The following is a 72089-nucleotide window of genomic DNA, read 5'->3' on the forward strand; positions in this document are numbered from 1 at the left end:
AGCACAGAATCACATCAGTTCTCCATCTTTGATTTTTCTATGAGCAACTGCAGGCAAACAATCCTAGCAGCAATCCCAGAACTGTGCTCATCTGCAGACAGAAGTCTTCCAAAAAGGTCACAGCGTGGCACCTTTTCTTCTGAAAAAACTTCTAACAGAGCTTTAGATGGGGAAAGAGCCTCCAAGCATCACCAGGCAGGCTGTATCAAAATGCTTATTTCTTAATCTGGATGAACAAGTAACCCACAATAATTCCAAAGTCACCTGAAATACCACAAAAGCAGAAATCACAGAGAGTGTAACAGAAGCCCTCTATGACACTATGATCTTTGGCAAAAAAAAACATCTAAAGGTTAGCACCCAGCTACAGAGAGAACTTTGGAAGGTTACCAGACTAAAATACAATGTCCACTGCTGTCAGCAAAACATGAATAAAAACAATGTCCTCACCTTCATAGGGTGCTGGATGGAGAATTTACACAGTTTTGTGGTCTACCCAAGGCCTCACAAACCTCTTGACTTAACAGAAGAGAAGAAAACTGTTCAAGAAGTTCACAAGCAGATAGAGCAGGCAGACTAGGAAAGAGGACAAACACTCACAGCAGTTCTTATTTAGTATATTTTCTTGAAGAAATAATTTCTAGAAGCAGCAACAGCCACAAAAAAAAAAAAAATCTGTCCATCTAATAAATTTAGACTCGGAAATAGATTTCATTACCTTTGTCATAATCTCACCAATTACATCTCCACAAACATTTTAACATGAAAATACTTTAAGAGGTTATTTTTTACTCTCCAATTTCCTCAATTATGAAAATTTTTGATGGTTTAACAATATAGAAGAAGCTATTAATTTATCAGGTAGGGGTCATCCTGATAAGACTAAATCCAATAAAGACCAATTAAATAAAGACTAATTTCCACATTATCTTTTAAAGGAAGTGGCAAGGCAAGACTGCAGTTACAGCTTCTGAAGGAATAACAGACAGCTTTAGAACTGCTGGTATTTTCCACCTGCAGCAAACTAGATCTCCTTAGAAAAGGGCAAAGAATGAAGAAAGGTTTCCTGCAACAATGTATCTACTTGAAAGTTATGGTTAGAAAATAAAGGCCTGAAGTTCTCATCTCAGTTTAATAAACTGCATTCATTACCAACATTGCTATTCATACACGAAACAACTGATAAAATGATGTGTAAGCAATTTTTACATGTATGTTTGGAATACTCTTCGCATTGCTAAACAAAATGCATTTTGCTTCAAGAGTCTTTTATTTGGGTTTACTTCCTAGTGCCAGAGTATGTAGTAGTATTAATCAACCCTTTTTAAAATTTAAGTATACAACATGCAGTAACACCCATTTTGTTTATGTTTAAGGTAAAGTTCCGTTTCCTTATGGCTGTCCCAATGCTCCCTATAATTTGTGTATCAAGTACATTGTCAGCACCAGACAATAGTTGTAAATGAGCCATTTTCAGTGAGGTTGATTTGTTTGGCAAGGCATGAATAATGTGAGGCGGATGGGATGGAGAACAGGCACATCAGCTGGACATGCTTGCTTAAAATGCTGAGCAGCGATACTGTTGATACTGGGATCTGAAACCTCACACTGAAGCTTCATTTTTAACACCTCGTTGTGATCAGGAATCATGCAGACAGGTTTTGTCACGCTACATGAAAACTTAGGAGGACGTAAGAGCTTTGATATTTGATAGGACTTTTTTTCTATATTTGTCCCAAATATGAAGGAATTAAAGCAAAGTGTAAATGTAATGTTGAAAGAAATGGGGGGAAAAAGGTCACTAGACCAGACTGCATTTCCATAAAAGGTACTTATTCTGTAACTACTGAGTTCTGTATAGTACAAGTCTATATAGCACTATACAGGATCTTGCACATCTGCCTGATTATAAGCACAAGAGACAAACTGCGTAACTCAGCAGACAAACTCTTAAACAGAGGAAGACAGGCAAGGAAGTCCTACCAGTGTAGAAAACATATGTACTGGTTTGAAAAGCAAAACCAGTCAGACTTCAAGTCAGTAATACAATTTTTAATAGGGAAGAGAAAAAGGAAGAATGAAATACATGCAATAATAAAAAATAAAACCACTGACAGAGTCAGAATACAACCCCATACCCTGTCAGTCAGGGGGTTGGTGCAGTTTTCCTCCAAAGGGTCCAGTGATGATGTGGAAAAAATCTGGTTCTTCCTCTGGAATCCAGTGGAAAAAGGCTGCCTTTGGCGTTCTAAACCTCAGTTTTTATCTAGGTAGGAAAGGCTTGGCTGGTCCTCCTGGCTGGAGCATCTCCCAATGGGATGATGTAATCTTATCAGTTATACAGTAGGAGTCAATGGCCCATTAACAGAAGATACTTCCCACAGAGATAAGGATGATCACCCTTCTCCGATGGTAATAGAATATATATCTTGTATTGTAAACCAGGACAACATGCCAGACTCAAAAAAGTGTCATCACTCATGGATGGGCGTCTAAGCTGCTTTTTAAGAAAGCCACAACCTCCATGTGTACTATGTCTTAGTACTTCACTGTTGTCTTCTGCAAGTCTCCTAATCTTAATTTTCCCAGATACAATTCAGCTTGCTACTTCAAAAAAGAAGTTAACACCCTATTTTCTGCCATCACAGTGGATAAGAAAAATAGTCTTTACATATTTAAAGCCCATAACCAGATGTTTCTCCTTCTTTTAAGTAAGGAACCCCATTTTTTGTATCTCCCATCACCTTCCATAAACTATTCTTGTCTTTCTCTAAATGATCCACCAACTGAATGGATGACAGCACACAGAACTACATACCAGCTTAAAGCACAGTCTGAAAAGAGACTAAAAGTTGAAAGTATAAGTCTTGTTCTGCAACAGCCCAATTCTGTTAATTCAAGTTTAACTTGAGAACCACTATAAATCTCATAAAGTTTTTCATCAGGCACACATCCTGTATGTATATCACCAAATGTGCTATTATTCTCTGCTTATCTCTACTTTATATTACTTGGGGTTTTTTTCAAGCAATACCTTCATCGGTCAGCACCAATTGTGACCCTCATTCCACATCAAGCCTCCAGTTTTCCTCAGCTTGATGTCACCTCAGATTTTAGAAAGTTTACCCATTATCATGTCATCCAGATCATTAATCCCTAATAACGCTGATCTGGACCAGGCCATCCTTTTGATTTCAATTTGATACAGTATTGTGTGTGTCAAACAAAGCACAAGTGTCTAAATGAGCTCCAAGCACAGCTCAAAAAAAAAAAAAAAAACAAAAAAACAACTCTCTTAGTCTAGCTCCTTGGCTTGCCTACGAGTATCATAAAACAACATCGAAAGCCTTAATTAAAATAGACAACATAAAGGGCATCTCTTGTTTCACTCCCACCGCAAACTGCTGACACTAGATCTTAGATTAGATGGCTTCGACCTTTTTCTTAACAAACTGCTGACACTAGATCTTAGATTAGATGGCTTCGACCTTTTTCTTAACAAATCCGTACACAGCAAGTTGTCTGTTGACTGACCCCCATCTCAACATACATTTAAAGAAAAGCAGCATATTTTATCTTTCCCCATTTCCTGTTACTTCTATTTTTCAGAAGAAGTCAGAAAAAAAGAATGTAAAATAATTCTGAGGTTACATCTTTAGGATTATTACATCAAAATCTCCAAGTACAACTAATTAAAACAAATCCAAGCACTCTTCAACTTCTTTCTTCCTTCTCCTATCTAAGGTATTTGTTACCAGTCCTATTTGCATGAACAATCTCACTACATGTGTTATTTTCAATGTAGAAAGGAAAACAAAACCAAAAATCTCACACTTCTTAGTGTCATCAGCAGCTCACTGACTCCCTCTCTTGGGTACTCTTTCTCTGGTTTTTCTGTCACTTTTTCAAAACTGTTTCCATAGTGTGGAACAATTTTACTCTTCAAATTCCCTGCTAGTTTCAATTTCTGCATGTTCCAGTGCCTGTTCACAACTAATCTGCAACTTGATCTAGATCCACAACACTGAGCATCATCAGGGAAAAGACAAGGTTAACAATCAGCCAGCCCCAAAGCCCTGCATTCTTTATTCATCATTCAGCCACTTGAACTTCTACTTCCCAGCTCTGTCTCCTGGCTTGGCTGCCTCTCACCATACTATTCCAAGCATGCAAGACACCACTCCTTCCTCTGGGGAAGCAGGGGCTGGTTCCCTCCCCACCACCGTGTTTCTGTGTGTGCGTCTCTTCCCCATTTCACGCTAGATACGTGCAAGACAGACAGCCTGCAGCAGGTACTTCTCAGAACAGAAATGTATTTTACAGATGTCACAACAAATGCATATTCTACTCACTAGAAATAGCTTAAACTTTGTGCTCTGATCACCTACACTAGCACAAACCACATCACCTGAGAGGACAGGACCTTTTTGGCTAAGGGTCTCATTTCTGGGGACTGAACTGTTGCAGGCAAACAAAGGTCCATCTGTCAACAGAGAAGCAGAGTTTGTCAATAGAATCTCTGCCATTCTACGCTTTCTTTTGTGCTGTTCACTGGCTTCAAATATGTTGCTAATACACAGTAACAATTCAACCTACAGACTCTTCCATGTGGTTAGGAGCACCGATTTCATCTAATAACCACTAATACTACATAAATACTGTTCTTTTCTATTAAATTTAAAAAGGAACTGCAACAGAAAATCTCTCAGAAGAAAGGAGAAATGGAATGTGCGGATTTCAATTAAGCATTAAGGTGATGTTAATTAACACAGGTCAATGAAAGCAAGAACCCCTGCGCTAGGATGAATTCCACATATTCCACATATGGACTATTTATTCTAAAAGATGCATGTGAACATTCACAGTAAAAATACAGCGGATTTGAAAAGCCATGTATCCACAGCGTAACTTTTCTTTCAGATGCCATTTGAAGCCCATCCTTTGGACAACACTCAATTAGGCACAACACCAGCCTTGTTAATATCTTTCATCTACAAGCTCAGATACCAGAGTCTCAATAAAATCTCTGTTGTCCTTTTACACTTCTGAAAATGAATTAACTTTTAGTGGGATTTCTTAGCTCAGATCATTTTGAGTGCAGCATGTTTAAAAGTCAAGCAGACATTATCAGAGGGATCACAAATAACCCCCAAGCTCATTTCTTACCCCCTTCTATCATCTTGTGCCAAAATTAAAAGTCACACAGACAGATAAAAAGTCACAACTATAAACTGACCATGCTGCAAAGAAGTATTTCTTACTGAGCTAGTGTGCAGCTAAGGTGATTCTTGGAACCAAGGGCAGACAGAGTAAAACTCCAGGACCATGCACAGCCAAACATCACCTGGCAGAAAACAGGCTGACTTAAAAAAACCTTAAACCCTCTACTAGCTATTCACAGTCCATTCTGTAAGGAGTGCAGGTGCACAACTTAGAGGTGTATATCTGAAAAAAAAGGCCAGGTGCCAAAGTATTTTTTGAGGTTCCTTACTCCCAATCAAAACATGTATGACCTGCTGCTTCAATCAATGCCAGGTAATCTCTGGCCTACCCTAGCAATCAGAGACAAAGAGGATTTTAAGATAATTTTAGAATCCAGCCCCAACTACCAGCAAAGTATTTGCACATACCACCCTCAAACAATAAATACAAAGAAACAGAACTGGAAGAACTCTTCTCACATTCAAGTGCCTCCCAACACAGTCAACCTATCCATGAATTTCAAACTCTAGGTTTTGACAAATTCACTTGGAAAAGATACAGAAAGTTGCTCCCTAGGAACACAAGCTAACCATCAGTGATTAAGGAGGACGCTAACTGACTCGCCTGCTGTAAATGGAAAATGCAATCACACATGAGCTAAATAAAACCAAGTATTTACCATAGTCCCAGTCATACTGCTAGAAAAGCCACCAGTGGTTATAAACCCAGGGCTATGGATTTGCTAGAAAGACCAAGCACCAAAGGATCTCATGAGGGCCGAGCTCCCTATCACCCTTTGGAAGAAAGTAACACTGTATATTTGTGAAGTTAATCTTTCAGAATTGCCATCAAGAAACCCAAGAAAACACAAGGCAAAAATATTCCCAGCTTAACTTTTTTTTTTTTTTTTAATCACAAAAGGGAAATTACTGACTTTGAAAAGTCATTAACTTCCCGTAATAACCCAACTAACATGGTATTTGCAACAAGTTCAATAAAACAAAATAAAACCAATAACAAAATTAATAAATATTACTAATTATAAAATTATTATATTAATTACTAAAATGAATAAAGGAAACTAAAAAGAAAAATAACTTCACTGCTTAGAAGCCAGCTGGAAGGCAACTGTCAAAGGGATCAAAAAATATGGCATATATATATTTTCAAGTGAACTACTGTTTGGACAGTTTTCCCACAGTACATTCTACCTGAACAACAAGGTCCCAAGAAAGAAAATACTGTAATATCATGTAACAATACGCCTGATATATACTCCTTAGTCCCTTTTACCAGACTAATAGTGCCAATGAGGAACGAAAAAAGCAATATATAAAACACACCAACTAACTTCACTGAGTTTAAAATGTTAACAACTCCAGCTAGAACACTCTTCAAGTGTCTGATGTTTACATAAGAACTGGGCTGCTGACCAATTAAAAATACAGTATGTTCATAAAATTCAAGTTTGAGCATATTTCTTTGACTGTGTACCAGCTGTAAGAAATACAGACTTTGAAATACATAATCCCTTAATGAATGTTGACTCTTGGTGTATTTTATAGACACATTATTTAACAAAGGAGATACCTCTTTCTTCATCTCAAACTAAGCGTATCTCTCTGGCTTTCCGTACACATCCACCCTCCTGGCTTTCCCTGTAACTTATTCTTTTTTTGGTTATGATTCTCCAAGAGGACCTGTAGAAGACAAAGTTGGACTAAAACCCCACCAAATTCTATACAACTGTGGAATCATTGACTAAGGCAAGTCCCAGGAGAAACAGAAAAAACAGACGACAATTATGTGAGAAACAGTGCTCCCAGTCACCATTTTACTTGGCATACAGGAAGTATTGTGCTGTATCCATATAAAAGCAATCCTTCAGTTACACGGATCACAGATCTTGTGACAGCCTCCTAATGGAGATGGATAAAGACTACAATTAAGTTTAGGAAGAGAATCTGGAAGCTGAAACTGTTTTCAAGACAAACTAAAGCAGTAGTGCATGGACAAATTATTTTGCCAAGGTTTTGGGGTTTTGGAGATTTGGGATTTTTTTCCCCTGGAATTTCTCAAACTGGGCTGGTTTAAAGAAAACACAGAGCAAATAGTCCAGAGCTCAAGTGAGAATAAAATCCTGTATTGAGGTCTTAAATTTTTTAGCTTCATGGTAAGAACAGCCCTGCTATGTGAAGAGCCAGACTGAAGGCAAGGTCTAACCAAAGCTTAGTCCCAGTCTTGCTGACATTTTGCAGACTGCTTTTAAATGATGTCTTCTTGTTAGACAGCTGGATTGAAGTCAGACTTAGGACTGTACAGTACCGGGATCAAACTTTTTTTGAAATCTGAAATCCCAGTAGCTGCAAAACTAGCAGAATAAATATTATATCTCTCACAAGACTTCAAAGGCAGTTTTCTATTTCCACCTGTTCTGTTACAGTTGACCTTTTATAAACCTTTTGCTTTACGATAAATGGCTTTTCCACTCCCTACTCTGCTGACATTTGAGAAGCACTCACAACAGCTTGCTCCTGATACTGCTTTCCACCAGTACCAGAATACCCTGCAGAGACTAGAAAGCCTCTACATGCAGAATATTAACTCATGCCCAAAGTAAGTTTTCAGAGATCCTAACTGAACATGTTTCCATGACTTCATAAATGGTCACCTTATGGATTAAACACATGTTTTACCAACTGTGGTAACTTGACTGGTCACAGACAACCTACACTGATTTTGCTGCTTCATTTTATCAGTCCTTATGTGCTTCAACAGGTATCTCTTGAAATGTTAAGCAATGAAGTTGAAGCACATTAGCAGAATCAAACTTGGAAAAAAAGTTAAATTAAATGGTAATGTCTGCTGTGGAGAGTAACAGAGACCATAGAAGAATAAATCCCCTCTCTTAAGAAGACAAATAATACTTTGTCTTTTTGAAAAACACTGGGTTTTCTCCTCTAATAGCGTAGCCCCTGGATGTAGAAACACTGAAGGGGTGCCAAAATACACCCAGCAAGAAAGCTGTAAATGTTCTACTACTGTGACAATGCATTAAAAAGGGAAGGATCAGTCTGTATTTGCAAAGGTTTTGAGCTCCCAAAGCCACAGACCACTAAAACCCCTCAGGTAACAAATCAAATCCAAATAATTCCTTTTAACTGCTGCTGTGCAGGGCTAGAGAAGGCAGAGTCATTCAGCATGTCCTCTTAACATGCTGTATAAGCTCATTACAAAATTAGTAGGCTTACTGGGTTTTTAACACCTTACTCTACTTTAACCAAGACTTTCTGTAAGACCTTGACCCAGTGCAAAAAAATATGTGTACACAGACAATACCGTTTTCAAACACTCTATAAACAAAACTTTCTTTTGTTTGTAAATAAATTCCATTATTGTTAACATGTTAATCTAATGACAAAGTTCTAGCTGAATTAAATACTAGCTTTACTTTTTTCTTTACAATCCTAAAATTATTTATCCACACTTAAAAGCTAAATTTGGAAGGCTAGCATATTGGTAGCTTAATAATGAAATTATTTTTTTCTTTCCTGATTATTTCCACAGCTCACACCTTCATTTTTTTAAAGCAAAAGTACTTCCTGCAGATTTAAAGTTAGCTTTACACTTGGCAGTGTTACAATAGAGTAATCCAAAACTCAGTGACTTCTGCAGTGAGGATGAAATTCACTATGTGCTAAGTGGAATTTCAGTACAATCCACATCTAATAAAGCTACAAGGCAATTAAGTTTCTGAAGAAGACATTAATCTAGCCTGTCACCCATAAAAACCCAGCACTCCAGGCTACATATGCAGACAGCATCAAAACCAAAAATAAGTAAAAAAGCACACATGTCCTCCACAATTCACCAACCCTCTGAAACTGAAACTGGAAATGTTTAGAACTGTGACATCAGATTCTGAAGCTTTTCAAAGCAAACAGAATAAAACAAAGGAATGCAATCACTGTTTTTTCAGTTAACAACTTTTTGTTAATTACAACACAATCCAGCTACAGCTGCAAAACTGAAGCTCTGCTGTAAACAGTGTCTAGTGCTGTGATCTGCTCTCAGCAATGCTCATCCAGCTGGCCTCAAGCATTCAGAACCCCGCTTTAATTGTCGACTGCTTTACAAGTGAGTTGGTGGTGGGGTACTTTTTGCTTGCTTGGTTGGTTTGTTGGTTGGTTGGTTGGTTGGTTGGTTAGTTATTTTTTGTGAAACTACCTCTTATTGTATAAGTATCAGAAAAAAGCCAAACATTTGCAAGATGTTAAAATAATTAAGTAATAAATATTAACCCCAAAGGACTCAAAAGCCGCTTCAGTACAAGCCACAAAGTTAAAGCTCTGGTGTTTTCTCAGTACTTTTCTCTATCTGGATGCAGTAAAATTTCAATATGCACATATCAATGCAAAACTCAGAGCTTTCAGCATTTCATATCCCATAGTTCAGTGTCTTCAGGATTATACCCACCAATGGTACATCCTTAATTATGCTTTATTGTTTTGATATCATCTTGTTTAGAGCCTGAAAATTAATCAACATCTCAGGTGAGAGCCTGAAAATTAATCAGTATCTTAGGACATGCTCCTCCTCACCATCTGTGCCTGTACTTCCCTGCTACTATTTGAAGAGGTTTATTGCAGTTTGATGCACAATAAAGCACTTCCACAGCTAAGACACCATGTTATTTCATTAGGAATGCAAACACCTCTTTTCCCCACGCAATATGAACTAAATAAACACACACACACAAAATGTCTGCTCTTGCTGCAAGTATAAATATCTTATTTTCCTTAACAGCTATGGAGCTGGAAAAAAAAAAAAGAAACCTTACAAACAAACAGCTGCATATGCAAGGCAAAGAAATGACTGACCAAACTTCAGGCCTGAAAATAGAAGAGATACTAATTCCCAAAGATAAAATTTATACTCAGTAGCAGCTGCAAAGCTGCAAATTTCAGCAACGTTGCAGTGAAAACAAGCTAGTTTTTGAAAAAGAAGCTCACTAATAGCTTCTTTTTAGTACCAGTAATAGATTACAGATCATAGCCAGCTCTAGTTCTACTACACAAGGAAGGTGATGATTTTCTAGTGCTAGCTTCTGTGTTTTCAGCTCTTTACAGAGATGCATGGGCATTTATGGCCATTTTTGACCTGCTGTGAGAGACACCACAACATGCAGAAGTCAGCCTTCAATCTCCACTGTTCTGCAAGAAAGGCAAAAAATTGTTGGCCACAGGATGAGCAAAGAGAAGTGCAAATAAGCAGGCCGAGAAGGAACAGGAAAGACAAGCAACTGGCCCGTGAACACAAACCCCACAAACAAACAAACAAACAGCATGCAGAAAATGGCAATATGAAATTTAGTATAAAAGCAGCTGTAACTTTTTTGCCTTTCTTTTAATTTATGACATTAAAAAAGATGCAATTACCTAAACACTAGGGCTCTAAACAACAACAAACCCCCAGGTGCTATACTTTTAACAGGGATACCCTGAGTCCATAAACATGACAGAGCTGTCTATAATACTATGGTGGTACATACTATAAAGACATCCAAATCCAACTGGACAAGTCTCCTCCTGCGTAAGCCACTGCCATAAAACAGATTGGAAGCAAAACTGAGTAACTGCAGAAAGCAAGAAAGGCATTCCATTTATACAACTCATCATCCAGACCAGCTAGTGAAGTAAAGTCATGTTAAAGATAATTTCTTAAATATTCCTTCACTACTTTGTCACACATACAGAGATGTAAAGGAAGACAGTAATTTAGAATACCATATTCTCTGACAAAGGCCACACCAGTTCTGCCTTGAAGCAAAGTATTAGCAACCTTCAAAAATTAACCAACCATCTCCTGAGGGACTTTCAACCACCACCCAGGCCCTGAGCCTTACTGCCATTTCCATAAAATCCAACGTCCCTACTCAGACACATCCTGGCGTTTTTGACACTGTAGTTCAAGCAACAGTCTGAAAAAACCTACTTTGAAGAACACAGAATACAAATCTAGGACAAAACTTAGGGAATGTGGATTAGTCAATCAGAAATGAGGAACTTGTGTCATGATAACATCTCTCAACCTATGAAACGTTAAAACCTTAACATTCTTCGAGTAAGGTCCTGAAATTCAGAGTTTACGTTCCAGAAGAACATGACAGTACAGAAGAACAAGCGTGCTCTGAGGAGACAGTGCACACTTTATGTGAACATCACAAGTTTTCAGACATCAGAATAAATTCCATGAAGACCATAAACGAATGGAAAAATAATCACTCTTATCACACTGGTTGGAAAGTACACATTTTCAAAGTTTATGTATCAAAAACACAACTGTCGAAATAATCATTAGACTGAGGGGGGGGGAAAGTGTTCAAGGAGCCGTTTAGATAAAAATTATCATAACCCTCGAACTTTATTTTTAAAGTGACTGCCAGTTTTTACAGATTTTCAACAACTTTCTGGCTCCAAAGGAATGGCAGTGGGGATTCAAGTCTACTTAGCCTTTCTGTGGGGTCATATTCTTAGCTTAAAGGTTAAATGGCAGACTTAAGAAATTCCCTCACTGTCCCAGTTTTCTAGAGGCTCTTACTAATTACAAGCAATAGCAAAAGTTTCATTTAGAAAATGCAAGTTTCCACAGCCTCTGGCAAATGCCACCTTTTGAAGTTCAGTATTTTTTTCAATTATGCCGTGAGAGCTTATTGCCACAAAAACAACCCCTGACCGAAACGCACTGCCAGTGCTTCCAGACCCATAAACACTGCACTATGGCTTACTTCGGGGTATCTACTACAAATACACGAACTCACCCTTCCCCACCGAAATTCATCAGCCTGGGTGACACACCACAAACTCTGAGGACCAGCAGAGGAATTTAAACGAAACTGTGTAACAAGAACATTGATTAAAACGCACTGACAAAACAAAATTATATGTTCTGGGACAACAGTGTGAGTTTTCTCCTAGATCCCTCACGACCGGATTTTTGTGTGTTTACTTGCAAAGACCACCTGCCCGGGACACGAGGTGATGAAATCCGGGGTCGGAGACATCACCTTTCAGCCCCAGCAGAGGTGGAAGTGCTGCGGGCAGGCTTCGCCCGCTGTCCCGGGAAGCTCTCGGTGCCGAGGCCCCGCTGAAGCCCCCAACTCGCCCACAAGTTGAGCGTCGGAAAACGCGGGGCGGAGGGGAAGGACGGGACGGCTCCGTACCAGCAAAGAACCGCCTCCCGCTGTCGCTACCTGCTGATGAAGCCATCCCCATCGCCGTCGCAGGTCTGGAAGAGGCACCTCATCCTCTCCTCCTCGCCCGTGCTGGATGTATCGCTGCTGCTGCTGCCGCCGGCACTGCTCACCTCCGCTACTGCAGCTGCCGCCATCATGAGCCCCGCTCCGGCGGAGGAGGAAAAGGAGGAAGGGGAAAGGAGGAGGAGGAGGCAAGGCTGCCTCGGGAGCTCGGGATTCCCAGTCCCGCCACTCCTGTAAAGTGCGTGCGGCAGCACAAAGGTGGGGCGGGAGGCTCTGCCGACCCGGCACTCACTACCCGCGGAGTGACGCCCAGGCCGCAACCCCGCCGGCACTCGGGGCGGGGATAGGGCGCTGAGGCTCGGAGCTCTCGCCCGCGCACTGCATCGCCCGGCGCCGGGATCGCGGCGGGATCCACCGGGAGCGAGCGGGTGGTGTCGCCAGCCTGGGTCCAGCTGCCCTCTTTGCGGGGAGCCGCTGAGTGCGGGGCGACTCAAACCCGCCCCGAGTGTCTCTTATTTTCCTTGAGCCGGGCAGGGCCGGCTCCCTGCTCCGGGCATGCTGCTTTGGCTGCGGCTTTGGCTGCTCTGTGGATGCCAACAAACCTCAGCGTTTTCTGTGGCCCTGCGTTTACACTCCAGACTGATGGGGTACTGGTCAGGTAAAAGCACTTTAAGGTGCAGAGCACCAACCCCTCTTGACTGGTCCAGTTCCTTTTCACTGCGAAGAAAATTTTCCTGCGAAGTCAGTAATTCGATTTTCTGTCCCTGAACATGGTTGTGGCCTATACCCATCCCTATCGGTTAGTCTCTTTTTCATTTAAAGAAAAGTAGTTTTCTTTGTAGTTATCTTGTGGCCAGATGAAAAAAAAAATAAAATTGTGCCTGGATAGTACAGCTTCTTAATTTCCTTTAACTCTTTGCCACCTTTCTAAATACATAATTGAGTTTTATTCAGTGCTTTTTATTCTTCTTCTTGCAAAAAGAAGTGATACAGCACCAGCACCGATCTGTTTTATCTCTACTGGAAGCAGTCTGAAACAGTCTAGAACTCCATTTCAGTTTACATACACATTATCTTTCTTACTCCATCATCCTGTGACTAATTTGGGTCAACTATTTTTTTTCCTAACCTGTTTCTGTATTTGGAAAGCAAAACAAAACAAAACAAAAAAAAGACATTGTTATTAAGGACATACATTTCTCTCATAGTATCTAGTAAGTATATAGTATATAATCCTCCTATTAATTAAGTCTTTGGAGATATCCAGTTCCTGCCACAAAACATCTTGGTCTTCCTTCTTGCTGTGTTGGGGGTTGGTTCTTTACCTTTTCCCTCTGTGGAATTTTCCCCATTGTCATGCTAAGATACCTGTTGACTGGGCCATGGTGGCAAGGGGGAGGGGAGGGAAGAGGGAAACCCCTCGATATCCAAACATCCAGAAGAGCAGACAGAAGGCTCTGGCTCGGCCTATTTCCCCCGTGGAGTTCAGACTGGAAGGACGATCGCCGCCTGGGCCTCATCCCTGCCAATCAGTACCAGGAGCCATCCTCACTGCTGTCGGACCCTGCCCTGCTGCCTTCTCGCTGTAACCTGCCACCATCCAGCACTCTGCTGAGCACCAGGACCGACACCGTGAGCGGAGGGCTCTCTCCATCTCTCTCTCCCCCTGGGACAGCGCTGCCATCACCCCCAGCCCTCCTGCAGCTCTGCGGGACCTGCCTGCCCCCAGCACCGGGAACTGCAGCTCAGGGAAAAGGTGCCTGCAGCCAGAAAGGACTGGGACTGAGTTATTGTTCTGTTTGTGGCTAATTTCATAGCTGTTGTTCTTGTTTGCCTTGTTAGATAAGCTAGTAAAGAACAGTTATTCCTACCCCCATACCTTGGCCTGAGAGTTCCCTTAATTTGAAATTCATAATAATCTGTAGGAAGGAAGGATCACATTTTTCAGTCCAAAGGGAGGTTTCTGCTTTCCTTAGCAAACACCTGTCTTTCAAACTAGAACATGCTGACAAGGATTAATGAATATATAAATTCAGCAAAGTTATCACACTTCTTGCACAGTGCCTTTTAAATACATTAACTCATGGCAACAGTTCTAGTTGTTAGTATTTATTGCACCTTGATTATGTAAGCCATTACAAGGTAAAAAGTCCCTCTAGCATTTTTTTAACTAAAGCTACTTGCAAGTGTAAGCGTTCATACACTCACTCTCGTCTTGGTCTCTGCAGGTTTCCAAATTACATTGCTCACATTAATTCTTGCTGCATGACCAGGGCACTGTAATACGGAGTCAAGACAGTTCCATACTGTTTCAAGGCACTGAAACCAGAGAATATTGCAACTACCCTTCAGGTGTTCCATCTCCTGACCTCCAGTTGTTTGGCTCTTAGTCTTGACCACATGCTTTTTCAGTCGTAGGCAGGATGTTGCTCATGTGTGATATCAGTTGATTACTGCAGCTGCTTGTTTACACTGAGGACTGGAGGAGAGGTGAAGTCACAAAACCATTTTCTTCAGCCAGATATCGTAGACGAGCTGTTCAGTACCACACACAAGAATCCCTGCACACATTCTGCAAATATAGCATGCACTGCTTCTTACTAATTATGAAAATTCTTAACCGCAGGGACCCAATGTATATGTGTGCATCCCTTTCATCTTGTGATATTCTCTTGATTCTGTGATTCTTTACAGAGTCCTAAAACAGTGTTTCCTGACCAGGCCACCAATATCAACTGAGCAAGATGGATCCAAAATATTCCAATGAGAATCTCCAAAAACAATCTCTCTCCATCCTGATGCTATCTGCCAAGCCTCACAGTTGGCCAGTTCTCACCTTCTTTTTAACTAGTCTCCCACTTCTCCCCTAATATAGATAACATTTAATCTTTTGTTTTGATCTTAGCTGCAGGATTCACACAGTAGCTTTCTTTGTGGGTCAGAAATTCACCCATTCCTTATTTTCTCCCTGCTCATTGTGAACAATTTTGGAGCCCATTGAATTGAATTTTTCCTGCTGTCTTTTCCGTTTTGGGGGATCAGCTGTAGTTGACTTTTTTGCATTTGCACCAGTCCCATAAAAAGCCTGGTGCAGTGGTTTCTGACTTTCCCTGATACCAGTTCCTCCTTGCTGATAGGAACAGCTGATATCCTAGCTGTGGTATGGCATGCAAGACTGTAAAACCAGCTGAGCTTGCTGGCTTGTATAGTGATGCCCATCTGCATTTTTTAAAAGATGCATCACATCAGATGCAATACCATAAGCTGCAGTTCACCACATTCCTGCTGTGCCTGCTGTGAATTATGTGGCAGATCACTCCTACAGCCAAGAATGTGAATTTCAGATGGCAAACCCCCTACATTTAAAACCAAAGAATGCTGTGTAGCAGAAAGTACAATTCTGCCTGAAATATCCCAGGTGCACGGGGTGTATGGCACCTAGAAAGTTGTAAAGAGAGAGCAAGGAAGGAGGGCAAGGAGTGAGAGTTCCGTACTGCTGTGAGTAGGAAAATAGGCTTGATATTTCTCAAAAGAAATCTTTTAATAGTTTGTAAGTTTTATCTTTAAGACTGTGGGTTTTATCTGTCAATCGTTGGGTATTTGTTTGCTTGTCTTCTATGTAAATTAAATAAATCTGTAGTTTTTCAATATTAATCTATATTCTACAATATTAATTTTCCATAATGACCTGAATTCTAAATGCAAATAAGCAGACACCAGACAGTCAATGCAAACATTAATAACAATGCTGTAGCACAATTAGCTGCTCTTAATCTCCAACATTTATATACCCAAAATCTGACATCTCTGTAAGATGGGTAGGAGACGACTGATTTCCAGAGATGCTGGACTTCTCAGACTTTCCATCAAATCAACAGGACACTTAGGCTCATGTGATCTTTGAAAGTCAAGTCTAGCTCAAATTAGGTGTTGAACAACAGGAAAAGAAAAGCACTGTAAACCACTCTAAATTTAACTAAAAATGTGTTGTAATGCACGTTTATGGTTTTGTGTTGCACTGAGGATGGTTTGTTCTGTTTCCCCTCTCGGTTTGTAGCGTGGTTCTCCCCTTCCCTTAACCCCTCCCTTTTCCCCCTGGCCAGCCCTGAGTGGCTGTGACACAGGGTTCCTCTGCCCCCTGACTTGGGATAGAAAATACCCCGCGTTTCCCATGCTCGCCCCCTCTTCTCCCTGGAACTCTTCAGGACAATAAACTTGAATCATCCCGGGAAGGAGAACCTCCTCTAATCTTTTGCCTTTGTCCATGCTGGATAAAAATCCCCTATCTCTCTGACCCCAGCTGGCCGAGGCAGGTCAGAAAGACCAGGGGAAGTCCGGCATAAATGGTTTTGCAGTAGAAAACAACTTAAGTCGCTGCATAAAAAGCTGCCAAATGACCAAAATCAAATGACTAGAAAAAGATAAAAACTTTCCTCTAGATAACATTCAGCTGTTGCATTTTTCTACTAATCTCTTTCAAAACCCACCAACAAAAGAAACACTAACTTAATTTGCAAGCAGGAAGTTTAATTTAGTAACAGTCCTTTGAGCAAGGCAGCCAGGGGTGTGCAATACAGAACTTTCTGAGTATCCAGAGTCCAACTGCCCAGAACACCATCTCTTTCAGTTTCCTAAATACTACATCCAGCCCTTCTCACATATTTGCTGAAAAGTTCCCTGTTGCTCCATGAGGTTCTTGGTTAATAGACATGTCACTGTTATCTTGAGTGGCACTGTCGTCCAGCACAGGTGGCTTCTCTTGGTGATATTGGTAGAGCGAGCATGAGCATAAACCATAGATACAATTAAAACTCTGTTTTCTTAACAAAATGTTATGATTGATATAGAAGAGAATTTATTATTAGAATGGTACAGATTTCTATGAGCAGAGTCAACATAGTACAGTCTGTAACTAGGATGGTAGGGAATTTATAATACAACTTAACTTATAATTTCTAATCACCTGGATCCTCTGCACTCGGGTCAGATCCCAATCCACGGCTTGTAGTATCAGCATTACAATCGAAATCTCGAGGGGCTGGGAAGCCAGAGGTTGCAGAGACTGCCTGGGATGGCATGGCAGGACCTGGCAACCAGGACTCACCCAGCCATCCCAGCCAGGTCAGCCAGGATATTAGACACCTCCCTGGGCTGCAGGCCAGGCTGGGACATGGCACCAGAGTGGAGCTAGCTTGGCCACCAGCACTCACATAACATGACTTTGCACATGGACACCAAGCTACTAAGATGCAAATATGCTCAGATGTAAATTTGTGCCTAGCCTATATAAACCATGCCCAGGTAATAAAAGGGCTAAGTAAAAGTTACTTCCTATGTAATATTTTTCTTTTCCTCATTAAGGAAGTGAAATTAAAAACATACTTTATTTTCTATGATGTAAGTTAAAAAATGCATATTTTTGATGTTGCTGTAAGATAGATGGGGGAATTAGCTATTCTAATTGCTGCTCCTGCTTAGGTATTCAGACTGAAGATTTTGATGTGCACTATGATCAAAAGCAATGCCTGGAGCTATCAAAGGAGGGATTATTCTGTGTTTCAGTTGGCTTCAGATAAAGACCATCTTTGCTTTTTGATCTTCATAGTAGCAAAATTTAAAGTAGCAGACATATGAGTTCAAATTAATGTTATTTAAAACATCATTGTGTAGCCTCTGCTGCTAACAGAGCCATGGTTTAGCTAGGAAATTGCTAGTTAAATTCTCATCAAAATCTTGGGTTTGAAGTTACTGTATTACTTTCTTCACATTACTTTGCTTAGGCTTACTTTGTTCTCATCACAGACTTTAGATTTCAAGTTGCATTTAGAAATAAAAGTCTTGTGCAGCCCTTACTGTGGAATTCTTTGCAATAGAACTATTTGGAAATTCTCAAAACAGTATATTCAAAAGATTTTTTTTTTTTTTTTGGAAGGCAAATTTTTCCAATTTTTCTCCTCCTGCTCCCAAGAGTAATCTGCAAAACTGAGATATTTTATCTAGGAGTGAAAATATTTTAGATAGAGTATTAATTTTATATGGATTATTAATGCCTCTTTTGATAAGCTTCCTACTCATTCTTCACCTTTATAAATGCTCAACCACTTTGTAAAACTGTTCTAAAAAGAGTACTTTTTTGTGATGATGAATAGAAATGAGACAGGTTTGCTCCTTGTTCCAAAAATATCCTAAACTATTCTCCTACTCAAACAGCTTCCTACTCCTGGATCTTACATAAGGATCCACAATTTGGATACAGGAAGTTAGAAGTTAATTTCCTCATTTCTTGTATATACATCTAAACCCAATATTGAATATTTCCACTATTTTTTATCAAAGTATGTTATTTGAAGCTTAAAAAAGCTCTCTTTAATAAATACTACTTTGGTAAAAAAAAAATGGGGGCACATGTAAAAATAAATGGACTTTTTGTAGACTGTGACTATGAGGTAACTTCAATAACTTTTTTCTGCAGGCTACTGATGACTGGAATAGTTAAACGTGTTTTGTGCTCCAGAAAATTTCTGCAACATAGGTATCATTTTAGTCAAAATATTTCAGTGAGACAGTATTCTAACAGGAGATTATATTCTGGATAAATAAATCCCCATCAGTTTCCCAGCTCCCATCAGGAGCCCATCAGTTCCACTCAGTTCCAGTTTCAGCAAAGACACAACCACATGAATCACACAACCACATGAAATCATTCTGCCTTCAGTCTACTCCTAAACTCCTGCCTTTATATGTAGACACAGGAAGATCTGTTAGCAGAGGATCATTCCATTCTCCCTCCTGACTTCAGTCATTTGCTCACCCTGGAAACTGGAGTTTCTCAATTTAGGAGTGAGGAGTAGTGAAGAAAGCTGTGAGAAGAGCCGGGGCATATTTGACCCTGTTGGGAATCATACTCTTTCTCAGCCTTCATTCTGGATTCCCTCCTGAACTCTATGGATGCCCTGAGCTCCACTGAAGGGTTCCAGTTTTCCCTGGATGTTCAACAGCCCAAGCTCTGAACTGTGGCAAGTGAGGACCTGAGAGAGGTTGTTTTACAGGGGTAGAAGTGATTGAAAGGCTTTTTCCATTATGTCTAAAAAAACCACCAAAATTTGAGTAAAGGAAGTGGAAAAAGACAGATAAATAAGAAATTATGTGTTAGTAGATGACAGGAGAGGTTATAGAAATGGGATGGAGGCAATGACCCAAATAAAGCCCACATCAGCAGCCAAAGGTCTGGGGAACTATCATTGTATACAGTAGTGTGCAGTAAAGCAAAAGAAGCCCATTTTCACTGCAGTTAATTTATTAAACAAATATCTCTCAATATAATTTCACATCAGTCTTACTTTCCTCAATGTGTGTAAATACATAACTTATTTGATGGGATCATTAATAATCACAGCGGCCAACAACTGTCTGCTTACAAATTTACTGTAATGCTTAAAAAAACCCTATCTATTGGATTTTTTGGGTCTTGTTTTGTTTTGTTTGTTTGTTTTTATAACCAAGGAACTGAAAAGATGAATAAATCTTGTGCTTTTTCATTAACTTGATCTTGAAGAACTGGCTCACCAGTGATCCTTATATTTCAACAGCTAATAAGTTTTACAGCACTTAAAAATCTTTAAAAAATCCCAAACAAACAAAAACCAGAAAGACTATTTTGCAGTGAAATCTGACACAATCTAACACAGTACATAATAGATAATACTGTTTCACCAACTCCCATTGCAGGTCTTTTTCTCAGAACTGGCACCTTTTTTGGAAAATAAGAGTGTTTACAAGAGAGAAAATATTCCACAAAATTAAAAGAAGTCAGCAGAAGTGCCTCTAGGGAGGGTAAAATAAGAATACTTAATTGTATTTAAACATGCAGATGTGTTTTTGCATAAAACTGTGCAGCCTCTTGATTCTTCTTATTAAAACATACATGGACATTTGGACATATGTTAATAGAAGGAACTCATTCGTATTCCAGGGTTTGTTTTTGTTTTTGTTTTTGTTTTTGTTTTTGTTTTTGTTTTTGTTTTTGTTTTTGAGTAAACATCAGCCAGAAGGTATTTCTGAGGCTAATCACGAAAACAGAATTTTTAAAGACTTACAGGTTGCTAATTCTAGTATGAAAATCCACATCTAGAAGTTTTTATTAAGAGAATATATATAAATAAAACCTCCATGTCTAAGAGCTTGGGTAAGCACAATTCTGTCTTTGCTCATGTTTTTTCATGTCTTGAGTGCAGACTGCAATTTTGTCTTTAGCAGGGCTGCAGGAGGCAGCACATGGGTGACATTCTCCTATTTTTCACCCTTCTAATAGCATCAGAGATTCAAAAAAGCAGTGAAAGAAGAAAGGCATGTATTAAGGCATTTGTTATGCAGGACATACTCAAGCTTCACCCCACTCTTGGCCATATAGATGAGACCTAACCTAACAGATAGTTAGTTACTGTATTTACAGGATTGCAAACCAATAGCAGAATTCAACCTGAGGTATAACTTTTGAGAATAATGGTGCTTTTTTCTATATGAAGGCAAGATGATGCTGTTAAGAGACAGAAACTGTTAAGAGATCTGAATTCTTAAATAAGGATTTCTGATGTGACTTTTTCAAATGAATTATGAGCTCTCAGTTTTTATTGTTGATACCAAGGATGATAAGAGTAATCCTCATTTTATTCAGCTTAAGTGTTTAATTTGCCATAACTGTGATGTGCTCTAAGGTGGCAGTACTGAATGTCATAGGAACAGCTCTTTGGTTGACGATACATAGGCAGATACCTGTACTGGAAAACCGGAAAAAAAACCCCCATCATTAGAATAGATGAATTGTTCAGCTCCAGTGTGACCTCTCAGTGCAGAATTATGCGGAAATGAGCTTTGTACACAGCTTTGGTATGGGTCTCTTAAGAGCTATTTTCCAGCCAGCTACATCAGTTACTGTTTCTTTTCTGTACATTTAATTCTCCCCAGCTGAGTAGCTCTTCTTCCAAGTACTCTCCTCCTGACTTAATGTTGTTTCCAAAGCAGCAGCCCTCAATACCGCGCCCTGTGCCATGCCCAAGAGATTTGGGTTTAATTTCTATCTCATGTTCTCAGCGTGGAGTCAAACAGCAGGAAAAGACGATCCAAAATCAAGAGCAAGTAGCACTTCACAGGTTGGAGGCGCTGAGGGCCGAGATGACCCCCGCCACACCTATGTTGAATGCCATTCAATTAAATCACGTAATTTATGACCAGACAGGGTACCATTGCCACTCTTTGGTCACGGCCATACACATACGTCAGGCAGGCTTTAACACCCTAACGCGGGAAAAAGGGCCCATTTCCTTCCGTCCGGGGGCGATTCCGGCTGTGGGTGACCCCAGACGCGCCCCGCCCTGCCGCCAGCATCGCCCCGCGGGCCGAGGAGCAACGGGCCCGTATCCGTGCCGGTGTCGAGGCCGTGTGGAGGCCATGTCGCGACACAGGCGGGTCTCGTGCCGGCAGCCCAGCGGGGCCAGGGGGGGCTCGGCTGCCTCCGCCGCGGTGCGCGCCCGGGCCGAGGCCCTCAGGGAGGTCGTCGTGGACGAGGAGGTGGAGATTGCGGTGCAGCTCGCCCTGGAGCGGTTCCGGAGCGGGGACGAGGCGGGTGCGTGGCACAGCCCGGCCTGGGGGGAACCTGCGGGTGTTGGACGGGCGCTGATAGTGGGGCAGGGTGGGGATCCTGTCCCCTCTGCCCGGCCCTGGTGCGGCACAGCTGTGGTGCTGTGTCAGTTCTGGGCTCCTCAGACAGAGAGAGGGACCCACAGGAGGGAGTCCAGCAGGGACCACTGAGATGATGTTATAAGTGTTTGTCACACACACTGACTCAGAGCCAATTGAACATCAACAAGGGGGATTTATTAAGCAAGCGGTAGCAAGCAAAAGCAGCGCTGGGTGGCCGGGAGTTAGCACTCCACCAACGGCGCGCACTTTCCTCTCTCAGTCCTTTGGGTTTTATACCCCTTGTTTCTGGTATACGTGTCCCTTTTGCAATCGTGTCTGCGCTGGCACTGCCTGTTGATAGGGGTCGTACTCTGCTCTCCGGTGGTCGTTGGAATGAAGAAGACTCCTCTTCCCGGCAGAACCTCTGCCTTATCAGTAGATCCTTTTTACACGTTGAACAATGGATACTTAAGTATGGTTAATTAACTCAGCTCAAACTAATCAAGACATTCTTGTGGACTACGGGTGCATGACTTGTGCCCTCTCAGATCTGGTTCTATTCTTGGTTATTTTATCGAACTCTTGGTAGTCCTTCTATTTTAATGAACAATTTTTATGTTGTTTTTATTACAATGAGATGAGATGAGGGGTCCGGAGCATTTCTTATCAGGGGAGGTGTGGGAGCTGGGCCTGTTCAGCCTAGATAAGACTGCGAGGAGATCTCATTAATGCATAAATATATTAATTATTAATATAATTAATGCATAAATATATCCAAGATGAATGCCAGGAGGGCAGTGTGGACTTCTTGGTGACAGGACAAGAAGCAATGGTGTAAATTAAAGCACAAGAAGTTCCATCTCAACACGAGGGAGAAATTCTTTCCACTGAGGGTGGCAGAGCACTGGAACCACAGCCCAGGGAGAGTGTTGAATTTCCCCCTCTGGAGACATCCCAAACCCATCTGCTCCAGGTGACTCTGCCTTGGCAGGGGGGGTTGCACTGGGGGATCTCCCTTCCAATCCTAACAATTCAGCGATTCTGTAACATTAAGATAAGATGCCAAGATTACCGCCTGTTGCATTGATACTGGGTTTTTTATGATTATTTCTTGTTCTAGAGTTGGAATTTCCTTCTAGTTTCACTAGTACTGAAAGAGCATTTGTTCGCCGGCGCTGTCAGTCTCTTGGACTGGTACCTAAAAGCAAAGGGTGAGTTGGGGTACAGCTTTGCATTTTTTGGTGCAGATGAATGGAATTTCATGCCTACTGATAACCTGATTGAAGTTTTCAACATACCCTACTGTGTAGCAAGGAATAGTATTAGAGAAAAAAGTGTAAAAGTAGACATAGAAATAAGTATCTTTTTTCATTGCTGCATGCTTCATTGGAAAAACTTGTAACATGCATTTTGGGATAGCTTGTTTTTATACTTCATGGATTTAATGGGTCCATTAAAGAAGCTTCTCAAAAACCTTTCAAAGTGATCAAAGTGATCTCTGTTTGTTTTTCAAAGGTTTTGCATAGAATCCCATACCTTGACAGATAAAAATTAACCTAGAGTTAAGTTACTTATTCCTAAGATATGTTTTCCTCCCTCACAGAAAAGGAGCCAATCGATACCTGACTGCAAGGAAGAAGGATGTGTCAGAACTGACGCATGCAGTCATGACTTGTGACTTGGCTCTCCGTACAAGACACATTGTTTGGAGTGTAATTGAGAGCTTTCCTGTCACAAATAAGGAACACACAGAACTCCTGCCAAGGTCAGAGCGAGGAAATACCTGTGCTGTTGAATCTGGTATGTTTGGTATGTCTTCTGATTTGGACTTGTCCATCAATGCCAGTGGAAAAAACAACCTGCAGCCCAGGGAAAAAACAAACCTCCTTCTGTTCTGTCCCTTCTCATGTCCTGACGGACACCTTGAAACAAACATGATTTTTCCTTGCTTTTAAGGTCTTCTATAACTGGTGTTGTGAGGAACTTGGGCAGTCATATCATGCATATTGCAATATCTTACCTTGTGCTGAGTTAATTTAGAACCTTTGAGCCAGTTCCAGGCAAATCTTTTTGGAAGCACATTTGTGAAATGTGGCTTCATACAAGTGCTGTGAGGTGGGACTGAAGAGTCAGGGTGTTACCATGATGCCATAAGAACACCCTAATGAGAAAATGAGGTTGGCGGTTCTGCTTATAGAAGTTCGTGTCCTTGATAAATTGGGAAGTTTGGTTTTTGTTTCTTCATCTCTGCAAAATAGATTTGGTCCTTAAGAGACTACTGTCCAGACATCTTGATTTCTAGAATATGAAAGAGTTCAAATGAAAGATAAACACTGAAAGACAAACTCCTAATAAAATGTTGGGGTTTTTTTAAATGCAACGCTTTCATCTAAATTACTGCTTTAGCAGCTACAAGTGGAAGAGTTACGCTGTGTTTCTGTGTGCAGAGGTGGATATAGTGAGCAGAAAACACTTGTACCAATATGCCTTCTTTAATTGCATATTTCTGATACATGATGTGTGTTCTTTAAGTGCTTCCTTTGCTATTTTTTTCAGTTGTTTAATGGGATTGTTTAGTGAGCACAGGGAAGCTATAATAAAGGTACTGAAACACAATGTCTTAGGAATGGAAGGGGTAAGTTAATGAACAGTCTAACATTTGTCTTTCTCTGTTTCTCAAGAATGTGTTTTTCGTTCTCCTGATCTCTTAGTCTGTGTTTGTCTTGGTACAACAGAGCTTGTAGTTTAGTACAGGAAACTGCTAATCACATTAAATACGTATAATTGAGCTTACAGCAAGCTTTTCATTCTTCTGGAAAGTAATTATCAAGGAATTACAGAGTTGCACTTCCAGGGCTGCAGTTGAAGTCTCTGGCTCAGGAGAGGTGCATGTTTTTCAGCTACTTATGACCTGCTTTCTAACACATCACACTATTATGTGGGGTTCAGGACTCTGGATATAGCATGCTTGAATGAGTATGATTTCAGGCAACTTCGTGGAATAGCTTATAGGTTTAACTCTGTAAGTGTGTTTTCTAGGGAAAAGTACAGATGTAAAGCATGGATGCTGATAAAAAGGCCATCAAAATACACCAGGCTGTTTTTCACTGGTTTAGTTTCTCTTTCTCCTTTTGCTCTTGGTAGGCTTTTTTGACTTTTTTGACAATGCTCTGGAAGACTCTGGTTTTGTTCAAAATACCTATGAAAGTAATAACCATTTTGGAAAATGTCTATTTGAAATACTTCAGGAGGATGTGTTGCTATAAGTATGACTTCTAAATGTGTGATGGGCTTGTCACTTTACCCACAGGGATGCATAAAAGTCAGCAACATTAATTCTGAAGAGCAGTTTTTGAGCAGTGATTTTATACGACCTTCCTCTGTATCTGTATAAATAAACTTTTAACTTCTCTTCACAGAAAACAAAGAAGTGAACAAGAGAAGTTGTCGACTTAATGATGGTATCCCCCAGATCCCAGTGAAAAGAGGGGAATCAGAGTTTGATTCCTTCAGGCAATCACTACCAGTTTTTGAAAAACAGGAAGAAATCGTCCAAATAATAAAGGACAATAAAATCGTTTTGATTATAGGAGAGACTGGATCAGGAAAAACTACTCAAGTATGTTTCTTCAATGAAATAAAAAAGATAACTGTATTCATACTAAACTAATGGCAGTTATGTAACATTTGTGATAAAGGGATATTTTTATGACATTTTAAGGCTTTTCTTTTCCTGTATGATTGGAAATCTCGTGTTCCAATTAACTTTCTTGCTTTTGAACCACTAAGCCAGCAGATAGACACTAAAAGCTTAAATGGTTCCTCATGATTTTCTGATGGATACAATTTTTTCATTAAAATAATGCAAAATATGGAAGGGAAGGTGCTGTGATGTTTGTACATACATATGTATGTATATATATATACATATATATATATATATATATATATATATATACTTCTAAGGCTAGATCTGTTCTTAGTACCCAGAGTAACATATTTTTTGTGTTCAAATGAGAGATTATTTGATTATCTGTAGGGCTTTTTTTAAAATAGATTTCGCTGAAGCAGGAGAGACACTGCAGGTTTTTTCTCTAAAACAAACCTAAAGAGGTTATACTTAGAAATTTATTTTCTGCCGATTCAGGTGTGTTTGCAGGGATAGTTCTAATGAAAAGTCTTTTGCAATGTGTAATACTGGGATGAAATGAAATTGTTTCCCTGTGCTAAGAAAGCTGTAACTTTCTCAAAAAGTGAATTTGAACCCCTTCTTTACAGATCCCTCAGTTTATCCTTGATGACTGCTGCAAGAATGGAACTCCCTGTCGTGTGTTTTGTACCCAGCCAAGACGTTTAGCAGCTGTTGCTGCGGCTGAAAGGGTTGCAGCAGAAAGAAAAGAGAAGATTGGCCAGACGATTGGTTACCAGATCCGCTTAGAAAGCAGGTACTAATGGTATTTCTAAGTGTTGATCTTGTGCTGGTATTGTGAATCTTGAGTACATTTGAACTGCAACATCTTTGGTATGCAGCCCATAAATTATAGGTGGCTATGTTATTGCAGGTAAGGAATACTTAAGAACGAACAGGATGACTTTCTTCTTGTGTTTCGCAGGAACATGTAGCAGGTTGTCTTCTCGAACTGAATTTCAAGTGCTTTCTATTGATTTCCTCTGCAGAGTGTGTGCGTGTAAATCCTTGTGTGATTTTCAGATCAAATCTGCACTTTCCTCTCTTTCCCCCCTCGCCTCTTTCCTCTTAACTTGTGTGGATCCAAAAGTTCTCCAAGCTTTGAAGGTAGGTGAGAAGACCAGCATGCTATAACAAATGTTATGTAGTGCGAGTTGATAGGAGTCTTAAAAGGGAAAACAACAAAATTGGAAAGTGGCTGATGAAGCTGAGCATTATTTACCAGTCTAGTTTTGGGCTAAATTTACTCTGCTTCAGCTTTTGTGTTTAAAACATGAAGTGATGTGAAAGTAGAGATTTTGATATCCCTTGATGAGATCAAAGCAGAGCATGAATGGATTGTGTGGGGGTTTTAACATCTTTGCACTGTGTAGCCAGTGACATTTCAGGTAAGGAGCAATGGCTGAGATATGAGTGACCAGAAGATGGCAAAAGGTTGTGTTGCTTGAATGAACAGAGATAGAATATAGCTGATGAAAAGGAATGCACTTGAACAACAAAGTCGCAATAAGAATTCAGATGTCTGTATGAAAGCTCACAAGGCTCTAAGGGATTAGAAGAGCTAGTGAAGATGCACCACAAATAAGATGGATGATTAATGTGTGGAAGTACTATACTGGCAGAAGAACGAGGTCAGATAAAAATGGAAGAACTACTGGAAGTAGTGCAGAAAATCCGAAATCTTTTTCTTGAGAAGAATCAAGACATTTACTCCAGAGAAACACTGAAAGGGAGAGATGACAGTATTTTGAGCTGTGGACAAAAAAGACCTGGAGTGGAGATGTTTAGAAGTGTTTATAGTAACACAGAAGTCTAATGTTTAAAGCTTTCTAAACTGTCTTCCAGAGAAGAGCTGTAGAGTACAGTACAAAGGAACTTTTCAGCTCCTTTAGGATGGCAGTATGGGAGGAAGTAGTGACTTGTAGAAGTAGAATTGCTGCTTTTACTAGGACAGCTAACTCTGCCCCAGGTATAGAATAGTTGCATTTCAGTCCATTTTCACCTCCTGAAAAATCAGAGGATCAGCTGATTACTCTGTGTTTTACTCAGCTGTACTCTATTGGGTTTGCAGGGCAAGGCTTTGGGAGCTGTGGGGAGGCTTCTGTGAGAAGATGCCAGAAGCCTCTCCCATGTCTGATAGAGCTGGTGCTAGCCAAGACAGACCTGCCTCTAGCTGAGGCTGAGCCCATCTGTGATGGTGGTAGTGCCTCTCGGATAGTGGGAAGCAGGGGAGAAAAACCTGCACAATGGAGGCAGCAGTTCAAGGAGAGCAGTGAGGGCATGTGAAAGGAGCAGACAGGAAAGTCAGTGCAGGAGGGGAGGAGGTGCCCCAAATGCCAGAGCAGCCCATGGTGCAGCTCATGGTGCAGCCCATGGTAAGGCAGTTGTGCCCCTGCAGCCTGTGGAGGTCCACGGTGCAGCAGGGACACCCCTGTGCAGTACTCCGTGTTGGAGCAGGTGGATACTTGAAGGAGGCTGTGGTCTGGGAAGTCTGTGCTGAAACGGGCTCCTGGCAGAACCTGTGACCCCATGGAGGTAGCCCACACAAAGCCAGGTTTGCCGTCAGGATTGTGACCCTGTCAGGGTCCCATGCTGAAGCAGGCTGTTCCTGAAGCACTGCACCCTGTGGAAAGGGACCTGTGCTGCAGCACTTCATGAAGAACTGCAGGCCATGGGAAGGACTCACACTGGAGAAGCTCACGAAGGACTGTCGCCCATGGGAGAGACCCATATCTCTTCTTGTCCTTCTCTTGACCCTGTTGTGTTTCCACTCCCTTGCTCATGGAGAGGACAGATGGAGTGGCTGGGTAGGTACTTGGCATCCTACCAGGATCATCCCACCCCATGTAGGCAAATAAAAAGGCTATATCCAAGCATATGCTGAGGAATTGGAACCTGTTTTTCCATATGGAATTTTCTAGTAAATTAAATGACATGCAGAGTTTCTCACAGTTCTGTTTAACTTCCTTATTTATTACAATCTGAATCTTATTTTTTCAATTAATCCGTTGGGGTGCAAACATTAAGAATTGTTAGGAAATTTCTGAGAAAAGGCGTAGTTTAAGAATAAGTGGTGTGCATGAATCTTTTGGGGAGACAACTGTAATTCCTCTTCTGGTGAGCAGCTGTTGTAATTTTTGAGCTGTGGAAAGCTAGCAGCCTTTAAATGGTGCAAAAGTCCTGAGCTGTCTCTGTGATTTGTTCCACAGGGTTTCTCCAAAGACACTGGTAACATTCTGCACTAATGACATGCTCCTTGGCACGCTGATGGCAGGAGACAGCACCCTCTCCACCGTGACTCATGTTATTGTGGTGAGCATCCTGTGGCTTTCATGTGGGTTGGAGCAATACTTTGGAGTATTGCTTTGGAAAATGAGGTCCTTGCTTGTTTTATTTAAATTTGCTGAGCATTTTAGGTGGTTTTGTTTGGTAGACACTGAATCGGTTTTAAAGACTTTCTGAGTCTTTAGAGTAGCATGCATGTTTTGTGGATTTTGGTGTTTTTCTGTGTGTTTTTGTTTTTTTTTTCCTGTAAAAATATCTTATTTAATTTTCATGCCAGTTGTGGAATCGGGAGGAGTTGAGGAGGACAGGAGTGTAAGTTTTTCTGAACTTCCCCTGTCATCAGAAAAGCCTTAGGGAGGCTTACATTGATGTGCTTCAGTGGGATCATGTGAGAATTTCTGTTACCATTGTTTTACCAATACCAGGTTTTCAGTCCATTTGTTTGCCCAGTGTTTTCAAGATAATGTGCAGTCTAATTGCTAGCAAATGATCCAGGTGTGTTCATGTTAACAGTCCAATTGTGAATTTAATGAGTAAGGGGAGCTAGAATGTTTATGGCAAGATTTAAGTAGTGAGGATTAAAATAAATCATGGCAAGTTTAGGTGTCTAGCTGTTTATCAAAGTTGAAAAACATGGGAATGATCTGTGCATTTATGATGTCAAACTGCAAACCTTGTAGATGAGTCCTTGCTTCGTTCATTCGTAGTAGAAAAGAAAACAGAAGAATGACAGATGATTAATCAATTATGTACCTTAATTTATAGGCTTTGCGTATGACTTGTCTCAGCAATCTATGTTTTTTTCTGATTGTGTGGTGTCATACATTTCATTAAATGTTGTCAGTGGTGAAGTGAGAATTCACTAAAATAAGGTTTGTAGGATTTGTGGCTTGTGCCCTTTTCTTGAAAGTGGGCTTCAAATAAAAAATTAGCGAGGTTTCAGATATTCATTTTGGCCTCTGAAGTTGAGGTGTGCACAGATTCAGCACTGCAGTGCACTCAGCTCTGATAAAAGCCTTCTGAAGTTTATTTTTGCTTATGGATAGTTTTTTAAAAAAAACTCTATTACTTAAACTATTCTTAGACATTTTAAGGCTTCTCTAGTGTGCCACCTAACAATATATTTTATTTTAAAAAGTAGTTTGTGTTTGTCAGAAGTTTTGATTTTGAATCTATTTTCCCTTTTGTTATAGGATGAAGTACATGAGAGGGATAGGTTTAGCGACTTCTTGCTAATAAAACTGAGAGATGTGCTGCAAAACCAGCCTAATTTAAAGCTAATTATTTCTAGTGCTGCTCTAGATGCAAATCTCTTTATTAGATATTTTGGAAGCTGCCCAGTAATACATAGTAAGTATTTATCTTCACTCTTAAATCTGAGTCTACCTGTCCTGAGACTTACTAAACTGTAGCAAACTATTCTGAGTAAAGGCACATGATGAATAAGTACACTGAGAGTTACAGGAATCCTGTTGGTTGTTTTTTGAAGTTTCTTGTTTGCAACTGCTTTTTGCACCTAAGTTTGCACCTACTTCAGAGTGAAGTGTTTCAATCACTAGGAGTGTTCTGTAAATGCAGGTTATGTCCTGCCTCTTTCCACTGTTAATTCAAGAGGTAGGATAAGGTTATTGAAGTGCTGTCTTCATGCTGATACAGGACTTCTGAGCTACATGAGTGTGATACATGTTAATACATTCCAGTAGATTCTAAGTCTTGAGGCCTCATGAAGGTTGTTACTGAATAAAACACAGACTGTAAAACTGTACCTCTTCAGTTCAGAAATACAGGCCTAGGCAGATTGGCTTTCATGCTTGAATCACATGATTCTTAGATGTAAAGGAAATCAGTAGCCATTCAAAACTATTTCTCTTAGTTTATGTTCAGGCTTATTTCCTGCAGTTAGATTACATTCAGATGCAAAGAAGTTACCATTATTGCTCTTTTAATTTAATTTGACTAATCTTTCGTAGAGGCAAAATATAGATGTGTGGGAGATGGGGGTTTTGTTTGTGTTGTTTTCTTTTTTTTCCCCATCCTCCTGGGTTGCAGGTTTTCTGTATAGGCGAACTCCTCTGGCACCTTGGCATCCTCTTACTTTTTCAACAATGATGTCCAAGTTTAATGTGTTTTGGAAAGTAGCTTTTAAGATAAATGCTTTATTTGACAATTGGGTGGATTCTCTGAGTATCAGCCTGTTTTAAAAGCATCTCAACAGTTTTAGGAAATGGGTGGGATTGCTTACTGGGTTGTTTTAGCAAATGTTTGGAGAAGGAAACCTCTTTTTCCGTTTTTTTTTTTTACAGATAGAAGTGTTTATTTCTAGTCCCCAGCTTTGAATTTCTGCATAGTAAAATTAAGGCTTGCATCTTGTTGGAGACAGGAATCTGGAAATTGCACATGATCCCATATTCTCTGAATTTTTTTTGCAAGGGGCAGCCTCAGGTGTAATTGTTGTGTGGCCTTCCAGTTTTACTCTTTCTGTAGCTTCCTGTTCTTTTAGATCAGGATATTTGTGTTGGAAATTCGGATGGCAATCTCTCCAGTTTACCACAGTGCTTATGCTGCTAATGTGACAGGCCAATAGCAATTGAAATGATGGGATTTTTGATGGGATTTTTTTCCTTTTTTTTTTTTTTCCTTGGGAATTTAAGAATTAAAAGAAGTGGCTTTGTCTATTAATGTAACAAAAAGGTTTGATTCTCCTCCAGCAATATGGCTGACAAAATCCTGACCACAGAAACCAACATTTTGTGGTTGTGGATTCCTGTAGTTCACAGAGTTTGTGATCATTGTTGGAGGAGTTCCTCTGTGACAGTTTTTAAAAGTATGTGAATTGAGGATTGTTCTTTCTGAAGGAAAATCCTGAGTGATCTAAAGTCATCTTAAGAGACTAGAAAAAAAAAACGTAGGGATTTTAATTGTTCATGCAAAAAGTATCCTTTAATATACACAGATAGGGTCTAGAAAAGAGTCGTGTTGAAAAATAAGTCAGGATAAATTATTAGAAGCTGAAGACCACTGGGATGTCTCATCTGTCAAGAAGTATTCGGTAAAGAAAGCCCAGCTTTGCTAAATTAGTTGAGGTAGTTGAGATAAATCAATATCGTCACATACTTCTCATGAAAAGAAAGTAGTTCAGTACAAAGATGTACTGTCTCCTTGTGCAACCTTGCACAAAGCTATATTCATTGCTTATTAATTAATTGCATTTTAAATCCAGGTGGCAACCTTACATGGTGAGTTCTTGTTTATAACCCTAAACAAAAACGGCTGTTTTCTAATTGAAAAAATTTTGTAGTTAATAATGGTAAATCTTGTGAACATCTCTTGCTCTAGCACATGATAAAATTGAAGAGGTTGATGAGAAACAAGGTGACTTTTTACTTTGGAAATGTTTTGTTTTGTATAATTTTCAGAAAAATAAACTCCAGCAAAGATAATTGAAAAAAAAATAAATGCTGTAAGTGAAGCTAGTGAATATATAATCTTTGATGGATTTTTTTATACTTTTAGTCCAAGGAAGAGCTTTTGAAGTTAAAGAGATGTTTCTGGAGGACATTTTACGAAGCACTGGGTATACAAACAAAGAGATGGTAAAGTACAAAAATGAGAAGCACCAAGGTTGGTGGACTTCTTAATTGTAAGAGTTGGCAGTGAGAATCATTGATTGAACAAACAATTAACAGGATTATTTTCTGTTAAAATTCTCAAGTCAGGAGGTTAAATGAGATGTGATTAGATGACAGCAAGTATCTTTAAACTCTCAGTATTTACATGATTGAAATAGTTTATGCAATTAAAGAAAAAAAGTCACTTTGATCCAGTGGTTGCATTCTTTTTGCTTTCAGTTAATAAATGTCATATTTTTTATTAATTACTATGGTGTGCAGTTACATGTAATTGGGGTATCTGCCCACATAAACACTGTACCTTTGGGTGTGAATTGAAGTGCAGCTATTAAAGCAGGCAGGATTTTATACACTTCAGTAATATCTTTCACTGCATTCTTCAGGCATGGATGTATTTTTTATAAGTCTTAACACTCTTGAGCTCAACATAATTGGTTTTCAGTTGATTAGGAAGATACTACTTCAGAAGTTTTCCTGGCAATGATAAGCAATGTAAACAATGATCCCATGATTATTTAAGGAAATTTTTTTTAGAAAACGCAAACCCCAAAGCTATAACATACAATCCTAACTGAATATTTATCACAGTGCTCAGCTCTGATCACTGGGGACAGAAAAGTTCAGTTAAGATGCTGGTGTTTTCTACTGTTTCTTCCACTAGTGTACAAAAAAGCGTTGTTACGTGCAGGGAGTGTATCCCTTGTCTTCAGCCTTTCACTTCTAGAGAAAGTTCTGAGCTGAGATTGCTCCTTTGAATGCAGTAGTTTGGAATAATGGAAGCTTGAATGAACCCACCAAAATGGTGGGTTTTGCCTTGTTCGTAGAGCCCTTGTTTGCAGTGGTGCACTTTGGGTACCTTTACACATACCATTTACGTTGGAGTGGTAGTAGCTTTCTAGATTAAATAGAAGAGGTTAAATAGGTTAAACTTTACCTGCTGTAACTATTTTTTTTAGTAGAAAACAATGGATAATAAAAATGACGCAAAACTTTCTTGGGAAATACTTTGCATTCTAGAAGAGAAGCAGAAGAACACTCTCGCTGAGTGGTGTTCAGCTGAAGAAAACACTCACAAACTGGCATCTCGGAGACAAAAATTGATTCCAAAGGCAAATGAAGAGTACAAATGGTTGGATGATGGTGGTGACACAGTATTTAATCAACTCGTAAGTTTTTCTTTTTGTTCGAAGAGATGTTTATATTTGCGTTGTATTGCTAGAATCTGTTTTCTAAAGACAGTGCAGTAGAGTCTCTCAGAATATTAACGTATTATAAAGATTACTTTATTAGGATGAACTGCTCTAGCTGAAGTGTGCTTTTTAATTATGGTCGTTGTACACAACATTTTCTTAGATCAAATGGCTTGACTGCCATTGTGGGAGTACTTGCATATGACTCAATCAGTGTATTAACTGATACCTGAGTGCTGGATTTCTGATTGCTGCTGGGAAAACTAACCATTCAAATTCTTTGTGGGTAATGTATGAGAATAAAGAAAACTCTTGGAAGAGATTAATCTTTCAATATTGTTTTCTGTCTTCAGATGGAGAAGGATGTGAATTGCCTTGAACCATGGATAGTAAAAGAAATGGATTCCTGTCTTTCTGACATCTGGTTACATAAAGATATTGATTCCTTTGCTCACGTGTTCCATCTTATTTTAACTGAAAATGTCAGTGGTAAGTTTCCTGTGTTATTACGCAAGAAAACAAGGAACTTCTTTATGGCTACTTTTATCTCCAGTTTCAGATGTTGTTACCTTTGCTTTTTGATGCCTACTGAAAAAATGAATAGGCTAGCAGAATTAAAAAATTGTTTAGTTAGTTTTGAAATATTGACAGAAGTGTGTTTCTAAAACAGTGTGGAATTCACATGAACTGACTGCAGAGATAAAGTGAGGAAACAAATTCCCTGTGGGCTGGAATTTTAAAGCGATATTTGTACTATACTTAGATGAAGAAATAACATTTCTATTTGGTTTGCTGATTTTTTATTTTTTTTTTTTACATCTCAGTATATTATAGGCACAGTGAAACCGGTGCAACTGCTCTGATGATTTCTTCAGGGAGAGGCTTTTTGAGTCAAATAGAACAGCTGATCAGCATGGGAGCAAGTATCCACTTCAAATCATCCAATGGCTGGTAAAAACAAACAGAAAATCCAAAAGATACATTTATTTGTCAATATAGGAGAACGAACTAAACTTCTATAACATCTAAGTTAATTTGCTAACTTATCACACTGCTGTAAGACCTATAGATTTTGACAGCCCAAAGAGTTTGTAGCTCCTGTTAATCACACTGTTTTCTGTACATGGTCTTGATTATGGGCTATAAACCTTGTTTCAATAGGTTTTATTAAAGACACTGGTCAGCAGAAATACTGTAATCTGCTGAATTGAACCAAAATGTTTGGCAATTCTTATTTTCATGGAGTTAACCTATATCAGAAGATCTTTGTGTTATATTTCTAAATATGTTGTAGCATGTAAAAATATTTGTGAATCTGTAAAAACTCAAGTTTTGTGATTGTGAAGTATGTCTTCCTATAAACAGGGGAAATAATTAAATAATAATTAAAAGAAGTAAATAATTGTCATATGGAAGGATGAGAATCAGGATACCAGGGGTCTGATATTTGGTGTACTAACACTTGAAAAACTTAGGAAGGAATGCGGTTTAAAGGTGAAACTGTGAATGCATTGTGAGCAGGATAGCTTCTGAAAGACATGAAACAGCCCAATGGTTTCCCACATTTTGATGAAGAACACTGGGGTGTGCCTTTTGGGGAATGACTTGAAGGGTGCTGCAAACTGGCAGGTCTGATCTCTGCACTTGCGGGCTTTTTAAGAGTGGCACATTTTCCCTCCTCATTTCTTTGTGCATGTTTGCAGGTACTCGTGTATAAAACTAACATTCTTTTGTGGTAAAGAACTGCAGTTATCTAAAAATCAGATAGCTGTTAATACCTATTCAAGCCCATTCATATGGGAAGTTGTATATCCATCAGTAGCAGTACTGATAACAGTACAGAAATGGATACAAAAGTCTGGTGTCAGTTGTCTCCTCGGCTGATGTGCTATGCATATTCATCTTCTGAAGTGAAAAATCTAATAAAAATACCTGTGCAACTCTCTTCAGGATGGCTGTGGACTGGGCTAGGCATTTTGGACAAACAGAGGTTATTGATCTATTGGAATCCTACAGGTAAGCTGTAACTACTTTGCAGAAAGAATTGTATAGCATGGTGAAGGGAAATTTGAGTTTTGTATTCGTTTAATCAGAACAGGTTTTAGTTTTTCATGCTGTAAAATCTGGACTAAATAGCAATACCTTTTTTTTTTTGAGAATAGGAGCATTTCAAAAACAAACAGCAAAAAAGTTTGTACTCAGTATCATTGCTTGTGTTTGCACAACTTGCAGATTCTGTACTGTGTACCATTTATTTTCACATGTGTACTTTGGAAACAAATATGTCATGTTTTTATCTGTATATTGTTTATACACTATAGAAATATTAAAGAAAATTCTTAGAAGTAACAGGTACATTAGGCTATTAAAGAATGATTTTTTTCTTACAGTTATCACAGTTGAGGTAAATAATCTTTGTAAAGATTATATTTATTATAATTTCTGTTGGTGTAGTTTTTGCAAGTGGGAAATTTTTGGGGAATATGTATCTGTTAAAAAATTTTTCTTGAACGGATTAAAAATGAGAAGTATCTTTATACTTTCATTTGCTTATGGTTGTGTTTCAATAAAGTTTAAGAAAACTAAAGTTAACACTAAAAAAATGAAGTGGCATGCTTTGTTATGTTAACATTTAAATCAGTGAACAGCAATAGTGTGGTGATTTCTCTTCTGCTACACTTAAAAATTAGAATTTGTGGCCAATAGTCATGTTGGTCTTGGTCTAAGTTTGAGCTGATGGCTGAATGCAAACCCGAAGAGGGCAGCCTTGACTCTGCTCTGTGTTTTTTTCTATTACAGTGCTTCATTCGGATTTGGAAATCTGGATGAAAGTTCCCTGGTCCAAAACAGCGGTAGTGACCTTAGAGCAGAGGACAGAGAGCTACTGACAGCTTATCATCACAGTTTTGATGATGAAAAAGTGGATCTGGATCTGATAATGCACTTACTTCACACCATCTGTCATAGTTGTGGTGCAGGTGGGTAAATACCCACACTCCCAGTGAATTGTGGGTTAGGCTTCTGATGAATCATGCTCTGTTTTCAGAAATCCCCAAAAGTTAGGACCTTCTGAGTTAGTGCTAGTCTACATGGTATGACATACGCTTGAATTTTCTGTTTAACGTTGCAAACCCACTTCCATTTTTTAGGAGCAATTTTAATATTTCTTCCTGGATACGATGAGATAGTGAGCCTGAGGGATCGCATTCTTTTTGATGACAAAAAATTTGCTGATAATGCTCACAGGTAAAACCTTTCATTTCTGTGGCTTTTCATTGCTTCTTTTAAGGATCCTCAAAATGTGCTTTTTGTCTTGCGTTAGATACCGAGTTTTCTTGCTTCATTCAAGTGTGCAGACTTTGGATCAGAAGAAAGTGCTTGAAACTCCACCTTCTGGCATCCGCAAAATTGCAAGTAGCAGAGGACTTTGTCAGATGCTACAATGATCTGTTTTGCCTTTGCTTTTACAGTTACTATAGTTTTGGTTTTGATTTTCTTTCATTGCAGATTCTTTCTACTAATATTGCAGAAACAAGCATAACGGTCAGTGATGTTGTGTTTGTCATTGACTCAGGCAAGGTGAAAGAGGTATGATTGCCTTAGTTTTTCCTAGGATGATTCTAAAACACATGGTGCGTAAATTTTGGAGCACTTCTGGTTTTTCAGCTTTACAGTAGGCTGAGAGCTGGTGCCTGTCAGGCAACAGACCTCACTGAAAACTTTCAACATCCATTAGTTTTAAGACAAATACTGTGAATAGCTGTCTACTTAAACTGGTATAAAAAACCTGTAAAAGCTAATGTAGGTTGATGTGTTGAAGTATCTTTGTCTTTTTCTAATTTAGTATTTCTCTTGGATTTTTAAAACAAGTCTTCAGTTTAGGCCACCACCTTCCTGAGACCACTGGGAGTTCTTTTTGTCCTACTATTGTATCAAGTCCAAAAATAATCCATTAAATTTTTGCGCACTTTTTTGATGTGTTGAGTGCTCCTACATTATTTGTTCAAGCAAAGTGAGACACCATAATGATTTTAAGGCAATTTAAGATCTAGTGAATGGCTTCAAAAATAAAATTGGATTTCAGGGGTGGTATGCACACCAAATTTCTGAATTTCAATAAATCAAACTCTTTTTTTGTAATTTTACATCAGTCTAAGAAAATAAGTAGGTAATTTCCAAGTGAGACAAAAAGGAAAACTTGATTCAGTACAATAATGTATTTTTGCTTGCTTTGTAATGTCTCAGAACACAGATCTGACATATCATTTACTGACTTGCAGTTACCTATTGACTAGAAAAAAATTAATTTCAAAAACTGTGTAGCACAAAGACACGGCAAAGTAGAAACCATCATAAATTCGCTTGAAACTGAGAAGATACCTTTGTGCCAGGAGCTGCTGTGTATATTACTGTTTCATACTTTTTAGTTCTGTTGGTAATCCAAATAACTAACTGTAACTTTTATTTCGTGTACCCTATTCAGTCTGGGGTTTATTTTCCTTTCTTTGTTTTTATAGATGTCTTTTGATCCACGGAGTCGTGTTACAATGCTAAAAATGGGGTGGATTTCAAAAGCCAGCGCTATCCAGAGGAAAGGAAGGTAATGCCTCATACTGGTTTTCATTTTGCAGATAACCAGCATCCTGTATGTTAAGAATAAAGGCACACAACATAATAACTGTTTCTAGCCTAGTCTAGTAGCATGGACAGTGGCCAACACTGCAGACGAGTAGGGGTCAGTATGTATTTCCTTGGATTCATTTCCCAAATTGTAGAAAAGTAATGCTGAGACATTTCCCAAAGCTCTAGGTTATTTTCCCTCCATTAATTCGCTCTCCTTCCTCTTTCTCCCATGTAGCAACAGCAGTCTGTGTGCAGAGGACTGCATATTTCACTTTGTCCAAACTATCCATGACTTAACAGGCCATGATCATATTCTTCCTAACACTGTGGGTGAGGGCTCAGAGTTTTATTTAGCAACAAATGTCTGTTTAATCAACCAAATTGGCATTAAGATACAGGTATATGTGCATGAATGTGAAAATTTGCTGTCTCTGTCCATTCACTCACAAGTTATTTAATCTTTATTTTACCTTTTACTCCAAGGGTCACTTCTGTTTGGGGGATGTGAGGGGAAAAAATGAAGTTTGGAACTTAAATTCCTTACAGCAAGGGATGATTGAGATTTGGACTGGTCTTAGGTTAGCAAAAACAGCACTTCACTTAGATAAGCCTTGTTTTTCCTTCTCCACATTTCTCAGTCTTGAGTTAAAATTACAGTAAAAAATTGCCAGACTCTCAAAAATAATCCATGATTGGAAAACTCTCGCTTTGTGTGTGACTTACACTTAACAACTCTTTCTTCAGAACAGCTTCTACTTTTCCATTCTAAGTTTCTGTGTCTGTTTGTTGGCTTTTAGTTTTGTTTTCAGAAAGAAATCCTGATTTTCATAACTTCCTGTATTTTATTTTCAAGGGCTGGGCGCTGTCAGCCTGGAGTCTGTTTTCGTCTCTTCAGCAGGCTCCGATTTCAGAATATGTTAGAATTTCAGTCTCCAGAGCTTCTAAGAATTCCACTTCAGGTGAATGTTCAGTTAGAAATAATAACTTTAAAAAATGTAATGTTATCAAACCATACTATTAAATGCAACAAATTGTGGGTTTTTGGGGTTATTTCCAACTCCTGGTAATATTTTATGTTCCACCTTTTAACTTGCAGGAGATTTGTTTGTACACAAAACTTCTGGCTCCAACTAATTGTCCAGTTATAGACTTTCTTATGAGAGCTCCTGATCCTCCACCTGCTGTAACTGTGAGAAATGCTGTACATATGCTTAAGGTCAGAAATGGAATAGGTTTATATGGGTATTGTGATGTAGCAGCAGTCTATCTTACTGGCTTCAGTTTGTACTGGAGCTGTTTTCAATTACTTAAGGATGTTTTGATTTTTTGTTTATTGTCTGTTTTCATTTTGTGTGGGGGGATGTGTTCTTCCATATCAAGGGAAGAGAGTGCTTCAAAGTCTTGTCTCTGTTAATTTGACTTGTTTTTTAAGAGTTTGGGAACAAGTCTAATTAATGTCCAGTAGTCACATTCTTTTTGCTTTCACTGTAAATTTATTTTGTCCACTGTCCCCAACCCCCTCGCCTTTGTTTGTTTCTTTGTTTGTTTGTTTATAAACAGACCATAGATGCCATGGACCCTTGGGAAGATCTCACTGAGCTTGGTTATCATCTCACTGAATTACCTGTAGAGCCACACCTCGGTAAAATGGTGTTGTATGCTGTAGTTCTGAAGTGCCTGGATCCTGTTCTGACCATTGCCTGTGCTCTTGCCTGCCAAGACCCTTTTGTGCTGCCCATGCTGGCCTCCCAAAAGCGTGCAGCCATGCTGTGCAGGAAGCGTTTTGCTGCAGGGACGTTCAGTGACCACATGGCCCTGCTCAGGGCTTTCCAGGTAATATTTCATTTCAGAGAGAACTAATCACAGTAGATCACCCAATTGAGGCAAATAACGTACCAGTCTACTTGAATATAGAGTGGTGGACTGTGATTAAGTCCTTGGAGAAGAGTTCATTTTTGCCTAGTGGCTTTCCTGTTTATTGGACTCCTAAATTCGTGAAGGAACACTTTTTGTGGTATGTTTTGTTTGTATTTTCAAGCCTTACAAAATTATGAATGTTCCAACAAGCTGCTCTTTACATCCTACTACAATGAGACCTTCAAATAACCATCTTAATGTAATGATATTTATTAAATTAGATGAATTTATTAAATTATTATTCAATAATTAATATGATTAATTTATTAAATTAATCATTCTGACTTGACATAATGGCTATTGCAGTGAATGGGAAAAGAGAATCTAATTCTTGAACAGAAACAAATAATCTAGTTTGATGCATTTACTTTGGAGTGGATTTTGTGTAAATTTTATTGACATAAATGTAAATTGTCTTTAAAAATGCAGTTTTTAGTAGTAGTTTATAAAATTAATAGGCAAATGTAAAAACATTTTCAGGCTTGGCAGAAGGCACGCAGTGACGGCTGGGAGAGAACCTTCTGTGAAAAGAACTTCCTATCCCAAGCCACAATGGAAATCATCGTAGGAATGAGAACACAGTTGCTTGGCCAGCTTAGAGCCTCAGGTAAAGAACTTGGAAAAAATGTTGACCTTATTTTAAAGTCAAGCTAATAGGAATTGTAAAAAGCCATGTTCGCCGTTGTAATCTTCTTCACTTAATTTGAAACACGCCTTCATGTGTGCATTCAGGGTATGGTGTAGATGTGGAAGTGTGGCTGATCTAACTGAGAGCACCCTCATCTCTACATGCCACTGCATTTCACTGTTAATTTCTTTGGATCTTGATGTTTTAATAAATTATTCCCATAGGAAATACGTTTGTATTGTAGAAAAGAATTGTATTCTGTGTTAGTATGAAACCCCTTATCAGGAAGGATTTCAGTGTAATGGTTTCTTCTTGGTGCTGTTGAGGTTGGCAGTAGTGAAAAATGCAACAAGTAAGTTGTTCATTTTGCCTTTATTTTCAAACTCCTTTTGGGAAACAAATGCAAACTCACATGGGACTGTTTTGTCCTGTTCTTTTGTCAGGTTTTGTGAGAGCCAGAGGAGGAGCTGATATTAGAGATGTCAATACTAACTCTGAGAACTGGGCTGTAATTAAAGCTGCCTTAGTGGCTGGCATGTATCCCAATCTTGTTCATATAGACAGAGAAAGCCTGGTGTTGACTGAACCAAAGGAGAAGAAAGTGCGATTTCATCCTACCTCTGTTCTTGGTCAGTCTCAGTATAAAAAGGTAAAATCACTTTGAACTTACAGTTCACAAAAAAGAGCACTAAAATCTATCACAGCTTTTAAAAATGTCTTTTTCCTAGTTGTTAGTACTTTAAAAGCAGCATGGGCATTTAATACTTCAGCTTTAGAAAATACTCTTCTAATCAGCTGATAGAATTGGAGTTGATTCATTTTTCCATTGTTTCAATCAGTCCTTCCTCTAGATGGAGCAAGGCAAAATGGCAAAAAACCTGTCCCTAGTTACAAAATTGTTTGAAAGATATAATGATCCCTACTCTTAAAAGCAAGAAGTTCTGCTCTGAAACTTTTTTTAACATTTCTTTTTAAAGCAAAAGACTTTGTTTTGTCGTGGTAGTATAATTTGTGAATCTGGCTGAACTCTCTCACACTTCTTACTTTGCATGTATATTTTTATATGTATATAATTATACATGTAGTTATTTCTTAAAATACAGAATCACGCAATGGTTTGTGTTGGAATGGACCTTAAAGGTTATCTCATTCCAAGCCCCTGCTTGGGGGTTGTGGTTGGATTAGTCCATAGTTATCCCCAGACACTTTATCTTTAAAGTGAATTAAGACTGGTTTTTGCAGCCACCAATTCCAACTTTTCCTTTTGTGAAATGATGCTGTAGTGATTGTTCCAGAGTAGCCACTTTTCTAGATGTATTCAGTCATGGGTTTCATTATCTGGAAAGCATTAGCAGTTATGTCTTGTGTTGCTTTGTATTTTCTGGTTCACACTTGGCTGCTCTGTTTTCCTTTCCTGTGGATCTTGCTGTCGCTCCTGCTGCCTTTGTTGCATCTTTTAACAGGAATCGCAGTGTACAAAGGAGGTGATGCTGCTTTAGATTAAAAGTTTTATTTCCTGTTTTGTTTCTTTTGGCAGATGTTGAAACGGGTCGCCTAAACAAGAAGGGTATTTCTGGGTGAGAGGAAAGCTGTGTGCTAATGTCTGTACAAAATGGACCGGTGTGGCCCCGGTGCTCTCCGAGCTCCAAGCTGCGCTCCGGGCCGGGGATGGGGCGGGCTGGGAACCGACGGACAAGCCGGGGGAGGGGAGAGAGGCCTAGGAGAGAGGGGAGATCGTGGGAGAGGGAGGAGTGATTGGGAGAGATGCCGGGAGAGGAAGAAAACCACTGGCTACAGCCCGGGAAAGGATGGAACCTGGAACAAGGAGTAGCTCGCGACCGGGGGAAACCCGAGAGAGGGGGGAGAGCCCGGGACACGGGGCAGAACCTGGGAACGGGGGAAGAGCCCGAGAGAGGTGGGAGCCTGGTAGAGCGGAGAGAGTCTGGGAAAGCTCTGGGAGAGGACAGCCCAGCGGCGGGAGCCCAGGAGCGGGGGCTCCTGCAGCCGGACCGGGAATGGGCGCGGGTCAGTGCGTTCGGGAGAGCGCGGCTGCGGGGACGGAGCCGGAGCCGGAACACGTGGAAAGCCACTGCTCGGCAGCCCCGGCGGCACTGAGAGCACAGCCCTGCCCGGGGAGGCAGCGCCATGGGCACCGCTCGGGTTCCCAGTGAGGCGATGGCACCGCTCGGGTTCGCCGCCGTATCCGCGGCAGCTCAGAGCATTGGTCCCTCCTCGGGCCCAAGGGTCACCTGCGCCAGGTGCGCCAGAGCATCGCCTCTGTCTTGAGAACGCACAACGAGCAGGGCCAGGAAGGGACTGCTGATCCCCACTGGTGACAGGGAAAAAAGAGCAAGGAATCTTCCATGGAAGAATACATGGAATAGGAGTGAGGTGTCCCCGTGGAATGCGTTAGGATGCCCTCACAAAGATACTACCGCTCTTGGCTCAGAACATGGAAAAGAAGTGGGGAGACATAAATCAGGAGCTGGTTGCAATGTCCACGGAGCAGTTATCTGGATAAAATGCTGCACAACTGCTGGATAGCTTTACGGATGACTAATTGCCGCTTGCCAACTAATCTGGACTTGTTAGGGGCAGCCTAGTTATCTCTCAAAAATGACTCTGGAGCCATGATTAAGAAAATTCTGAAGAAAGGCTTATAGACCTACATTTTAATGCAGTTGCTTTGGGCTTGATAAATCTGCTTTTCTGTCTTGATTTTCCTAAGGGTTTGTGTTGGCTTTTTTACATGCATGCATGCAAAATTTGAGGATCTAAGGTAAAGTCCTTCTATAGGGAACAGGCAAGAGACTGGCCTTGGGTCAGCAATATGTCAGCAGGAGACAGCTGAGCCATTATTACTGAGAGGAAGAACAGCCCTGCAACAGAGGTGTGAGGCGGCTGATATTCACTAGAACCACCTTAGGTTATTAGGCGATCCTTAGGCAGGATCAGTTAGAAGGTACTGACGAGTGAGGGGTCTAATCTTTCAGTGCGGCATTGTGTGGACTTTGGGATCACTGCACCATTCCAAATAGGTTCCCTTTGCAGCAGAAGAGGCTTCCATCTGCTGCCTCTGCCAGAAGCACTGAGATGGACAGAGTAAGCAAGGCTTGGTCAGCTTGCAGAGGGGCTGCAGCAAAACCAAACAAGCTCATGGCCTGATCCCAGAACAGGCCAAGCATCCATGTCCCTGCTGGCAACACGAGAAGGCGCTTCACACCTTAAAGGCCACTTAACTGTTTGCAGGACCAGCCCAAAAAGTCAAGATCTACATTAGAAAGATGTAGGGGGTTTTGGTATTTTTTTTGCTCACTGGGTAGGAATTGCTACAATTGCTGCTTTGAAGGTCTTGCCTGAGTAGTTGTCCTAAAATACAGAAAAAAACCCCACAAAAAACCCAAAAACCAAATCTGTGTTTTTGCTGAATGAAGCCACATTGTATCTGTCTTTCAGAAAGGAATAAAGAAAGTACAGATTGCCTACCGAAATCAGTTCACTACTCAAGCACAATTTTCAGGCACATCCCCATATTCCCTCTCTCCCAGCAGTTCAGAGCTGCATTGCACAGTGCTTGCTGTGCTCCTGAGAGCACAAAGCAGGCTGGCCTGCTGCCCCTGAATATTTCTGCAAAACACTCTGCATTTCCTACCTTTGCTCTGGCTCAGTGCACAACTCCAGGACTGCAGGCGCTTCCTCCCAGAGCTGTGGGAGGCAGTGTGTCCTGCAGATGTGACCTGCCGAGCTGACAGCGCCTCCCGCTGGCCTTGGTTTCCCTGGCAGAACTGCCGTGCCTGAAGGATGCTGCCCTGGGCTGGAGCCTGAGCAGCAGCCGGGCTCCCTCCCCCTGTGCCCAGAGTGCTGCACACACCGCTGACCTTTCCCAGGAGTTACAGGGCACCTGGCACAAGAGTAGCAATCCTCAGCCAGGGAGCTAGCCCTCGGCTGCTCTTTGCCTTTCTCTCCTCCTGGCCACACTCCAGACGGCCAATGCCAGCAGTCTGTGCTGTGCCCAGCACGGCTGCGCTTCCCCACGGGACCAGCCAGCTGCCAGTTCGGCTCTGAGAGCAGAGGATATGCCCGGAGCCAGGAGGAGGCACCCAGAGCCGGGCTGCTGCCTCTTGCAGCTACAAGGGCCTCCTTCAAGCCTGCCTCTGCCCGGGCTGAGGCTGCTCCGGGCTCTGCCAGGGCTCTGCTGGGGCTCCACCCTGGACAAGGCTGGGCTCACTCTCACCTCGCAGTCGCTGTCAGCTCTGCACCAGATCCTGGAGACCTTTCAGAGCACCCTCACCGGTCTTCCTGCTTTCTCAGTTGAGCAAGACTCTCCTCCAGCCAAAGAGATTGCACTGAGGGATGCAAATCCAAGTGGCAGGAACCCAAATGCTCTTGAGTCACGACCGAAGGCTGTCACAGTTGAGATGTACAAGACACGACACTCCGTAGTTCCCACAACAACAGCCAATTTTACTGAGTGCACTTCTTTTTTATACGGTTGTCAAAAACCTGCGCGGTTGCTCTCCTAACTGGCTGAATGTGGTTACCACCACCCAGCTCAGTGGCCAAGAGCTTCCTGTGTCCACGCTTGCCAGGGATTGGCTGGCGTTGTTTGTATTTAAATCTCCCAGCTTTCAAATGCCTTCCTCCTAGGGATGTTTACATCTTTTCCCTAATGGCACAGACTGGTGGATATATAATTACGGTATCTCTGACTGTGAAGCCTCCAGGCCAGATGTTAGCCATCATGGAAGGCCTGCATCCACACAGGATGGCTTGGCTGCTGCCTCCTCCTTTGGTTTTGCCTGCAAATGCCATTGCCCTTTCTGCCTCAAAGAGAAGCTCCTTGGCTGGGCAAAAAAAAAAAAAAAACAAAACCAAACAGGCCAGTGGGCCATATTCCAAAGGCAGTGTATTCTGGTGAAGATAAATGAAGAAGAACCTTCGCCACATAGAAACCACAGCAAAAAAAAAAACAGGCCATAAGTGTGACTTAGCACCATTAAGAAACAACTGGCAATCCAGAAGGAAATGTTGAATTTTCTGAATGATTCAGAAGGTGGGGAATCTTCCAAGTGAGTTGAGGTTTGAGAAACTTTATTTATTTAAAATCCTATTGTACAGTCCTAATCTACAATCTTGCTCTGTGCTGGTTGTGAAGCTAATGTCTTGATGTGATTGTTACATTCTTGTCTCCACCTTCCTCTTCATTGAAATGATGAGTGGTGCCAGAGTTGATGCTGGCTTGGCTGATGTAACAAATGGATGCTGTCGACAGGAAAAACAAACAAACGAACAAACAATGAATCATGATTTTCCAAGTACAGTGCTTTATAGGCTCAATCAGGATTCCTCTGGTGCATGAAAGATGCAGCAAGAGGACCAACGGGGCCATTTGCACCTCAACCTTCATGTGCAGGACCTTGCCATCACAGGCAAACCTGGCCCAGAATCCCACTCATCTCTGTTCTGGTGTCTTCATCTTGCTAGGATTTTTGCCCTGCCAGGGCTCTGGAAATGGTGCTTTCTGTCCTTGGGGTTTCTTCCTTTCAGGAAACTCCAAAGACTCACATAGGTGCCTCTCTTTGAAAGACGGGCATCATGCTAATTTCCACAAAGTGAGAGAGCAGTGTCTACCTTTCCATGCCCTGCCCCTCCTGTGCTGGATGGCACAGGATGGCTCCTTTCCTTCTTTCCTTCCCAGCAGGGACAGCCGAGTGGCACTGGGTCCTGCAGTTCCCTCTCTGCCACACAACCTGGCAGTAACCCTGGGGCAGTTCCTGTCTGCTTGACCATGCCAGGCAGCAGATGGGGCTGGGAAAAGTCTCTTTCAGCTGCTTCTGTTTGTGTGGCAGAAACCTCTAAGAGTGGGGTGGGGGACACAAAGCAGGGCCCCTCAGAGGCTCACAGTGAGCCTGCCACAGCCGCTCTTTCCCACAGCCAAATCTCTGACTGCTCGGCCAGGACTGGCTTCCTTGGGTTCTTCCACCACCATTTCATGCCTCTGGACCCTGCACTGCTCTACTTCAAGTCTTTTGCCATTAGATAAAACTGAACACACCACCAAATTACACAATTGTAATGTGACAGAAACAGTCAGAGGACAGAGCACCTCTCCTCTTAGGACAGACTGAGAGACCTGGAGTTATTCAGCCTGGAGAAGAATAGGTCCCGGGGAGACTTTATTGACACCTTCCAAACCTTCAATGTGGTCTCTGAGGGAGTGCAAGACACCTTTTTTTAACAGGTCCAGTTACAATAGGATGTGGGCTACCATTTTTAAACAAAAAGGGAATCGAGTTACAGTAGGTCTGAGGAAGAACTTGTTTACTAGGAGCATGGTGCAACACTGGCACAAGATACCCTGAGAGCTGGTAGGTGCCCCATCCCTGGAACCGTCCCAGATCAGGTGGCACAGGGCTCAGAGCAACCTGATCTCCTTAAAGATGTCCCTGCTCGTTGCAGGCCACTTGGACCACATGACATATAGAGCTCCCTGCCAGCCCAGCCCAGTCCAGGATTCCTCACCCATTTTCATTTTAGCAGCACCAAGATTGGAGGTGGGGAGGAGCGGGGCTTATCTGATGCCTTGGACTTCAGAGGAGGAGGAGCCCATCCCTTGGACACTGTTTCACCTGCAGCCCTTTCACATTTTACCTGCAGGAGCTCCATGGCAGACCAGCGCCGAGCCTCGTCAGTCTGCAGGCAGCAGCTCAGGAAGTCCCGCAGCTGAAGCGAGAAGAGGTTGGGCTGCTGCAGCTTTGGTCTCCCTCCTTTGGCTATCTGGAGTTGAGGCTGGAGAAAAAGGAAACACGAGGCTAGGCCTGCTTCTTTCACATCTGTAACTGCTCTCCCAGACCCCGTTGTTGAACCTCCACTCTGCAGTGGCAGTTTTTGTCCTGGCAGAGAGGCAGAGATGACTCTCCTGTACCAAGAAACACCATCTGCAAAGCGGCCACAGCTCTTCCGACATCCAGGAAATGGATGCCTTGGCAGCTGATTTCATGGACTGACCTGGTTAGGGGAAATTACATCACCAAAAGCGTGTTTGGTTCCTTGAGGATTCACACAGCTTGACAAGCTTTTTGGGAGAGGGATTTAGTTACATTAACTCTGTTTCAAAGAATTATTACAAGAAAGGCATTTCTGCAGGGATTGTTGGTCCCTTAAGTACAGCTGCCACAAACCGAAACTCATCAAGCTTTCTCTCCTGTTCTGGAAAACAATGGTAATTGGAAGAAAAAAAAAAGGGAAATCCACCAGGTATTCCTCAGGTAAGGAAACAAACATCTGGAATCTCTTATTCAACACAGACACATTAAGATGCATGCACAAATATATTGGGATGAAAATGCTTGTTTGGGCACACAAACGGGAAACACCTGCAGCTCTTTTTCTCAGCAGTCTGCAAGTTTCATCTTCTTTATGTGGCAAGAGGAAACCTTTTCATGGGCAAATCAGAAGAAGGAGAAGGGCTACCCCTATGGTTCCCCTCTGCTCATTTGGATGCTCTAGTTGATGCATTAATGGTATGCCATCTTAGAAAGTGCCAGGCAAGAAATGCGAGGTTTGGGCAAGCTCTCCATGATACCAGGCTCCAGCCTGGTCTTCATAAAAATGTCCATCACAATACCAACAGCTCAGTGCTGGTGGCACTGAAATAGATGGTGACCAAAGAGACTCTGTTATTATCCTCTTCAACCCAGAGGGAAATTTCCAAGCCTAAAAAAGCAAACACACTCCCCTTGAGTAAAAATAATTATGGCAGCTTTCTTTCCTTTTCCCATACCGCCAGAGGTCACAAAGGGGGTTTTATCCTGTCCCTCTGCAGCTGAGCTCAGCCACTAGACATGGTGGGGAGCTGAAATCCTCACTGTCATTAGAACTGTGCAAGTCAGGGAATGACCCTGCTCCTGCAGTAAAGGAACACAGCACCCGCATCAACCCCACACCTTGGATCCCAGCCACAGGCACCTGACTGCAGCTCATCAACTTGTTAAAGTACCAAGAAACAGCCAAGGGTTTGGAGTGCAATTCTAACTGCAGTCAGAGAAAAATGCATCCTAAAGCTATCCAGGCCACCCAGAGACATGACAGAAGAATGTACAAATTATTTGAAAGACTGGAAGCTCCAAAGACACACAGGATTTGGAAAATGTGCTACAGTATGCAGGAAAATTGATGTGCTGTGGTTAGAAAATGAAAAAGCTAGCAGAATTGCTTGGGCACTGCTTTGGTGGTTGTTTTTGATCTATTTTTCATTTTCTTTTTTATCCTTTTTTCTTACTTTTTCTATAAAATTGAACCTCAGAAGATTCAACCTCCATTTTGAAGGATTTTTATCACATATCTAACCATTTCATTAAATAATTCCTTTCCTCCCGAAACAAAGCTCCAACAGTGTTCAAAAAGCAAATGAGAAATGTCAGGCATGGCTGGAGGCAAAAATGGCAGGCTGCTGAACTGGTTACCTGCCACTTCCCTTCTGATGCAACCAAAACTCTACAGCAGATGCCAATGTGCTGCAGGGACATATTTAGAAAGGGACATTGGTGGAAGTGGTGCCAGCACATGGCAATGGGATTTTGTCCAGTGGCACACAGAACATGGGACAGGTGAGAAGGGCAGTGAGATCAGTAAGTGTTTGCACCTTACCCAGACAGGAGTTTGCCTCTGGCAAGGAACTTCTTGTTCCACCATTTCAATGCCCATGATTCCAAAAGACCATATGTCTGCTTTGGGGCCATATGGTTGACCTGTCATGACTTCAGGTGCCATCCACTCAGAAGTGCTGGTCACTGAGCTCCATCTACTCTGCTCAGGGGTGAGCTGAGCAAAGAGGCCAAAATCAGCTGTGGAGAAAACAACACACCATAAAAGCCAGCTCAAATTATGAAAGCAAGCAAAAGAATTCCACACTCTCAGTCTAAGAATGTGCTGTTGATGAATCTCCTGGAGAACTGTCCATGCTCCGTTTCCCTGGGGCTTTAGCCAAGGAAGTAGGAAACTGGCCACTTCCAGAAAAACCGTGGTTTTTAAACGCAGCTCACAGCAGTAGCCTTTATTCCCCTGAAGGTTTAGATTGTGCCTCCCTCCCTCCGGAAGGGACACATGCAGACCAACGCCACTCTTGTCTGCTTTTGGTTCCTTATTGTACCTCTGTGCACATTGCAACTTCAAGCCTTCAGCTTGCAGCCTGGGCCCTTGCACTCCCACCAGCACCATTTTTGGAGAGCTGGCAGTCACTCAAAGAAGACCCACACCCCACATCCCTGGAATACTGCTCCTGACCAGGAATATACTGACCCAGCTTGACAGAGCCATCGGTGCTGAGAAGGATGTTGCGGCTCTTCACATTTCGATGGATCACACGGTTTCTGTGAAGAAAATCCAGTCCTTGCAGGCACTGGGAAGGAAAACAGAAACAGGAGGGCAAAAATTAGTGATGGGAGTTCATCACACAAGACGGGAAACAACTCTAAATGATTCCCCTTCCAGGGGAATGGGGAGTAATGGCAGAACACACGGTGCCATTGAGAGGAAGAGCTTGCTGCTCCAACACTAGCAGAGCAGGACCTTTCTAAGGAGAGGCATGTCAGCTTTTGAAAGAGCAACAGCAACTGCTGTTGTAGACTGGCCCCCCGCAAACCAGCCAGAATGACTGCTCCCGCAGTGGATGTGCCCTCCATGCAGAGGACAAACAAGGGTTTGCCAAGAAAGAAAACATCCCTCCCTTTGGTGTGAAGTGGGTTACTTTGAGGTGGGAGGCTGCATGACAAAGGATTTATTGTTGGCCTCAGCACAGACTTGGAAACATCACATCAGTCGCCTTTCAGAAGCAAACGTCATCCTGGGTGCACTACTGTGCTTTTTGAGACCTGTGAGAAACGAGTTGCTCTTTCTTTGCTATTAATTTCAAATCCTACCACAAGCACCTTTGCTTTTACAGGCGATGAATGCAGCGCAGACAGGCTCGAGGTAAGCATTTAGAGAGGCGAAGTGGAGCATAGAAAATACAAACACAAGAGACAGAGCAAGGATTTAACAGCAGGAGATCAGAGTATAAGAACAGAGTACAGTGAATGCAGGCACACTGCCACGCAATTCACTTGAAAGGCTCTTGCTTGCCCATAGCATTCTAGTAATACAGAAACAAAGCTTGGCACATGAAATCTCTCCAGTTCTGAGCCCCAGTTTCCCAGACAATCCTGCCCAAGCCCTTGGAAGCCCAGGTGGGATCCCTGACCTCCCGACTGACAGCTGCCATCTCATCTTCAGATAGGTAGGTCTTGCTGATGATATCTCTCAGAGTGCCTCCATCCATGTACTCCATAACCAGCCAGAGTTCCTCATCCACAAGGTAGCTGAAAGAAGGAAACAAGGGCGTGGATATGAACGTGCATGGCTACGTTGCTGTTTGGAAACGACAAGGGTTGATTCTTGTTTCCGGGTCCCTTTCTGACAAGGACAGAATGAAAGGAGTAGACATTCCCTCTATGCCGTGCAGTGTTTGCAGTCTATGTCGTCTCAAGGAGAAAGGTACAGCTATGAAAAAGAGATGTGTTAGATGACCAGCAAGTGAAAAATGCAGTTTAGTAACAGATAAAAAGCCTCTCACACTATGTGTTTCTGGAAAAAAAAGCACCTAGTCTTCCTGGCATGCAAAGCAATAGAAAAGAGGGAACACAATCAAGGGAAATCCTTGTTAGTTGATCCGCATGTAAGAGGACACTTGAAATAAATCAAGCCCCAGAACAACATGGTGGCAGTGAACTTACAGGCTTACGATTCATGATGAACTTACGATTTGGTAAGATATGGGTGATCCAGGTTTTTGAACAATTTTCAAACTACGTGTGCCAGGGAAAACTCATGCAGACAAGATGCACTCTCTTCCCATCCATTGGAGATGAGAAGAACAATAAGAAGTAATAATTAACAGCTCTGTTTTCTGCCAGGGACCAAAGTGGGTTTTTACCTTGCATATTTGCAGTAGTAAACAAACAGTCATGGGACAAAAGCATGACTCACCAGTCTAAACAGTTAACCAGGTTGGGATTCTTATGCTTATTCATGAGCATGAGTTCATTGACTAGTAGTTCCTTCTCTTTCAGTCTGTGGAGATTTATTTTCTTTATGGCCACCTAAAATGACATTGAAATTCAGTAACTTCAGAAGTTGGTGGCACGAGACCACAACACACACGGAGTGAGTGATTTTGGAATGACACAGCCAAGCTGAGCCAAAGCACCTTGTGATTAGACATTGGAATAATTAGGAACTGTCATTCCAACAGCCCATTTCTCTGCTCCCTTGGAGGCCAGTTTCAGGATGTGTGGCCACCGACATTTTACAATGTCCACCTGGTAGCAAAGATGTCTTAACCATAACCCACAAGGCTCTGACCACATTCCTTCCTGGGATTCAAAAGTAATGCATGCCTTGGTACTCGGTGGATACATCCTGGGCTGCAAGCGGGGCTTCGGGCTTTTAGGGATGCCTTGCAGGTCTCTCCCTATGTGCAGTTCCCAGGTGCAGCCCTGCAGATGGCTAAGGAACTGCCAGTAACATTCAGATGTATTTGCTGGCAGCCAGAAAAGAGAATACAGCTCTGAAGCTGTAGCCGCAAAGAGCAGTGAGATGTTCTAAGGCACCACCTTTGTTTTAGCAATTGAGAGCGAGCGAGCGCGTCCTTCTCTGAAAGGAACCGCTGCCCTCCTCACCTTCCTTCTGGCAGCTGAGAAGGACAAAGAATGGCCCAAATACAGTTTGCAGGCTGGTGCCAGTCTGTGCTTCTTGTGCCTTTACTGCACAGCTCCACCCAAAGCTCCAGCCACAGCTGACACCAGGGGGGAAAGCCCTCAAGAGCTGCAGAGTCTGCAGGGGCTGTTGACATTTACCTCTCTTCCTGCTGCCTTGTCAAGTGCCCTACAAACCTCTCCAAAAGTCCTAGAAACAAAACAAAGCAAGGAAAGGAGAAGCCATTTAGATCGTGGAGTGAAAGCCAGCCCAGGAAGTGCCTAAAATCTGCAGGACGCAGGAAGGGTCTGCCGGAAGGCAGCTGATGCATTTTCCTCTCAAGTGCATGGGCACTGGGCCTGTTCCTGGAGTGTTGGGGTTTACTGCCTTAGCTCAAAGACAGAGCTTATTCTTTCATCTCAGGCTGCAGTTTCTAAACTGTTGCAGTTCTTCTCCTGACCTTGGAGTATGTGCTTCAGCAAACTCTTGGAAAGAAATGTTCCTGAGAACCGTAATCTGACAGCTATCCTAGTGGGTAGTTTGCTTTTTCAGGCAAGCAAGATTCTTCTCCTTTCATTACTCTGGCTGTATGATTTGGAGATATTAAAAAGTGCTAAGGAAAATAACACAGAGCTGTCCCACACTGTAGAGACAAGGAGATCTTCCAGGTCCTGTTTCTTGCTGCAGGCAAGACCTTAGAAGCATGGAGATGTCTTTGACAATGCCTTTTGACCTTGCTCACAAATTCTGGCCAGTACTGAGAGGTTGAGCAATCTAACCTCAGTGTCTGAATATGTTTGCAGCTTGCCTGACTTCACACTTGATAGACATTCTACCAGCAAATCACCTGCCCATGGTTGTGTAGATGTAACTGTGGTTGGACTCACCCGCTGCCAATGTTTTCCAGTTCATTGTACTTTGTTGCAGGATTTTTCATGTTCACTATTTTCCCTGAGGGAAACAAAATGCAAGATGCTCACTTTAAAGCAGAGATCTCAGCTTCCAGAAGATAAAAAAGGCAGCCCCACTGGGTGGGTCTCTGAACCCTTTGTGGTTGGCTGAGGAACAACAACAATAACCAGACAGATAACTCTGTAGCACAGATGGCCAACACAGAGAGTGATTTTCTACAGCAGTTCCTACAGGGAATCCTAAATGTCCCTGTGCCACCAAACTGAGGAGGAACATTTGGTACAGCTCTACTGACACATGCACACAACACACTGTCCCTCAGACAAGAAATACACCAGACGTACTCAGTAGCTGCAAGTACTTCTTAGTCTCCTTTGGCCGAGCAGCAGCTGTGTCAGTGCTGGAGATGAACAAACTGCCCAGGCTCCACTTCTCAGGCTGGGGAGCAAAGGCTCCACTAGACAAGGCTGCTGCTGCAGCAGGTTCAGTAACACTGCCTGTGTAGATCTGAGACAAGTAAAGAGTTTGTGTTAGAAAGGTGGCTGGCAAAGTTTTAATTTAAGATCCCTTCTCAAATGCAAGCCCACAGGAAGATGTTGTCAGCCACATGCAGGGCTCTTAAAATGGATTATTTGGATGGCCCCTTCTCAAACTGGTGGGTCAGTATCAAAGGCTGGTTTTACTCGAGTTCAGAGCCAGATTCATGTTCCATTCTCATGGATTTTCTGAAGGATGGCTGCCACAATGACCATTCCACTTCCTCCCCAGGGATTCCTTTCCCTCTCCAAGGGCTGCAGACATGCTTGTTCAAATGCTTTACCTCCTTCCACTGAGTCCTCTTTTCCTGGCCCATCTTCAGGACATGCCCAACCTGCAGCATCTCCGGTTGGGACAGCTCTTGTGCCTCACGCTGACAACGGGGCTTTTTCTTTCCAGTCATTTGCTGGAAGTCTTTGCGGGCTGGCAGGTGAGATGTCAAGGCTTCCACCTCAAGTCAAACAGAACAAAGCAGTCAGAGACTACAGCTTGTCCCTGTCAGCCAAGAGTCATTGACTGTGAGGAAAGGGAGAGAACAGATTTACAAGACTACAGACAGCTTGTTTCAATCCTCCGTCTGGGTCACCATGTCCCACTGTAAAAAATACCTCAAGAAAGAAGGAGTGCAGGAACAGGCCAGCAGGAATCCATTTGAATGACTGTTAGCCAAAAGGCCAAAGGACTAGCCTCACTCTCCAGGGCAGATGTTGTGATTCAGCACACCAGAAAATGTCCTTCAGAGTGGCTGTGATGGACCCTACAGCAGGATGGCACTCAGAGGCACCACCCCACCCCCTGCTACTCTACACTGGAAAGGCAAGAAGGGCAGAAACCACTAGTCTGGTGACTGCATTGGCTATTGCTTTTTTCACTCACTTGCTTTTATACAGCCTGAAGCAGGGGATTATGTTTCTCTCTGATCATTTTTATTTCTTCCTCCAGCCTCTTCTCTCTTGCCTTCATCCTAACCTCAATTTCCTTCAGCTCTGCACTGATGTTGTCCTTGAGGTTCTGTAAAAAAGAAGTGAAATGTTTCTTGAGTGGAGTGTGTGTCACTTTTGCACTAACCTGGTTTTGTTGATCGCCTCTCTGCTGATGGAGATTCATCTCCTCTTGGACACTTCTCATGTCTTCCTTGTTCCTCCTCTTCACTGCCATGATGGCAATCTGATCTTCAGGCAGCTCTACTTGTGGCTCTGCCTTGATGTTCTGTAGACACAAATGCAGAGCAAGTCACAGGAAGCTGTCACCAGCTCAGCTTTTCCTCTTTCAGCCTCAAAATCAAATTCATTCAGCCACTTCTTTCTGCTTCCCTACCCACCTGTGCTTCCATTTTAACCCTCCCATCCCAGTGCTGATCTCTGCAGATTACAAGGCTCTGTGCTTTCAGTGCCTGTGGGACTCCTGGCCTCCTCAGTCCCAGGAGCTCTGTTTTTTGCTCCTGCTTCTGCCCTTCAGTCTGTCATCTGGTGAGCCAGGCTTACCTGGCCATTCTCCTGTAGCTCTTCCACCTGCTGCCTGAGCTGCTCTTCCTGCTCTGGGGCTGGGAACACCTCTTCCTGAGTCTGCCATGGCACCTCTGATAAAGCAATCTGCTCACGCTCTTTCTCTAGAAGGGCCTGCACAGAAAGCAAAAGAAGATGCGTTTCAACTTCTCATACAACACTTGTGGGCCAAGTCTCTAAGCCGGATGGGCTCACATGTTCCCAAAGCACTGTGCTGCTGCTCTCTTGCATCATTCTCTGCCCATGGGGAGGCACAGATTCCAAAGTGACACTGGCAGTACAATCAGGGTCCATCTGGGACTGAAGCTCCAAGAGCCTCTCAGGCAGCTGACAGGGAAGGTGTGGCATTTCTCAAGGGTCTGGTGAGGACCTCCCTCCACTTCTGCTGTGTCCCGTTTGTCTTTCCTTTGTGACTGACACCGCGCCCTGTCCCACAGCTCCATCCTGGCTCTGCTTCCATTGTGGGCTCACTTCTTGTGAGAGACACTTCTGGAGTTCATGTTTTCTTCAGGCCACACCACTAGTCTCCTGCCTTTCTGACATCTACACTCTTGTTAGAAATCCTGCTCATTCAGGAGATAAGGATGCATGCACAACTCCTCTGATGGAGGCCAGAGAGCCTCTACAGCCACCTCAGTATATGGAGGAGGACCAAGGCATTCATTCTTGCTCATTTGTCACCTGAGAATTCACACCAGTGGTAACAGAAACCCTCATAAGAAAGATGGGGGTTTCTCAACAGAAACCCCCCTCAACAAATGAACTTACACACCCTCAGGGGTTCCAATGAAGAAAATCATGTGCCATGTAATGGATGTATGACAAGAGTCACCAAACACCACCTAAAACATGGAATCGTTCCACATCACTAGGAAAGGGAGAAATTTAAAGAATAAAATAGGGCTTCAGGGCAGAAGAGGCAGGAGGAGGAAAACAACTCTGAGGGGGGAAAACAACCATCTCTGGAGGGGAGACATCTCTGACTGCTCGGGATCAGTTGATAGAACATGCCTCTCCTCTTCTGCTGAAGGGATGCCTTAAGGGTGAGCTTTGCACCTCCACCTGCCTCTAACCAGAATTGGGAAGAATCACTTATGGAAAAGTTAGATAGATGGATAGATAAATAGATAGATAGATAGATAGATAGATAGATAGATAGATAGATAGATAAATAGATAGACAGATCGATCTCACTTATATATATTCTCTTACTATACTTTCTGTTATGACACACATCAACTCTTGGAAAGCCAGTGCCCCATTCAGCAGCAATCTTGAACTTGCTGTCTTGTTGCTTCAGCGAACCACACTCTCGAGGAATCTGGAGGGTGTAGCAGCTTATGGAATGACATCAGACCCAGAGCATGGCCCTTGGAACTGCACTCATTATGCATCTGCGCTGGGGCAAGATCTACTGTATGTCACAGCCACACGGATGGTGCTAAAGTGCCTGTAATCAGAATCAAGCCGAGCCCCTCCAAACTAATCTGACATCTTCGGACCAGCTGGAATGCAAAGGAGATGATTTAATGCTCAATTCCCAGACTGAAAACCTGATTCTATAATTGGGCAATTCTGGATCTGCAAGCTTGCCAGAAGGAAAAGGCACTGTTAAAATGACACAGACGTGCAAGGTCCTAATGGCCGACCTGGCAAGAGAAAAGGACTTTCAACACCCAAATCCCTGACCAAACTGCATCTTCTCGTGAAAAAAACAGTTCAGGAATAGTACATATGCTAGCAGCAGGAAGAAAATAAAAAGGCCTTCTAAAACCATAGAAGCAATAACCCAAGAGAGCAAAGGATCCAAGTGCCCCCTACTCCAGTGTCTAAAGCATCTGGATGCAGTGAGAGCATTCTTGGAATGAGAACGGCCCTTGCGGGGAGCACTGTCATGTAGGCATTTCTGGAAGTGAGCCTGCAAGGTTGCTGATGAGCCTCCCTTTCCCCTGCCTAAAGCTCCCGCAGCACCTCCTCATTGGGCTTGTGCTCCCACCTGTCCCCAGCTGCCGTGTCCTTCTCTGGACACGCTCCAGCCCCTCAATGTCTTTCTGCTTCAGATGGGCCCAGAACTGCTCACAGCACTCCAGCTGCCGCCACAGCACCGATGCCCAGCACAGGGCACAGGGCACTGCCCTGCTCCTGCTGCCCCACCACTGCTGACACAGGCCACCATGCCCTTGGCCTTCTTGGCCACCAGGGCACACGGCACCTCATGGTCAGCGGCTATTGACCGCAAGCCCTGGCTCCTTTTTGTCCCAGGCAGCTCCCCAGGTGCAAAGTTGCACCTTGGATTTAGGATGCAGCATCCGGAATTGCGAGATGCCTTTCCTGTTCTTAGCAACACAAGAAAGCAATCCAAGTCTTTCCGCCTTCTCCCCTCTCCAGGCTGCAATGCACATTTTCAAGGGCACTTATCAAGGCAGACCACACCACAGAAAGTATCAAGAGACACATGCAGGCTCTGGGTTTTGCCTCACAAATGGGTCCAGAACTATGCCATTTCTGTCTCTTTTTTGCACACCAGACAGGACCAGGCCCACAAGGACTCGTGAACAACACAATCAACTCGTTGCAGCTTATCAAATGACAGGAAGACTCAGAGTGGACGCTGCTACTAGGCGCTCTGCCAGAAGAGGCAAAGGAAGGACTTGGCAAGAAAGGCACCAAATCTCTCACTTCTAGCGGCAACTCCACAGTGTGTCTCGGAAATGCTCCCAAGTAAGCACGGCCCAGAAGCTCGTGGGGACCAAGCACCCCAAAGAACCTCTGGGGTCAGATCACACCTTTCTCTGCCTGCAGCCCCTTGACCAGACTCTGGAGAGGGACCGGTCTCTTCAGACCACACTGGCCCCTACGTATCCAACACGGCTGAGCTCAGTGTCTTGGACATGCTCCCTCCTCTGGGGCCGGGAAGCCTTCATGCTTCAGGCCTGTCCCTATCAGAATCCCAGCAGGCAGGGACCTAAACGGCACACGTCAAAGCCCATTCTCCAGCTCTCACTGGCTGGGGGGATTGCTAGCTCCTGGCAGCATTCCAGCACTCAGCATCCTCAGCCAGCAACACCAAGTGCTGGCTGGTCAGGATCTTGCAGCTCTGTCTCGCACTAAAGATGGCACCAGCCACAACTGGCACTTACCGGCTCAGAATGCTCAGCTTCTTCGCTGATTGCCACAGGAGGCGTCTGGTCCTTTTGTGCCATTTTGGCCTCGTCCCCAGGAATTGAAAGAGTCACTTCAGAGTTTGTTATCGGTTCAGGGCTCTGTGGACAGAGAGAAGCATCAGGGACAGGCCATTGCCTATCATTCCTAACCTTATTTCTCTTCAGCTCTACAAGTTGCTCCACTAAGGCAAAATCATCAACTGTCATAGCAATGGGACTCTGAAGTCACTCCAGTCCAGTGAGGACGGGCTGACTGAACAGACGTGCACATGGCTCCCAATTCCGTAGTCCACCCTGGCTACTACCAGCAAGCAACCTTCTCTCTGAAAACTGGGCTTTGACTTGTGTAAAGCTCTGAAATGGAAAATTAGGAAATAGCCAGCTGTTGCTGCTGCAGACATGGAAAACTAAAACACTCTCAGAATGTCAGCCGGTGCTGCCAAAGGGGAGGAAGTCTTCAGCAAAAGCACTTCTGCTTGAAGACAAAATGAGCGGGGCTTCTCCGACTGGCAAAGGAAGGAGCCCACCAAGCAAAGGATCCAAGTGCCCCCTACTCCAGTGTCTAAAGCATCTGGATGCAGTGAGGGCATTCTTGGAATGAGAACGGCCCTTGCGGGGAGCACTGTCATGTAGGCATTTCTGGAAGTGAGCCTGCAAGGTTGCTGATGAGCCTCCCTTTCCCCTGCCTAAAGCTCCCGCAGCACCTCCTCATTGGGCTTGTGCTCCCACCTGTCCCCAGCTGCCGTGTCCTTCTCTGGACACGCTCCAGCCCCTCAATGTCTTTCTGCTTCAGATGGGCCCAGAACGGCTCACAGCACTCCAGCTGCGGCCACAGCACCGATGCCCAGCACAGGGCACAGGTCACTGCCGTGCTCCTGCTGCCCCACTACTGCTGACACAGGCCACCATGCCCTTGGCCTTCTCGGCCAGCTGGGATCACACCGCCTCATGTTCAGCTGCTGTTGACCACAAGCCCTGACTCCTTTTTCTCCCAGGTGGCTCCCCCAGTGCAGAGTTGCACCTTGGATTTAGGATGCAGCATCCGCAATTGCGAGATGCCTTTCCTGTTCTTAGCAACACAAGAAAGCAATCCAAGTCTTTCCGCCTTCTCCCCTCTCCAGGCTGCAATGCGCATTTTCAAGGGCAGTTATCAAGGCAGACCACACAACAGAAAGTATCAAGAGACACATGCAGCCTCTGGGTTTTGCCTCACAAATGGGTCCAGAACTATGCAGTTCTTTTGCCACACCGGACAGGACCAGGCCCACAAGGACTCGTGAACAACACAATCAACTCGTTGCAGCTTATCAAAAGACAGGTGCACTCAGAGGGGACGCTGCTACTGAGCGCTCTGCCAGAAGAGGCAAAGGAAGGACTTGGCAAGAAAGGCACCAAATCTCTCACTTCTAGCGGCAACTCCACAGTGTGTCTCGGAAATGCTCCCAAGTAAGCACGGCCCAGAAGCTCGTGGGGACCAAGCACCCCAAAGAGCCTCTGGGGTCAGATCAAGCCTTTCTGTGCCTCCAACTCCTTGACCACATTCTGGAGAGGGACCGGTCGCTTCAGACCACACTGGCCCCTACGTATCCAACACGGCTGAGCTCAGTGTCTTGGACATGCTCCCTCCTCTGGGGCCGGGAAGCCTTCATGCTTCAGGCCGGCCCCTATCAGAATCCCAGCAAGCTGAGACCTAAACGGCACAGGTCAAAGCCTATTCTCCAGCTCTCACTGGCTGGGGGGATTGCTAGCTCCTGGCAGCATTCCAGCACTCAGCATCCTCAGCCAGCAACACCAAGTGCTGGCTGGTCAGGACCTTCCAGCTCTGTCTTGCACTAAATACAGCACCAGCCACAACTGGCACTTACCGGCTCAGAATGCTCAGCTTCTTCCGTGACTGCAGCCAGAGGCTTACAGTCCTTTTGCACCTCTTTGGCCTCATCTCCAGGAACTGAGTGAGTCACTTCAGAGTCTGTTATCGGTTCAGGGCTCTGTGGACAGAGAGAAGCATCAGGGACAGGCCATTGCCTATCATTCCTAACCTTATTTCTCTTCAGCTCTACAAGTTGCTCCACTAAGGCAAAATCATCAACTCTCATAGCAATGGGACTCTGAAGTCACTCCAGCCCAGTGAGGACGGGCTGACTGAACAGACGTGCACATGGCTCCCAATTCAGTAGTCCACCCTGGCTACTACCAGCAAGCAACCTTCTCTCTGAAAACTGGGCTTTGACTTGTGTAAAGCTCTGAAATGGAAAATTAGGAAATAGCCAGCTGTTGCTGCTGCAGACATGGAAAACTAAAACACTCTCAGAATGTCAGCCGGTGCTGCCAAAGGGGAGGAAGTCTTCAGCAAAAGCACTTCTGCTTGAAGACAAAAAGACCAAATGAGCGGGGATTCTCCGAATGGCAAAGGAAGGAGCCCACCAAGCAAAGGATCCAAGTGCCCCCTACTCCAGTGTCTAAAGCATCTGGATGCAGTGAGGGCATTCTTGGAATGAGAACGGCCCTTGCGGGGAGCACTGTCATGTAGGCATTTCTGGAAGTGAGCCTGCAAGGTTGCTGATGAGCCTCCCTTTCCCCTGCCTAAAGCTCCCGCAGCACCTCCTCATTGGGCTTGTGCTCCCACCTGTCCCCAGCTGCCGTGTCCTTCTCTGGACACGCTCCAGCCCCTCAATGTCTTTCTGCTTCAGATGGGCCCAGAACGGCTCACAGCACTCCAGCTGCGGCCACAGCACCGATGCCCAGCACAGGGCACAGGTCACTGCCCTGCTCCTGCTGCCCCACTACTGCTGACACAGGCCACCATGCCCTTGGCCTTCTTGGCCAGCTGGGATCACACCGCCTCATGTTCAGCTGCTGTTGACCGCAAGCCCTGGCTCCTTTTTGTCCCAGGCAGCTCCCCAGGTGCTACGTTGCACCTTGGATTTAGGATCCGGCATCCACAATTGCGAGATGTCTTTCCTGCTCTTAGCAACACAAGAAAGCAATCCAAGTCTTTCCGCCTTCTCCCCTCTCCAGGCTGCAATGCACATTTTCAAGGGCACTTATCAAGGCAGACCACACCACAGAAAGTATCAAGAGACACATGTTGCCGCTGGGTTTTGCCTCACAAATGGGTCCAGAACTATGCCATTTCTGTCTATTTTTTGCACAACAGACAGGACCAGGCCCACAAGGACTCGTGAACAACACAATCAACTCGTTGCAGCTAATCAAATGACAGGAGGACTCAGAGGGGATGCTGATACGGAGCGCTCTGCCAGAAGAGGCAAAGGAAGGACTTGGCAAGAAAGGCACCAAATCTCTCACTTCTAGCGGCAACTCCACAGTGTGTCTCGGAAATGCTCCCAAGTAAGCACGGCCCAGAAGCTCGTGGGGACCAAGCTCCCCAAAGAGCCTCTGGGGTCAGATCACACCTTTCTCTGCCTGCAGCCCCTTGACCAGACTCTGGAGAGGGACCGGTCTCTTCAGACCACACTGGCCACTACATATCCAACACGGCTGAGCTCAGTGTCTTGGACATGCTCCCTCCTCTGGGGCCGGGAAGCCTTCATGCTTCAGGCCGGCCCCTATCAGAATCCCAGCAAGCTGAGACCTAAACGGCACAGGTCAAAGCCTATTCTCCAGCGCTCACTGGCTGGGGGGATTGCTAGCTCCTGGCAACATTCCAGCACTCAGCATCCTCAGCCAGCAACACCAAGTGCTGGCTGGTCAGGATCTTGCAGCTCTGTCTCGCACTAAAGATGGCACCAGCCACAACTGGCACTTACGGGCTCTGAATGCTCAGCTTCTTCGCTGATTGTCACAGGAGGCTTCTGGTCCTTTTGCGCCTCTTTGGCCTCGTCCCCAGGAATTGAAAGAGTCACTTCAGAGTCTGTAATCGGTTCAGGGCTCTGTGGACAGAGAGAAGCATCAGGGACAGGCCATTGCCTATCATTCCTAACCTTATTTCTCTTCAGCTCTACAAGTTGCTCCACTAAGGCAAAATCATCAACTGTCATAGCAATGGGACTCTGAAGTCACTCCAGTCCAGTGAGGACGGGCTGACTGAACAGACGTGCACATGGCTCCCAATTCAGTAGTCCACCCTGGCTACTACCAGCAAGCAACCTTCTCTCTGAAAACTGGGCTTTGACTTGTGTAAAGCTCTGAAATGGAAAATTAGGAAATAGCCAGCTGTTGCTGCTGCAGACATGGAAAACTAAAACACTCTCAGAATGTCAGCCGGTGCTGCCAAAGGGGAGGAAGTCTTCAGCAAAAGCACTTCTGCTTGAAGACAAAAAGACAAAATGAGCGGGGATTCTCCGAATGGCAAAGGAAGGAGCCCACCAAGCAAAGGATCCAAGTGCCCCCTACTCCAGTGTCTAAAGCATCTGGATGCAGTGAGGGCATTCTTGGAATGAGAACGGCCCTTGCGGGGAGCACTGTCATGTAGGCATTTCTGGAAATGAGCCTGCAAGGTTGCTGATGAGCCTCCCTTTCCCCTGCCTAAAGCTCCCGCAGCATCTCCTCATTGGGCTTGTGCTCCCACCTGTCCCCAGCTGCCGTGTCCTTCTCTGGACACGCTCCAGCCCCTCAATGTCTTTCTGCTTCAGATGGGCCCAGAACTGCTCACAGCACTCCAGCTGCGGCCACAGCACCGATGCCCAGCACAGGGCACAGGGCACTGCCCTGCTCCTGCTGCCCCACTACTGCTGACACAGGCCACCATGCCCTTGGCCTTCTTGGCCACCAGGGCACACGGCGCCTCATGGTCAGCTGCTATTGACCGCAAGCCCTGGCTCCTTTTTCTCCCAGGCAGCTCCCCAGGTGCTACGTTGCACCTTGGATTTAGGATGCAGCATCCGGAATTCCGAGATGTCTTTCCTGCTCTTAGCAACACAAGAAAGCAATCCAAGTCTTTCAGCCTTCTCCCCTCTCCAGGCTGCAATGCACATTTTCAAGGGCACTTATCAAGGCAGACCACACAACAGAAAGTATCAAGAGACACATGCAGCCTCTGGGTTTTGCCTCACAAATGGGTCCAGAACTATGCAGTTCTTTTGCCACACCGGACAGAAGTAGGCCCACAAGGACTCGTGAACAACACAATCAACTCGTTGCAGCTTATCAAATGACAGGTGCACACACACTAGACTCTACTAATGAGTGCTCTGCCAGAAGAGGCAAAGGAAGGACTTGGCAAGAAGGCACCAAATCTCTCACTTCTAGCGGCAACTCCACAGTGTGTCTCGGAAATGCTCCCAAGTAAGCACGGCCCAGAAGCTCATGGGGACCAAGCACCCCAAAGAGCCTCTGGGGTCAGATCAAGCCTTTCTGTGCCTCCAACTCCTTGACCACACTCTGGAAAGGGACCGGTCTCTTCAGACCACACTGGCCCCTACGTATCCAACACGGCTGAGCTCAGTGTCTTGGACATGCTCCCTCCTCTGGGGCCGGGAAGCCTTCATGCTTCAGGCCGGCCCCTATCAGAATCCCTGCAGGCAGGGACCTAAATGGCACAGGTCAAAGCCCATTCTCCAGCTTTCACTGTCTGGGGGGATTGCTAGCTCCTGGCAGCATTCCAGCACTCAGCATCCTCAGCCAGCAACACCAAGTGCTGGCTGGTCAGGATCTTGCAGCTCTGTCTCGCACTAAAGACGGCACCAGCCACAACTGGCACTTACCGGCTCAGAATGCTCCGCTTCTTCCGTGACAGCAGCCATAGGCTTGCGATCCTTCTGCACCTCTTTGGCCTCGTCTCCAGGAACTGAGTCAGTCACTTCAGAGTCTGTTATCGGTTCAGGGCTCTGTGGACAGAGAGAAGCATCAGGGACAGGCCATTGCCTATCATTCCTAACCTTATTTCTCTTCAGCTCTACAAGTTGCTCCACTAAGGTAAAATCATCAACTCTCATAGCAATAGGACTCTAAAGTCACTCCAGTCCAGTGAGGACGGGCTGACTGAACAGACGTGCACATGGCTCCCAATTCCGTAGTCCACCCTGGCTACTACCAGCAAGCAACCTTCTCTCTGAAAACTGAGCTTTGACTTGTGTAAAGCTCTGAAATGGAAAATTAGGAAATAGCCAGCTGTTGCTGCTGCAGACATGGAAAACTAAAACACTCTCAGAATGTCAGCCGGTGCCGCAAAAGTGGAGGAAATCTTGAGCAAAACAACTTTTGCTTGATGCTAAAAGACCAAATGAACGGGGCTTCTCCGAATGGCAAAGGAAGGAGCCCACCAAGCAAAGGATCCAAGTGCCCCCTACTCCAGTGTCTAAAGCATCTGGATACAGTGAGGGCATTCTTGGAATGAGATCGGCCCTTGCGGGGAACACTGTCATGTAGGCATTTCTGGAAGTGAGCCTGCAAGGTTGCTGATAAGCCTCCCTTTCCCCTGCCTAAAGCTCCCGCAGCACCTCCTCATTGGGCTTGTGCTCCCACCTGTCCCCAGCTGCCGTGTCCTTCTCTGGGCATGCTCCAGCCCCTCAATGTCTTTCTGCTTCAGATGGGCCCAGAACTGCTCACAGCACTCCAGCTGCGGCCACAGCACCGATGCCCAGCACAGGGCACAGGGCACTGCCCTGCTCCTGCTGCCCCACTACTGCTGACACAGGCCACCATGCCCTTGGCCTTCTCGGCCAGCTGGGATCACACCGCCTCATGTTCAGCTGCTGTTGACCACACGCCCTGGCTCCTTTTTCTCCCAGGCGGCTCTCCCAGTGCAGAGTTGCACCTTGGATTTAGGATGCAGCATCCGCAATTCCGAGATGCCTTTCCTGTTCTTAGCAACACAAGAAAGCAATCCAAGCCTTTCTGCCTTCTCCCCTCTCCAGGCTGCAATGCACATTTTCAAGGGCACTTATCAAGGCAGACCACACAACAGAAAGTATCAAGAGACACATGCAGCCTCTGGGTTTTGCCTCACAAATGGGTCCAGAACTATGCAGTTCTTTTGCCACACCGGACAGGAGTAGGCCCACAAGGACTCGTGAACAACACAATCAACTCTTTGCAGCTTATCAAAAGACAGTTACACTCAGACTGGACTCTGCTACTGAGTACTCTTCCAGAAGAGGCAAAGGAAGGACTTGGCAAGAAAGGCACCAAATCTCTCACTTCTAGCGGCAACTCCACAGTGTCTCAGAAATACTCCCAAGTAAGCACGGCCCAGAAGCTCGTGGGCACCAAGAACCCCAAAGAGCCACTGGGGTCAGATCACACCTTTCTCTGCCTGCAGCCCCTTGACCAGACTCTGGAGAGGGACCGGTCTCTTCAGACCACACTGGCCCCTATGTATACAACACGGCTGAGCTCAGTGTCTTGGACATGCTCCCTCCTCTGGGGCCGGGAAGCCTTCATGCTTCAGGCCGGCCCCTATCAGAATCCCAGCAAGCTGAGACCTAAACGGCACAGGTCAAAGCCTATTCTCCAGCTCTCACTGGCTGGGGGGATTGCTAGCTCCTGGCAGCATTCCAGTACTCAGCATCCTCAGCCAGCAACACCAAGTGCTGGCTGGTCAGGATCTTGCAGCTCTGTCTCGCACTAAAGACGGCACCAGCCACAACTGGCACTTACCGGCTCAGAATGCTCAGCTTCTTCTGTGACTGCAGCCAGAGGCTTGCAGTCCTTTTGCACTTCTTTGGCCTCGTCTCCAGGAATTGAGGTAGTCACTTCAGAGTCTGTTATCGGTTCAGGGCTCTGTGGACAGAGAGAAGCATCAGGGACAGGCCATTGCCTATCATTCCTAAAGTTATTTCTCTTCAGCACTACAAGTTGCTCCACTAAGGCAAAATCATCAACTGTCATAGCAATGGGACTCTAATTCACTCCCGTCCAGTGAGGACGGGCTGACTGAACAGACGTGCACATGACTCCGAATTCAGTAGTCCACCCTGGCTACTATCAGCAAGCAACCTTCTCTCTGAAAACTGGGCTTTGACTTGTGTAAAGCTCTGAAATGGAAAATTAGGAAATAGCCAGCTGTTGCTACTGCAGACATGGAAAACTAAAACACTCTCAGAATGTCAGCCGGTGCTGCCAAAGGGGAGGAAGTCTTCAGCAAAAGCACTTCTGCTTGAAGACAAAATGAGCGGGGCTTCTCCGACTGGCAAAGGAAGGAGCCCACCAAGCAAAGGATCCAAGTGCCCCCTACTCCAGTGTCTAAAGCATCTGGATGCAGTGAGGGCATTCTTGGAATGAGAACGGCCCTTGCGGGGAGCACTGTCATGTAGGCATTTCTGGAAGTGAGCCTGCAAGGTTGCTGATGAGCCTCCCTTTCCCCTGCCTAAAGCTCCCGCAGCACCTCCTCATTGGGCTTGTGCTCCCACCTGTCCCCAGCTGCCGTGTCCTTCTCTGGACACGCTCCAGCCCCTCAATGTCTTTCTGCTTCAGATGGGCCCAGAACTGCTCACAGCACTCCAGCTGCGGCCACAGCACCGATGCCCAGCACAGGGCACAGGGCACTGCCCTGCTCCTGCTGCCCCACTACTGCTGACACAGGCCACCATGCCCTTGGCCTTCTCGGCCAGCTGGGATCACACCGCCTCATGTTCAGCTGCTGTTGACCGCAAGCCCTGGCTCCTTTTTCTCCCAGGCGGCTCTCCCAGTGCAGAGTTGCACCTTGGATTTAGGATGCAGCATCCGCAATTCCGAGATGCCTTTCCTGTTCTTAGCAACACAAGAAAGCAATCCAAGTCTTTCCGCCTTCTCCCCTCTCCAGGCTGCAATGCACATTTTCAAGGGCACTTATCAAGGCAGACCACACAACAGAAAGTATCAAGAGACACATGCAGCCTCTGGGTTTTGCCTCACAAATGGGTCCAGAACTATGCAGTTCTTTTGCCACACCAGACAGAAGTAGGCTCACAAGGACTCGTGAACAACACAATCAACTCTTTGCAGCTTATCAAAAGACAGGTGCACTCAGACTAGACTCTGCTACTGCGTGCTCTGCCAGAAGAGGCAAAGGAAGGACTTGGCAAGAAAGGCACCAAATCTCTCACTTCTAGCGGCAACTCCACAGTGTGTCTCGGAAATGCTCCCAAGTAAGCACGGCCCAGAAGCTCATGGGGACCAAGCACCCCAAAGAGCCTCTGGGGTCAGATCAAGCCTTTCTGTGCCTCCAACTCCTTGACCACACTCTGGAAAGGGACCGGTCTCTTCAGACCACACTGGCCCCTACGTATCCAACACGGCTGAGCTCAGTGTCTTGGACATGCTCCCTCCTCTGGGGCCGGGAAGCCTTCATGCTTCAGGCCGGCCCCTATCAGAATCCCAGCAAGCTGAGACCTAAACGGCACAGGTCAAAGCCTATTCTCCAGCGCTCACTGGCTGGGGGGATTGCTAGCTCCTGGCAACATTCCAGCACTCAGCATCCTCAGCCAGCAACACCAAGTGCTGGCTGGTCAGGATCTTGCAGCTCTGTCTCGCACTAAAGACGGCACCAGCCACAACTGGCACTTACCGGCTCAGAATGCTCCGCTTCTTCCGTGACAGCAGCCATAGGCTTGCGATCCTTCTGCACCTCTTTGGCCTCGTCTCCAGGAACTGAGTGAGTCACTTCAGAGTCTGTTATCGGTTCAGGGCTCTGTGGACAGAGAGAAGCATCAGGGACAGGCCATTGCCTATCATTCCTAACCTTATTTCTCTTCAGCTCTACAAGTTGCTCCACTAAGGCAAAATCATCAACTCTCATAGCAATGGGACTCTAATTCACTCCCGTCCAGTGAGGACGGGCTGACTGAACAGACGTGCACATGACTCCGAATTCAGTAGTCCACCCTGGCTACTACCAGCAAGCAACCTTCTCTCTGAAAACTGGGCTTTGACTTGTGTAAAGCTCTGAAACGGAAAATTAGGAAATAGCCAGCTGTTGCTACTGCAGACATGGAAAACTAAAACACTCTCAGAATGTCAGCCGGTGCCGCAAAGGTGGAGGAAATCTTGAGCAAAAGAACTTTTGCTTGATGCTAAAAGACCAAATGAACGGGGCTTCTCCGAATGGCAAAGGAAGGAGCCCACCAAGCAAAGGATCCAAGTGCCCCCTACTCCAGTGTCTAAAGCATCTGGATGCAGTGAGGGCATTCTTGGAATGAGATCAGCCCTTGCGGGGAGCATTGTCATGTAGGCATTTCTGGAAGTGAGCCTGCAAGGTTGCTGATGAGCCTCCCTTTCCCCTGCCTAAAGCTCCCGCAGCACCTCCTCATTGGGCTTGTGCTCCCACCTGTCCCCAGCTGCCGTGTCCTTCTCTGGACACGCTCCAGCCCCTCAATGTCTTTCTGCTTCAGATGGGCCCAGAACTGCTCACAGCACTCCAGCTGCGGCCACAGCACCGATGCCCAGCACAGGGCACAGGGCACTGCCCTGCTCCTGCTGCCCCACTACTGCTGACACAGGCCACCATGCCCTTGGCCTTCTTGGCCACCAGGGCACACGGCGCCTCATGTTCAGCTGCTGTTGACCGCAAGCCCTGGCTCCTTTTTCTCCCAGGTGGCTCCCCCAGTGCAAAGTTGCACCTTGGATTTAGGATGCAGCATCCGGAATTGCGAGATGCCTTTCCTGTTCTTAGCAACACAAGAAAGCAATCCAAGTCTTTCCGCCTTCTCCCCTCTCCAGGCTGCAATGCACATTTTCAAGGGCACTTATCAAGGCAGACCACACAACACAAAGTATCAAGGGACACATGCAGCCTCTGGGTTTTGCCTCACAAATGGATCCAGAACTATGCAGTTCTTTTGCCACACCGGACAGGACCAGGCCCACAAGGACTCGTGAACAACACAATCAACTCGTTGCAGCTTATCAAAAGACAGGTGCACTCAGACTAGACTCTACTACTGCGTGCTCTGCCAGAAGAGGCAAAGGAAGGACTTGGCAAGAAAAGCACCAAATCTCTCACTTCTAGCGGCAACTCCACAGTGTCTCGGAAATGCTCCCAAGTAAGCACGGCCCAGAAGCTCATGGGGACCAAGCACCCCAAAGAGCCTCTGGGGTCAGATCAAGCCTTTCTGTGCCTCCAACTCCTTGACCACACTCTGGAAAGGGACCGGTCTCTTCAGACCACACTGGCCCCTACGTATCCAACACGGCTGAGCTCAGTGTCTTGGACATGCTCCCTCCTCTGGGGCCGGGAGGCCTTCATGCTTCAGGCCGGGCCCTATCAGAATCCCAGCAAGCTGAGACCTAAACGGCACAGGTCAAAGCCCATTCTCCAGCTCTCACTGGCTGGGGGGATTGCTAGCTCCTGGCAGCATTCCAGCACTCAGCATCCTCAGCCAGCAACACCAAGTGCTGGCTGGTCAGGATCTTGCAGCTCTGTCTCGCACTAAAGATGGCACCAGCCACAACTGGCACTTACCGGCTCAGAATGCTCAGCTTCTTCTGTGACTGCAGCCAGAGGCTTGCAGTCATTTTGCACTTCTTTGGCCTCGTCTCCAGGAATTGAGGTAGTCACTTCAGAGTCTGTTATCGGTTCAGGGCTCTGTGGACAGAGAGAAGCATCAGGGACAGGCCATTGCCTATCATTCCTAACCTTATTTCTCTTCAGCTCTACAAGTTGCTCCACTAAGGCAAAATCATCAACTCTCATAGCAATGGGACTCTGAAGTCACTCCAGTCCAGTGAGGACGGGCTGACTGAACAGACGTGCACATGGCTCCCAATTCAGTAGTCCACCCTGGCTACTACCAGCAAGCAACCTTCTCTCTGAAAACTGGGCTTTGACTTGTGTAAAGCTCTGAAATGGAAAATTAGGAAATAGCCAGCTGTTGCTGCTGCAGACATGGAAAACTAAAACACTCTCAGAATGTCAGCCGGTGCTGCCAAAGGGGAGGAAGTCTTCAGCAAAAGCACTTCTGCTTGCTGCAAAAAGACAAAATGAGCGGGGCTTCTCCGAATGGCAAAGGAAGGAGCCCACCAAGCAAAGGATCCAAGTGCCACCTACTCCAGTGTGTAAAGCATCTGGATGCAGTGAGGGCATTCTTGGAATGAGAACGGCCCCTGCGGGGAGCACTGTCATGTAGGCATTTCTGGAAGTGAGCCTGCAAGGTTGCTGATGAGCCTCCCTTTCCCCTGCCTAAAGCTCCCGCAGCACCTCCTCATTGGGCTTGTGCTCCCACCTGTCCCCAGCTGCCGTGTCCTTCTGTGGACACGCGCCAGCCCCTCAATGTCTTTCTGCTTCAGATGGGCCCAGAACTGCTCACAGCACTCCAGCTGCGGCCACAGCACCAATGCCCAGCACAGGGCACAGGTCACTGCCCTGCTCCTGCTGCCCCACTACTGCTGACACAGGCCACCATGCCCTTGGCCTTCTTGGCCAGCTGGGATCACACCGCCTCATGTTCAGCTGCTGTTGACCGCAAGCCCTGGCTCCTTTTTCTCCCAGGTGGCTCCCCCAGTGCAAAGTTGCACCTTGGATTTAGGGTGCAGCATCCGCAATTGTGAGATGCCTTTCCTGTTCTTAGCAACACAAGAAAGCAATCCAAGTCTTTCCGCCTTCTCCCCTCTCCAGGCTGCAATGCACATTTTCAAGGGCACTTATCAAGGCAGACCACACAACAGAAAGTATCAAGAGACACATGCAGCCTCTGGGTTTTGCCTCACAAATGGGTCCAGAACTATGCAGTTCTTTTGCCACACCGGACAGAAGTAGGCCCACAAGGACTCGTGAACAACACAATCAACTCGTTGCAGCTTATCAAATGACAGGTGCACACACACTAGACTCTACTAATGAGTGCTCTGCCAGAAGAGGCAAAGGAAGGACTTGGCAAGAAGGCACCAAATCTCTCACTTCTAGCGGCAACTCCACAGTGTGTCTCGGAAATGCTCCCAAGTAAGCACGGCCCAGAAGCTCATGGGGACCAAGCACCCCAAAGAGCCTCTGGGGTCAGATCAAGCCTTTCTGTGCCTCCAACTCCTTGACCACACTCTGGAAAGGGACCGGTCTCTTCAGACCACACTGGCCCCTACGTATCCAACACGGCTGAGCTCAGTGTCTTGGACATGCTCCCTCCTCTGGGGCCGGGAAGCCTTCATGCTTCAGGCCGGCCCCTATCAGAATCCCTGCAGGCAGGGACCTAAATGGCACAGGTCAAAGCCCATTCTCCAGCTTTCACTGTCTGGGGGGATTGCTAGCTCCTGGCAGCATTCCAGCAC

General features: G+C 44.2%; 1 protein-coding gene across 1 annotated transcript; it reads left to right on the forward strand.

The window, feature by feature from the left end:
- The first annotated feature begins 21907 nt into the window (after positions 1-21907).
- On the forward strand, positions 21908-42597 carry LOC134056123 (3'-5' RNA helicase YTHDC2-like). Its single transcript, XM_062512672.1, has 23 exons — positions 21908-22082; positions 23259-23349; positions 23742-23938; positions 25558-25757; positions 26417-26583; positions 29036-29138; positions 30305-30461; positions 32625-32732; positions 33758-33906; positions 34284-34419; positions 34755-34881; positions 35881-35946; positions 36730-36908; positions 37080-37176; positions 37253-37340; positions 37438-37518; positions 38448-38530; positions 39407-39512; positions 39650-39769; positions 40114-40386; positions 40951-41077; positions 41542-41747; positions 42562-42597. Exons 1-23 carry the CDS (start codon positions 21908-21910, stop codon positions 42595-42597), a joined length of 3072 nt encoding a protein of 1023 aa, XP_062368656.1.
- Positions 42598-72089: the final 29492 nt, after the last annotated feature.

This window comes from Cinclus cinclus, chromosome Z (genome assembly GCF_963662255.1).
Source record: "Cinclus cinclus chromosome Z, bCinCin1.1, whole genome shotgun sequence".
NCBI classification, from domain to species: domain Eukaryota; kingdom Metazoa; phylum Chordata; class Aves; order Passeriformes; family Cinclidae; genus Cinclus; species Cinclus cinclus.

What these genes read in the sequence shown, in the direction of transcription:
- LOC134056123 (XM_062512672.1), top strand. Translation starts at nt 21,908, where the DNA reads ATGTCGCGACACAGGCGGGTCTCGTGCCGGCAGCCCAGCGGGGCCAGG. An exon ending in GATCTATTGGAATCCTACAG is followed by an intron (nt 35,947 to 36,729) that starts GTAAGCTGTAAC and finishes TTTCTATTACAG; the next exon opens with TGCTTCATTCGGATTTGGAA. An exon ending in CTGTCATAGTTGTGGTGCAG is followed by an intron (nt 36,909 to 37,079) that starts GTGGGTAAATAC and finishes TCCATTTTTTAG; the next exon opens with GAGCAATTTTAATATTTCTT.